The following is a 72,089-nucleotide window of genomic DNA, read 5'->3' on the forward strand; positions in this document are numbered from 1 at the left end:
TTAAAGCCAAAATTTATCAATTCATTAAAAATAATAAACCCATTTGATGTTTTTAGAAAACATTAGATAAGAAAACAGCTTGTTTTCAATACAAACATGTTATAGTGAAATTGTTTTGCATTTTTGAAAATCTCTTTTTTTAAAAATATTTTATTTATTTATCTTTAGAGGGGAAGGGAAGGAGAGAGGAAGAGAAACATCAATGTATGGTTGCTTCTTATGCATCCCCTGCTGGGAACTGGCCCCTGCCCGGAACTGGCCTGCAACCCAGGAATGTGCCCTGACTGGAAATAGAACCACAATTGTCTGGTTCACAGGCCCATGCTCAATCCACTGAGCTACACCAGCCAGGGCTCATTTTTGAAAATCTCTTTATTGTCTGGGTAGGTAGAAGACAGCTAGATTGTCATATCTGCTTCATTCTGTGGCCATATGTTGTTTTGGTGGAAATGTATGAAGAAAATCTGGCCTCACACACACACGTAGTGAAAAAGGGAGAAATATCTTACCAGCCTTTTCAGATAATGGTGGATATTATTCTTTATACTACACCCTAACTCAACCACCGGTAGTTTCCTAATGGTTAGTTGCAATGTGGAATTTGAAAACATTATCAACAAACTTTTCATATTACATTAAAATTCATTTGCCAATGCTGGGATTATACCCTAAGAACCCTGAAACACCAATTCAAAAGAACCAATGCACCCCAATATTCATAGCAGCACAATTTACAAGAGCCAAGTGATGGAAACAGCCTGAGTGCCCATCAGTAAATGAATGGATCAAAAAACTGGCACATTGACACAATGGAATTCTACACACGCAGCAGAAAGAATGAAGGAAATCCTACTCTTAGTGACAGCACGGATGGAACTGGAGAGCATTATGCTAACTGACATAAGCCAGGTGGTCAAAGATAAATACCATACGATCTCACCTATAAGTGGAACCTAATCAACAAAACAAACAAGTGAGTGCAATGTAACTGAGACATGGAAATGAAGAACGAAGTGACAGTAACCATAGGAGAGGGGTGGGGGGAATAATCGGAGAAAGAAGGGGAAGGGTTGTCAGAGGACATGTAATAAAGGACTCATGGACAAAGACAAAGGTCGGGGAGGATTGAATGTGGGAAGTGGGGTGGGTAGGGTTGGGGAGAGTAATGGGGGGGAGGGGGACAACCATAATTGAACAATAAAAAAAATTCATTTGTCTATCTTAAGCCTAAAATGGACTTTTTACCTATGGATGATTTTGTAACTCCATGAACTCGTGATTTGGAAAATGTGGCTTCACTGGGTAACACAGGTCTTCTATACATTGATGCAAAAATCACATTTATTAGCATCACCACTAATCTCTTTAGAAAAGTCCATGTACTGAGAAGCTGTCAAGCTCATGGCAGAAAATGCAGGTTTTCTAAAATTCTAATTTTTGCTTGAAATTTGAATTGTATTATTGGCAAGGAATTCTATCGGTTGTTCTCTTGAAGTAACAGGCTCACTTCGTTCAATTTTGAGAATGTCCGCCACTTATCCAAGTCTGAATAGCCATAGTTTGTCTGTCAGTCATTCTTTTAAGTGAAGATAGTGTTCCGTGAAAAACCTGGTTACGTCAGCTTGAAACTCAATCACACAAGTGTTTTTCCTTGAGACAACCTACACGCTTTGGTATTCAGCAGAAGTGCTTTTTGTGCTTCCCATTTGGTCACAGTGAATATTAAAAAGACATTGCTCGAGGGTCAAGATTTAATAAAATTAATTTTTTTTTGCCTCACCAAGCACACTTTTAAGTGAAATGGGCATTTTAGAAAACTTGCTGTGCGTGGGTGACAGTGCAGAAAACAGTGATTTCTAGTGCAGTTTGGTGCCACTGCCTGGATTCGTGCTGAGGCAACCGCACCTTTACCCACCGTTGCTCCTGCACCATCAGCGGATGTGTCAGCACAGTGAGAAAGACTGATAATAACACCTTAACATTATTATGAAAGCAGTTTTGACCTTGTGGACCCCTAACAGGGTCTCGGGGACCCTGTAGGTCTATAAATCACACGTTGAGACAGCTATTCTAAGGGAATGAGAAAAGTATCTCCAGAAATAAATTCTAAAATAGAAAAAGGTCTGGTGAGCAAAGAAACTGGTAGCCTAATACATCTTATCAATATAAAATAGTAATGTTTTATTTGTGGGCATTAACATATTAGAATTAAATTAATAGACAACAAAATCATATAAATTGTAAGGGGTGGGAATAGCATACAAATTGGTGAGGGTGTTCAGAAAGAAGGTTCATGATATTGAATAACTTTAGAATTTAACTTAAGTATGAAGGAAGTATTTTACGGCAGGAGAATGTTTAATTAAACATTATGGGCTGAATGTATGCATTTATTTTTTATTCTATTTCTAGTACACAAACAAGACAATGAATGGGTGTTTTTGAAAGGTCTAAGCCTGCAGGAGTGCATGAGGAGACAATAGCAGCCAGACTCAGAAAGGCAGAAAGCAGGTGGTTGTGTAGTATCCGTCTTAGACAAGCTGGGAAAGCCGAGTTCTGAGACTCAGGAGGAGTCAGCAGGAACAATAAAAAATGGTTTCAATTCCTAAGGGTTTCATATTTTAGGATTACCAGATAAGGAATATTTATTAAGCATATGTGAAAATGCTTAAAGGAATAACACGTGTACTCACTTTTTTAAAAAAGGAAAATAGCCAGAAGCTATCAGAAAAGCAGTGGTACCCAGAAGAAATAAATGGCATCTTGGGTATCCAGATGGTGAAAACTGAGGAGCAACTTATTTACACTGAGGAATGCTCAAACAGTTCAGGAACTGGTGTCATTAGGCAGGTGTCATTTTTCTTGGAATTGGAGCTAAGGTGGATACTATACAGGAGTGAATGGTTGAAAGGCTTCCTACAACGCAGCTAGCCTCCCAGCTTTCCTTCCCGCCCTGAAGATTTCCTGTGGATAGGATAATTCATATGACTTCCAGGCTGGGTAGTGCCAGGCACAGTTGGGAGTCTAGTTAAACTTCATACACTGAAAGTGTAGGTGCTGAATGTGTGCAAAACAGCAACTGCTATCTGAAATTCAAAGAACTATATTGTGAGGATCGAGGGGTGGCATTTATGCATGCAGTAGTCTTCCCTTATCTGCAGGGTCTGTGTTCCAAGACCCCCAGTGGATGCCTGAAATCTTAGATAGCCCCGAAGGCTCTGCACAATTGGCCCTCCATATCGCGGTTTCTTGTGCTTGGTCTTGGTTATCGTGTTGCTGGGGAAGGAGATGGCAGATGCATATGCCGTAGAGGTATAAACGTAGAGACCCAGAGAATTTTCCAAAGGTGTTTCAATAACCAGAGTCTACTTCCATCTCCTAAGTGCCGTCAACATTTTATAAAAGTTATTCACACAACACACTACTTTAAATCCCTCCCTGTTTTAAGTCACACAACACACTATTTTAAATCCCTACGTGCCTTTTCTCCTACCTACTTTTAAAGTAATTACTAGGCAAGTGGCCACAAATTGGGCACTAGTGTGGAGGAGGTGGAGAAGCAGGATTCTAGGTAATAGGCTGGCCCCAGGTTATGAAGTAAAGGAGAACTCGGTGTTATGACATTATCGGTGTGCACTATGTAAATGTTTAGAAAGCAGTAATTTTGTAAGTCTCCCTGTGATTTAGTGTGAAGTTTCTTTCTACCTATGAGCCCAAGTAAATGTTAAAGCACAGCAGGCTGAAAATTAGTACTGATTTTATAAGCAACCTTTTGCGTATTTTACTCTGGGTGGTGTGGTTTTCTCATCTGCCCACACATTCGACAGAGTGGAACTCTGAGATGGAACCAGAGCATTACATGGATGACAGATAACAATGCTTTTGAAAGAGCCTTATGATTAAAGTTAGAATTCTAAGGTTTGAAAAAGTTTCATTTCTCGAAGAGGCTGCATTTACAGACAATGTTCCATGACACCAGAAATGTAAGAATGGGCTTTGGGCAAGAAAAAACTGGGGAAAGGAGAGGCTGGCGTGCATGTCCGCAGGAGGCGTAGTGCTTAAAGCCAAATGTTTGAGAATATAAAGGAGCAAATCTCTGCCACCGCAGTCTAGTCCCGTGAAATCTGGAATCTTTCCCTTGGACTGGGAATGGAGGATGCCACGGGGCCCCATGAAATTTTACCAGTTTGGTGTTGAGGACAGAATGGTGAAGCTTCAGGTGTTCAGAACTTCATCTGAGTTTCCCCACAAGTATAAACAACAAAGTACTGCCAGTCTCTCTAAAGCTCAAGAGTTCCAGCTTGGGGAATACAACTTGTGTGACGCTTCCTTGCACTTCAGATTTCTACACTTAGAAAGCAGTTGCTCAGTGAGTTATGTGGTTCAGTTCAAGCTGAGATAATGTTTGATTCAAAACTTTCGATAACTTTTAGTGATAATGGAATTTTCTACAGTTAAAGGGAGAAACAGAAACAAATGAGAATAAGTGGAAAATTTTAAGAGAAAGAGCTATAAATATGCAAACAAACCTTTATGAAAGTCATTGAACTATTTAATAGCTTCGTGCTATATCCCTGTATGATGATGTCCTTCACTGCTCCTTGACCTCCTTCCCATGTTATTAATTTCTGAGCACTGTGATGTGCGTGGCAGTGGGCACAGGAAGCACTGTGGGCTTACTATGCCTTTGCTGTGTTGAGGAATTTATCCACTCATTGTTTTATGCACCGGCTTACAGGGATAAATTGTGTTTCTATATCTCTCTCCCTAATATCTTATATTCTCTGCCGAGCAAGGATTCTGCATCTCTGAAGGTCATTTCTGTGGGCTTAACATTCTGTTCAGTAAAATACACAGGTTGCATTACCTTTTTCTGTGAAAGTAATTGGTATCAGCACGCTTCTGATGCTTCAGACTCACCCCGTTGTGGTACTTTTCATTGACATGTGGTACATGTCCCCTGATAGTAGTTCCTCATCTGGAACCGTGCTGTAGCTCCTAGCCATACATGGTTAAATTTATATAAATTAAAATGAATACAATTACAATTTTAGTTCCCAACCCCACTAGCCATATGTCAAATGTCCAATAGCCACATGTGGCTAGTGGCTACTGAATTGAACAGGGAAGATATAGAGCATTTCTGTCATTGAAGGCAATTCTTTAGTCTTCGTTGGTCTAACACATTTTTCACATTTGTCTTGAGCTTTTAATTTTCTGTACCGATTAACCTAGGCAACACGAACAGTATGCTTTGACTTTTACAACAATACTCTATGGTCTTGTCTCCCAATTCTCAATCCTCGTAGTTGATTTCCATGAATCATCCAGAATCTCAGGGCCACACGTGGGCCTGTCATCACCCAGGATCACTCTGCCTCTGACACTCAAATCTAAGCACCAGTTTTCAGCTGTTTTGTTCTTTAATACCCATCACACCTATTCCTCAGTTACACTGAGATCCCAGTTCCTGGACCTGGGTTTGTTCTCATCTGACTCCTCTGTCTTTCTTATCCAGCCTGCTGCCCATCTTTACACATTCTCTTGTCATCATCCTAGAATTGATTGACACTTATCCTTCGAATGCATCCTCCTTAATGTCATTACTCTCATATCAGGTAAGTGGAACAGGAAAACTGGCAACATACAACTGAAATTAGGTGCTCTATGCTAATGTTTTTCAAACCGTGGCTCACAGCCTAATGATGGATTGTGAAGGAGCTCAGTCTAGTGCATTTGTTTGTTTTTTATGTTAAATAAGATGAAATAGAAAACAATCTCAGAAAGTAAGTGCAATGATGTTTTCATAAATCTTTTGTTTTATATATATATATATATGGAGAGAGAGAGAGTCTGTCTGGAAAAAATCCAGAAATTATTAATAGAACAAAGTTTCAGCAACATCAATGTAACCTGGCAGCCAAGGAGAGTGGCCTGGAATGCACATGTATGAATAGTAACAACTTCACTGTACTAGTCTGTGGGGGTGGTAGATACCATTGAGTAACATGTGTACTGTGTAGCCATCACATTCAAAACGACTGAGTGAATAGAGCAACAAATCTGTGTCAGATTTTGTGTTAAGCTTGAGCATTCTTCTGTGGAAAGTATTCAGATGATTCAGAAGGCTTTTGGGGACAATACAATGAGTGTAGTGCAAATAAAAGTGTGGCACAATTGCTTCAAAGATTGCTGAGGATCTGTTGGAAGTGATCTGTGCTCTGGAAGGCCTGCAACAAGCAGAACACCTGAGAATGTTGACTGTGCATGGGCTGCAATCAACAAAGATCAGCAACGGACAGGGTGAGAACTAGAAGCTGATCAGGGGGTTCCCAAAACTACCGTGTCTGAGATTTTGACATAGAATCTTGGCATAAAACTTGTTGTGGCAAAATTCGTTCTGTGGCTTCTGCTACCAGAGCAGGAGAAACATTGTGCTGTAGTTGCTAATGACTTGATTCAAATCACTATCAATGAACTAGATTTTGTCAAGAAGGGTGTAACTGGAGATGAATGGTGGGTTTACAGCTATGATCCAGAAATAAAGGCCCAGTTCTCCAAATGGAAGTCACCTGGTTCTCCATGCCCTAAGAAGGCATGACAAAGTTGCAGCAAGATCAAGACTGTGTTAACTGTGCTTTTTGATTGGATTGGGAAGGTGTTGTCCATCATCAGTTCACCCCTCCAAGTGAAACAACTAATGAGTGCCACCTCAATATTCTTCATCATAGCTGCAGCTTTGACAACTGTTGATTGGCAGCTTGATCACGATAACACACCCACTCATGCATCACGTCTCATGCAGAGCGTTTTGGTGAAACATCAAATTACCCAGGTGACTCAGTTCCACTATAGCCCAGATTTGACACCCTGGGACTTTTAGATTTTCCCCAAACTAAAATCACCTTTGAAAGGGAAGAGATTTCAGACCATTGATGAGATTCAGGAAAATATGACAAAGCAGCTGATGGCCAAAGGATTTTACGAAGTGTTTTGAACAATGGAAGAGACTGGGAGAACTGTGAGAGGTCCCAAGGTGCCTACTTTGAAGGGGACTGAGGCGTCATTGTCCTGTGTACAGTGTTTCTTGTATCTTGTTCACTAAATGTCTCTATTTTTCATAGTACGTGGCTGGATATTTTATGGACAGACACAATAGAGAAAATGCCAATATTTTCTCCTTTGTTAATAAAATTTCCTAGTAATGAATCATTCTTGCATTCCTGCAGTAAGCCTTATTTGGTCATGATACATTTTTCTTTTAATATACTGCTGTATTTGATTTACTAATGTTTGGTTTAGGATTTTTGTATCTACAATTTTTAAATAACATTGTCAACTGTCTTGTTTAGCATTTACTTTTTGCCCAATATCGAAAACATGGTTTCATTTAATTTGTAAAATGAAGTGGAAAATTTTTTTACCTTTTCTATCCTTGATCTGGAATTGTTTGTCTAAAATAGAAATCACTCTTTTTCTTTAAATGCTTTCTGGAACTCACTTGTGAAATCATCAGAATCTTCTTGATGCATTTTCAGGAATAGATTTTTTAAATTACATTTTTATTTTCACAAATGGTTATCAATCTTTGTGTTTTTTAATCTTCTCTTGTCAAATTTTTAATATTATCTTTTAAAACATTCACTTAACCTAGGTTTTCAAATCTACCAATAATAACCTGTATGTAATAATTATTTTTAAAAATAAGAACTCTATAGTTATGTGCCCTTCTTATCCTAAAAAGTGTTTGTGTTCTCTCTCTCTCCCTCTTTCCCTCCTTTCCTCCCTCCCTCCCCTTAATCAGACATGATAAAAATTTTCTGCACTCTTGGACTTTTCAAAAATGAAGTCTATTTGATTTTTGTTTTTCATTTTAATTTTTATTTGTCTTTATTTGCTTTCTTTGGGCTTATTAGTTCTTGCATTCATAACTTTTAGTGGGAGACAAAGCCTGCCTTCTGTTGCAGCTGGAACACAGACAAATAAATGATCTAGCTGCAAACGTAGGTATGCCGCCCTGGTTTTGAATTGAGCATTAGTAATGCCCAGAAGCAACAGGAGTGGCATTTGCAGCACGATCTAGTTTTTGTGGCAGTAGTGACAGGAACACCAGGGGCTGTCTTAACATCCATGGCTGTCTGAGTCCATGGTGCAAGATGCAGCTGCTGGCACCTGGTGGTGGCAGTAGCATTGCCCTCTCCAGAGTGGGTCCGTGACACTATGGTGGGCGTTGTTCTAACTGTACAGTTCTGAGCCTAATGCTACTCCAGTGATTCTGTGAGTGAACCAATGTGCCGTTAGTAAGTTCATTTTCTTGCCTAAGTCAGCCAGACTTGGTTTCTATTGCTTCCAACTGAGAATCTTGATTTAATACCAAGGTACATTCTTTCACTGTTCCATTCTAAATAGTGTTTCTAAAGAAATTGTATATCTAAATAATATTTTGATTTCCTTTCTACCTCAGGAACTATTAAGAAGGATGTTTAAAATATCTCCCAGTTGATAAACATGTTGGTTCTTCATGTTGTTAATTTGTCTTTTTGTTGTAAGGTGGTCAGTTAATGTGGCTTATAAGATTTGTAATTTTTGGAATTTATTTTAAAAAGTTTTAAAAGATTTTATTTATTTCTAGAGAGAGGGGAAAGGTGGGAGAAAGAGAGAGAGAAACATTGATGTGTGGTTGCCTTCCATGGGCCCCCAACCAGGGACCTGGCCTGCAACCCAGGCATGTGTCCTGACTGGGAATCGAACTGGTGACCACTTGGTTTGCAGGCTGGCACTCCATCCACTGAGCCACACCAGCCAGGGCAGGAATGTATTAAAATTTTACCTGTGATCTAGTGTATGTCACATCTGATCCAAGAGTCTTTTTTCCACTTGTGACTATGACATTTCCATTCTGAATGCAGCCCTTTGCAGATTTGTCAGTTTTACTTTGTATTTAAAGGAGCTATCAGGCCTCATGATTGATTGCACCATTTTCAGTATAAAATATTTTTTGTTCAATTTACTGTTTTAACCTTGAGCCCTATTTTGTTTAACATTAATATTCCTACATTTTCATTTTGTTAGCATTTGTATATTTTGTACCTCTATTTTAAATTTTACTTCATATTTTTCCTTCCCTTTTTCACTCCTTTCCTCTTCCCCTTCCTCCTTCCTCTACCCGGTGTGTAAATCTGTTTCTTTTAAAGGGAGAGTTTAATATATTTGTACTTATCATGATTATAAATATGGCCTGCTATATTTCTACTACTTTATTTGATATTTATGATTTTATCTTGGTGTTGTTTTTCTTTTGGGTCTTTTGTTGATCTATTACATTTTCTTTATTTCATTTTTATTTCTCTTTTCCTAATCCCTACCTTTTAAACTTTTATTCCATATATATCTAAACTTAAAATTTGACTTCAGCCTCTAGAGCAGCACTTGGCAGCAGAAAGTCTGTGGTGATGGAAACGCCCTGTATCTCTGACACTGTGCAGTGGTGAAGTCCCGAGCTATACGAGGCTGGGAAGTGCTTGAAATGTGACTAATGTGACTGAGGAGCCAAAGTTCTGGTTTTGTTTCATTTTAATCAAAGTAAATTTAAATAGCTACTTGTAATCAGTGAGTAGCCTTGGGTCAGTTTCCTAGGACTATCATAACAGAGCGCCACAGACTGGGTGGCTTAAACAACAGAAATATATTTTCTCATAGTTCTGGAGGTTGGAAGTCCAAGATCAAGGTGTTGCTAAATTTGTTTTCTCCTGAGGCTTTTGATTTCTCTCCTTGGCTTGTAGGTGGATGTCCTTTTGCTGTGTCCTCACGTAGTCTTTTCTCTCTGTGCACGCATTCTTGGTATTACTTGGGTGTCCACATGTCCTCTTCAAGTACACCAGTCACACTGAATGAGGATTCACCCTAACAGCCTCATTTTAACTTAAGCAATTTCCTTATCTCCAAAGACAGTTCCATTTTGAGGTACTGAAGGTTAGGCCTTCAACATATGAATTTTGCAGGGACACAAGTCAGTCTATAACAATGTTCTGGAGAGTGCAGAATTACTCTGTATTTATTTCTTCCTCTCCGCATACACTGCTAATCACTGTAGAATAACTTTGATTGTTTCTGTACCTTCTGCCATTTGGTAATCATCTGGAATTCTACTTCCAATTTTCGCTTGCCTTCTGCATTAGCAATTATTAGAATTAACTAGTAATTTCACATATTTCTTTATCATTTTTTCTTATATCCTCTTTCTTGAACTTCTTTATCTTGTTGCCACAATTTTGTTCTCAAGCAATTCTTTCAGAGAGGGGCTTGAAGTCTAGGTTGAGGATTCTAAGTTTAAAATTAATTTCTCAATAATTTGAAGACATTGTTTATACTGCTGGTGTCTCACTGAGATCCCTTTTAACAGGCTAGGGTACCTATTCCTTCACTGCTGTGAGCACCAGCTACTAATAGCGTACGCCTGCTTGCTTGTCTGAAGAATGGCCCTTTACCCAATGAGGCCAATTCCTTTGGAAAGTTACTCATCCATTTCCCCTGAGGGCAGTCAATTGTTGCCTGAGGAGGACCAAAGGTATTTCCCACTGCCAGACGGCAGGACCAGTTCTGTGGGCAATGTTCATGCTTTTGGGGCTCACTAAGGGATCAAGCTGCTGCCAGATTCCTGCTAACCCCACATTTTAGCTTAGTTCCTTCCCCAGCCTTATTCTGCTTCTCTTCTCTCTCCACCCAGAGTACTCTCTTAATCAATCATGTGCACCCAAATCCGTTTCTGTGTCTAGGGAACCTGATCCAAGGCACATTGTTTCAGTACTTTCATTTGCCCCTTGCCCTCATGCTCATGGACCCAATGGCAGTTAGACCTTCAGAAAATGTTCACCCAATGAATGAGTGAAGTTACCTCCCTTGAGCAGCATGCAGATCACATTACACTTTCTTTCCAAACCTAATTTCTAATTATGAAAGTCAAATGTCTGATTTTGAGCCCTGGCTGGTGTAGCTCAGTGGATTGAGCACGGGCCTGTGAACCAAAGGATTGCAGCTCCATTCCCAGTCAGGGCACAGGCCTGGGTTGCAGTGCAGTTCCCGGCAGGGAACTCACGAGAGACAACCATATATTGATATTTTTCTCCCTCTCTCCTTCCCTTCCCCTCTAAAGAAAAATGAACAAAATCTTTTTAAAAATGTTTGATTTTGGCTTTTCTTAAAATATATTTTATTAATTATGCCATTACAGTTGTCCCATTCCCCCCCTTCACTCCCCTCCACCCTGCACATCCCTCCCCTCCATTCTCCCCCTTTTGTTCATGTCCATGTGTCACAAGTTCTTTAGATTCTATACTTCCCATACTATTCTTGCCTTGCCCCCTGTCTATTTTCTACTTACTGTCTATGCTACTTATTCTCTGTATTTTCTCCCCCCTTCTCCTCCTTCCACTCCCCTGTTGCTAACCCTCCATGTGTTCTTCATTTCTATGGTTCCATTCTCAATCTAGCTGTCCTCTTAGTTTGCTTATGTTTTAGGTGTGGTTGTTAATAACTGTGAGTTTGCAGTCCTTTCACTGTTCCTATTTTTATCTTCTTTTTCTTAGATAAGTCCCTTTAACATTTCATATAATAAGGGCTTGGTGATGATGAACTCCTTGAACTTGACCTTATCTGAGAAGCCCTTTATCTGCCCTTCCATTCTAAATGAAAGCTTTCCTGGATAGAGCAATCTTGGATGTAGGTCTTTGGATTTCATGTCTTGGAATACTTCTTTCCAGCCCCTTCTTGCCTGTAAGGTCTCTTTTGAGAAATCCGCTGACAGTCTGATGGGAACTCCTTTGTAAGTGACTGTCCCCTTATCTCTTGCTGCTTCTAGAATTCTCTCCTGCATTTTAATCTTGGGTAATGTAATTATGATGCACCTTGGTGTGTTCCTTTTTGGGTCCAACTTCTTTGGGACTCTCTGAGCTTCCTGGATTTCCTGGAAGTCTATTTCCTTTGCCAGACTGGGGAAATTCTCCTTTATTATTTGTTCAAATAAGTTTTCACCTCGCGGCTGTTCCTCTTCCCCTTCTGATACCCCTGTAATTCGGATGTTGGAATGTTTAAAGATGTCCTGGAGGTTCCTAAGCCTCTCCTCATTTTTTTTTGAATTCTTGTTTCTTCCTTCTTTTCTGTTTGGTTGTTCCTTTCTTCCTTCTGGTCCACTCCCTTGATTTGAGTCCCAGTTTCCTTTCCATCACTATTGGTTTCCTGTGCATTTCCCTTCATTTCAATCAGTTTAGCCTTCATATGTTCCTCTAATTTGTGGCTAAAATCAACCAGTTCTGTGAGCATCCTGATCACCAGTATTTTGAAATGTGCATCTGAAAGGCTAGCTATTTCTTGGTCACTTAGAATTATAGGCTCTGGGGCTTTGAGCTGTTCTTGAGGCATAATGTTTGGTCTGTTTGCACCTGTTATGTATGAGGGGTGGAGCCTTAGGTGTTCACCAGGGCTGGGTGACCCAGTTGCTGGATTGTGACGCTGTATGTGGGGGTGGGGTCAGAGAGGGAAAAAAATGGTGCTTTGCTCTGTTCCACTTTCTCTCAGATTTCTATCCCCTCTGTGGCTTCCCACAAGCAAATTGGGCCCCTCTGGTGCTGGTTCCCGGGTGTGTAGGTCCCTGAACTCTCCAGGACCCTGTGGGTCTCTCCAACAAACACTCTGTGAGCCTGGGAGCCTCTCCTGGCACCTGGACCCAGAGAAAATCTTTCCAGTTGGTGCTTTCAGGTTCTAATTTCTGCTGGGGCCCTAGCCTGAGCGGTCTGTCTGATTGTTCGCTCCTTTGCTTGGTTTATCTGCATGTGAATGTGTGACCACAGTCAGCCAGCCACCCTGCGCCCTCACTGGATCCTCCAGTTGCCACCCCACACCTGGGATCCACCAACTGCCTCCACCTCCACTCCTGGGTCAGTCGGACCAAACTATCTTTCCAGCCTGACCCCACTCCACCACTGACTCCACCCCTCTTACTGGTCTGACTGAGTGGTTTGTTGTTGTCGGACTTCTGTACAGTTCATTTTTCACTCTTTGGGCTGCATTTTTGTTACTAAAACTTTGCTGTCTTTAAATTTAGTTGTGGGAGGGGGCACAGTGTTTCCACCTATGCCTCCATCTTGGCCGGAAGTCCTGATTTTGGCTTTAAAGCCCAGCCTGGTGGCTTATTTGCACGAAGCCCAACTTTATTTATTAGTGTACTTTGATTTTTTTATGGCTTTTATAACCCCAAACATAATTTTTTATATCTGAATTATGTACAGCCCTGCATTACTTGCACATTGTATCATGTATCTTATTTCCTCAGCTGGAACACAATTTTTTAAAATTAATTTTTATTGCTTATGCTATTACAGCTGTCCCATCTTCTTCTCCACTTTATTCTCCTCTATCCTGTATTCCCCCATCAGCAGTGTCCCTCCACCCACCTTAGTTCATGTCAGTGGGTTGTACATATAAGCTCTTTGGCTTCTCCACTTCCTATACTATTCTTAATCTCCCCCTATCTATTTTGTACCTACCATCTATTCTTCTTACTCTCTATTTTCCCCCATTTTCCCTTCTCCCCCTTCCCACTGATAACCCTCCATGAGATCTTCATTTCTGTGATTCTGTTCCTGTTCTAGTTGTTTGCTTAGTTTTTTTCTTTTTTAGTTTCAGTTGTTGATAGTTGTGAGTGTGTTGTCATTTTACTGTTCATAGTTTTGATCTTCTTTTCTTAGATAAATTCCTTTAACATTGCATATAAAAAGGGCTTCATGATGATGAACTCCTTTAACTTGACCTCATCTGGGAAGCACTTTATCTGCCCTTCCATTGTAAATGATAGTTTTGCTGGATAGAGCAATCTTGGTTGGAGGTGCTTGCCTTTCATGACTTTGAATACTTCTTTCCAGCCCTTCTTGCTTGTAAGGTTTCTTTTGAGAAATCAGCTGAGAATCTTATGGGGACTCCTTTGTAGGTAACTGTCTCCTTTTCTCTTGCTGCTTTTAAGATTCTCTTCTTTTCTTTTTTAAAAAATTTTATTTATTTATCTTTAGAGGGGAAGGGAAGAAGTATCAATGTATGGTTGTCTCTTGTGAGTCCCCTGCCGGGAACTGGCCTGCAACCCAGGCATGTGCCTGACTGGGAATCGAACTGCGATCATGTGGTTCGCAGGCCCGCGCTCAATCCACTGAGCTATGCCAGCCAGGGCAAGATTCTCTTTTTATCTTTATTCTTGGATAATTTAATTATGATGTGCCTTGGTGTGTGCCTCTTTGGGTCCAACTTCTCTTGGACTCTCTGAGCTTACTGGACTTCCTGGAAGTCTGTTTCCTTTGCCAGATTGGGGAAGTTCTCCTTCATAATTTTTTTTCATATAAGTGCTCAGTTTCTTGCTCTTCTTCTTCTCCTTCTGGCATCTCTATGATTCGGATGTTGGAACATTTAAAGTTGTCCCACAGGTTCCAAAGCCTCTCCTCATTTTCTTGAATTCTTGTTTCTTCATTGTGTTCTGATCAAATGCTTATTTCTTCCTTCTATTTCAAATCTTTGATTTGAGTCCCAGTTTCTTTTTTTTCACTTGCTTCCCTGTATGTTTTTCTTTATTTCACTTTGGGTAGCCTTCACTTTTTCCTCTATTTTGTGACCATACTCCACCATTTTTGTTAGCATCCTGATTACCTATGTTTTGAATTCTGGATCTGATAGGTTGGCTGTCTCCTCCTCACTTAGTTCCTTTTCTGGAGTTTTGATCTGTTCTTTCATTTGGGCCATATGGTTTCTTGGTCTGGGCACAGCTGTTACATAGGAATGGGCAGAGCCTTATGTATTCACCAGGGCAGGGCAACTCAGGTCGCTCTGTTGTGGCACTGTATGTGGAGGGGGGGGGGTCAGAGAGAGAACAGTGCCACTTGCTGGGTTTTTCACAGGCTTTCAGTTACTTCTTCTACTACCCACAAGGGAATTAGGCCCTTCTGGTGCTGATTCTCAGGTAGGTGAGTTTGTGTGCGTTCCAGGACCCTGTAGGTCTCTCCAACAAACTTTCCTGTGAGACTGGGAGTTTATCCCACCACCATAACCCCCACAAATTTTTACAGTCAGAGGTTTTGAGGCTTTTTTCCTCCATGCTGGAACCCTGGGTTGTGTAGTCTGTCTCGCTCTCTGGTTGTTTCTCTTGGCTTCTCCTCATGCGATTGTGAGACCACCTGCTCACCCAGCCACTGCCTTGCCCGTTCGTGTCCTCCAGCCATTACCTTGCTCCAGGTATCACCTTGCCATGCATCCTCTCCACTCTGGCTGCCTGTCTCTGTCCCTCCTATCAGTCTGGATGAACATTTCCTCTTGAATTTCTTGATTGTTATACTTTCATACAGTTCAATTTTCTGGCAGTTCTGGTTGTTTTCTGTTTTTTAAATTTGTTGTTGTCCTTCTTTTGGTTGCTGGAGGAGCAAAGTGTATCTAATTATACCTCTGTCTTGGCCAGAAGTCTGGGGCACAATTGTATGGATTTTATGTTTCTCTGTATCACTTAGGACTTAACACCTTGCTAGATACGTAATATTCAATTAATAATTGCATGGTGTTTTTTATGACAACTGAGTTTAAAGGAATTATATTTGAATACAAATTTTCTCTTAGAAAATACTTTTTTTTTCATTTCTTCCTACTTCTGGGTCATTTAATTCCCTTTTGAAAACTCTATTTCCATAGCAATAAATTATCGTAAAAAAAAGAGGATATCGTGGCCTTTACCTTGAGCAATCAGAAAGAGAAGGATTATTAGAAGAAAACTTATAATTGCAAAATTATAAATAAAATGAATGAATCAAGCAGAGGGAAGCAGTTATACAAAGAAGGATAAATCATTTCTAACCGCATTCATAATATTATTGTATTTCAAGGTGATTAAAATAGTCAGCAGAATCCAGAAGCTCAAACATTAGTAATGTGATAAACTTCAGAAGCTGAAGGCAGAAAGCCTTTTGTCAGTCCCAGGGATACTAGCTGACTTCAAAGCAATGCCTTCTATTTGATCAGTGAGGGCAGTGGCACAGAACCTAAGCTCTTTAATGATTTGCAGTATCATCAAGTCTCCAATAAGCCTACATTTGAGAGTTGCCTGAGGTGACTTTCTCTTTAATTTGCAAAGAGTGTTCAATAGTAAAGTAGTGACAAGTTGAACCTGGCCCAAAAAGAGGGGAGAAAAATAGCGTAACACAAAACAAGTTTTCCCTGAGAATCTAAAGAGAATTCAGGACAAACTCCTGTGGCTGGAATTTAGTGGAAATTTCTTTGGCTTTATGTGTCAAAATATTTTAGAATGTACTAAGAGGATGTTGCTATCAACCAGACTGTCATCATTGAGTATGCTCACCTGTTCTTTTTTTTTTGGATTCTTTTAAAAACTATTCACTCATTCTTATTTATTCTATTACAGTTGCCCCTATTTTTCCCCTTCACCCTCCTCCACCCAGCCCACCCCTGCTCCACAGTCATTTCCCACACCATTGTTCATGTCCATGGGTCATTCATACATGTTTTTTGACTAGTCCCTTCCCCTTCTTTCCACTATTGCCCTACCCCCTCACCTCTGGCAGCTATCAGTCTATCCCATGATTCCATGTTTCTGGCTCTGTTTTGCTCATTTGTTTATTTGGTTCATTAGATTCCTCTTAAAATATTTTATTGATTATGCTATTATAGTTGTCCCAATTTTTCCCACTTTACCCACCTCTACACAGCACCACCCACTCCCTCAGACAAACCCCACACCATTGTTCATACTCATGTGTGATGCATATAAGTTCTTTGGTTGCTCCATTTCCTATACAGTGATTTACATCCCCATGGCTACTCTGTAACTACCTATTTGTACTTCTCTTTTTTTAAAGATTTTTTTATCTATTTATCTTTAGAGACGAAGGTAAGGACAGAAGGAGAGAAACATCAATGTATGGTTGCCTTTCGTGAGTCCCCTACTGGGAACTGGCCTGCAACCCAGGCATGTGCCCTGACTGGGAATTGAACCACGATCGTGTGGTTCGAAGGCCCGCACTCAATCCACTGAGCTACACCAGCCAGGGCCTATTTGTACTTTTTTATCCCCTCACATCTTCACCCATTCCCCCATAACTGCCACCCATCTGGCACCCATCAAAATGCTCTCCATGTCCATGATTCTGTCTCTGTTCTTCTTGATTGCTTAGTTTGTATTTTAGATTCAATTGTTGCTAGATATGTATTTATTGCCATTTTATTGTTCATTGTTTTAATCCTTCTTTTTCCTAAATAACTCCCTTTAACATAGCACATAACAGTTTGGTAATGATGAGCTCCTTTTGTTTTTTCTTCTTGGAAACTCTTTATCTCCCCTTTGCTTTTAAATGATATATTGGCTAGGTAGAGCAGTCTTGGCTGTAGGTCCCTCCTTTTCATGAGTTTGAATATTTCTTGTCAATCCCTTCTAGCCTGCAAATTTTCTTTTGAGAAATCAGCTTACAGTTATGGGAACTCCCCTGTGAGTAACTGCCTGCTTTTCTCTTGCTGCTTTTAAGCTTCTCTCTTTATCTTGAAACTTTGGCATTTTAATTATGATGTGTCTTGGAGTGGGCCTCTCTGCATCCATCTTGCTTGGGACTCTCTTTGCTTCCTGGACTTGCATATCTATTTCCTTCTCCAAATTATGGAAGTTTTCTTTCATTATTTTAAAAAATAGATTTCCAGTTTCTTGCTCTTTCTCTTCTCCTTCTGGCACCCCTGTGCTGAGAATGTTGAAATGCTTGAAGTTGTCTTAGAGGCTGCCTACAGTATCCTTTTATTTTTTTTGATTCTTTTTGCTTCTTGTTCTGATTGGTTGTGTTTTGCCTCCTTGTGTTTCAAATCATTGCTTTGATTGTTAGCTCTGTCTACTCTACTGTTGTTTCCCTGTAAATTGTCCTTTACTTCAATTAGTGTATCTTTTTTTTCTGGCTGGATCTTTTTTATGCTGTTGAGGTTCTCACTAAGCTCCTTGAGCATCCTTATAACCAGTGTTTTGAGTTCTGCAACTGATAGACTGCTTATCTCCATTTTGTTTAGTTCTTTTTCTGGGGTTTTGATCTGTTCTTTCACTTGGGCTATGTTTCTTTGTTTCCTCATTTTTAGCAGCTTGCCTGTGTTTGTTTCTAAGTATTAGATAGAGCTGCTATGATTCCCTGTCTCGGTAGCATGGCCTAATGTAGCAGATGTCCCGTAGGGTTCAGTGGTACAGCCTATCACCCAAGTGGGGGTACTTGAGCTGCACTCTGTGTGTGTGCTGACTACACCCTTCTCTTGTAGTTGAGCCTTGGTTGCTGTTGTCATGTCAATGGGAGGTTATTTACCCAGGCCATGCAGCTGCAAGGACTGGCTCTGACCACTGACCACCAACTTCTGTCCTTTGTGGAGAATCAGCTGCACAGGGACAGGGTGGTGGTTCTCCAATGTGTAGCTCTGGAATTTCCCAGGTTGTGTAGGCCAAGGTTAGCCCCCATCTGTGTATTGCTCAGTGCCACCCTGCATAACCTACAAAGCAATCTGAGATGGCTGCCACTTGGGCTGGTATTGGAGATTCCCAGATGAAGCCACGATGTGAATCTAGGATGGCTGCTGCTAGTGCCAGTCCTGGGGCCACTTAGCAAGAAGTATGGGGGCCAGGGGCTTACTGAGGCAGGCTGTTGCTTGTTTGATAGAATTTAGGAAGTTGTGAAACATGAGTCAAGACCAGCCATTCATATGGAAAAGTACCTATTAATAGCTTGGGTAGACCCATAAGTTGAGTAGAATGGAACTTCAGGGGATCTCCAGGGTGGGATGAACAGTGTTAGCCAGGTTGCTGGGTTTCAGATATGACACCCACCTGCTGGCTCTGTGGCTCTGTTGGGGGAGGGTTTAAAAAAGGGACAATAGCCTCTGCCTGACTTTCTGTCTGGAAGAAAGCTTTCCCAAGCTTCTCCCTTGATGGGAGATACTTCACTTCCTCTCTGTGTGCCACTGTTGCCTTCCAAGCTGCCACCCTGGTGCTGGAGCTCAGAGAGAGTGAGTCTGAGTAAGTCCATGTGTGGGTTCTTTAAGAGGAACTGCTTGGGACTCTAGTAGTTTCTTCCACTAACTCAATCTATGCTGGATTTGCAGCTAGAAGTTATGGGGTGTTATACTCCTGGCATTGGAACCCTGGGCTGGGGCACTTGGTGTGGGTCTGGGACTCCTCGCACTCAAGATATCCCTCCCCAATTTTTATCTACCACATGTACATGTGTGACCAGCCTGTTACATGTCTCTACCCCTGCTACCAGTCTAGATGGATGTGGTTTCTCTAATTCTGTACTTGTCAAACTTTCATTCAACTCGATTTCTGATGATTCTGAGTGATGGCTGTTCTATATTTCAGCTGTAATTTTGATGTGGTTATGTGAGGAAGTAGCCATGTTAACCTATGCCATTATCTTGACCAGAAGCCTAGATTCTTCTTATAAGTGAGATCATAGGGTATTTGTCTTTCACCTCCTGGCTTATTTCACTTAGGATAATAGTGTCTAGTTCCAAATATGCTATTGCAAAATGTAGGGATTCCCTCTTTATTTCTGCTGTGTAGCATGCCATTGTGTAAATGTACCAGTTTTTTAGTCCATTCACCTACTGATGGGTACTTAGGCTATTTCCAACATTTGGCTGTTGTAAATAGTGCTCCTATGAACATAGTGGTACATAAGTTCTTTTGAATTGGTGTTTTGGGATTCTTAGGGTATATTCCAAGCAGTGGAATTGCTGGGTCAGAAGGCAGCTTCATTTCTGGCATGAACAGACACACAGATCAATGGAACAGAATAGAGAGCCCATGTCTCTATGGTCAATTAATATTTGACAAAGGGGGCATGAGCATACAGTGGAATAAAAACAGTATCTTCAATAAATGGTGTTAGGAGAACTAGACTGGCATATGCAAAAAAAAAAAAAAAGAAAAGAAAAAGAAATGAGATCAGCCACTTACATCATATACCAGAATAAACTCAAAATGGATAAAAGATTTAAATATAAGTTGTGATACCATAAAAGTCCTAGCAGAAAACACAGGCAGTAAAATTTCAGATATCCTGTGTAATAATGTTTCTGCTGATATATCTCCTAGGGCAAGGGAAATAGAGGAAAAAATAAACAAATGGGACTATATCAAATTAAAAAGTTTCTGCATGGCTAAAAAAGCAGCATCAAAATGAAAAAGGAACCTACTGTATGGGAGAACATATGTGCCAATGATACATTGGACAAAGGTTTAATCTCCAAAATATATAAAGAACTCATATGACTTGACATCAGGAAGACCTACAATCCAATTCAAAAATGGGCAAAGAACCTGAACAGACACTTCTCTAAGGAGTACATACAGATGCCTGATGGACATATGAAAAAATGACAACATCACTAGCCATCAGAGAGATGCAAATTAAAACCACAAAGGGAGATCACCTCATGTCTGTCAGAATGGCCATCATTGATAAATCAACAAACAAGTTCTGGCAAGGATACGGAGAAAAGGGTACCCTAGTGCATTGTTGGTGGGAATGAAGACTGGTGCAGCCACTGTGGATATGGTATGGAATTTCCTCAAAAAATTAAAAATGGAACTGTTTATTTGTTCATGAAGTAAGGAAACTTTAGTTGTCAGAAAGATGAGACCACATGCAAAGTTCAACATTCAGCCAATCTTGGGACTGCTGAGATTCAGAAGAGGAAGCAAGATGGTGTAAGGTACTGGATGTGCTACACACCTAGCTCTCCGGGTCTTGGTGACTTCACCTTTGAAATAGGGGGTTAAATAGATAGGATGATGATCTTTAAGGATCACTGAGCTCAACAACACCACAGTTCTAAATAAAAGCAAAAGCTGTTATTATTCTCTATTTTGCTAATTGGAATGTCTTTCTTAACCTCACTATTCTTTTTGACAATCATAGTTCTTTATATATTCAGGTTACTAGTCCTTTGGTGGTTATACACGGTGCAAATATTTTCTCCTACTCTGTGACTTGTCTTTTCACTCTTTCATGGAGTCTTTGATGAACACAAGTTCTTTAATGTTAAAGTTTGTTTGTTTTTTTAATGTCTTGTTTAAGAAATATTTCTCTACTCTGTGGTCATGAATATATTCTCCTTTATTTTTTAAGGTTCTATGTTTTTTCTATTACATTTAGATCTTTAAATATTTGGAAATGATTCTAATACATGGTGTGGTATAATAGTACAATTTAATTTTTTTCTTTTGAATGTTGAACTGTCCCAGCATGATTTATTGAAAACCTGCTTGTCTTTTCCATTGAATCTGCCATGCTCTGCCTCTGTACTCTACACACCTCTTGCCCCTCTTGAATTCTCAGACTGGGTAGGGCATGTGCTTCTAAATGGCATGGAAGAATCATTATCAAGAAATAACCTCATTAAGGACTTTAATGAAGTATCACCATTTGTCACACTTACATGCTATGTGGCTAAGGAGAAAAAAAATATTCTGGTCTGAGACCCCATTCAGGATCACACATTGCATTTACTTGTCATATTTCTTCTTTCATATTCTTCAGGTTTATGAAGGGTCCAGATCATTTCTTTTGTAAATATCTTTGTTTTTTTGAAAAGAGGATATGAAAGGATTTTGTTTGCTTTTTTATTCATTTGGAAAATGTATTTTTTGTACTGGATACCTAGCCTATTTACATTTATTATAATAGTTAGTGATACATTTTCATTAATTTGTATCATCTTTTTATGGATTTTGTTTGTCCTACCTTTTTTATGTTACTTTTTTTCTTTTTCTATATAATCAGGGGTATCCAACCTTTTGGTGTCCCTGGGCCACACACTGGAAGAAGAATTTTCTTGGGCTACACAAATATATTGTGACACATAATGACAAAAAAAGTCTCATACTGTTTTAAGTAAATTTATGACTTGTGTTGGGCTGCATTCACAGCCATCCTGGTCGCGTGTGGCCCATGGGTTGCAGGTTGGAGACCCATGGTTTACATGATTTTGGATTGAGTATTTTTTTCTTCTTTCATTTTCCTTTTTTACTATATACTTTGTTTCTGTTCTTTTACTTGTTATCTTGGGTATTTTAAAATACATACTTGGCTTATCAAGTCCTAAAGTTAATCATATCATGATCCTCTTCTCTAAGCAATATTATTTCCTTAAAACACTTGAACTCTAATCACACCACTCCTGAAACATCATTTTTATCATGCATTTTAAATTTATTTTGTTTTTCTTCTGATTCCACAAGACAATATTATTTTATTTTATGAAGTCGATGTTTATTTAGTTGTATCCATGTATTACTACTTCTTCATCTATCATTGCTTTTTGCATCTTGAATCTTCCATCTGGGGTCAATTTCCTTCTGCATAAAATATTTATATCCTTTAAAATTTCCCTTATTGAATGTCTGTTGGTAGCAGTGTGTCAGGATATTTTTGTTAGAAATAGCTTCCTTTGTCTTTTTTTTTGAAAAAATATTTTTACAGCCCTAGTTGGTATGGCTCAGTGGGTTGGGTGTCATCCTGCAAACCAAAAGGTTGCTGGTTTGATTCCTGGCCAGGGTATATGCCTGAATTGAGGGCCAAGTCCCCTGTTGGGGGTATATGAGAGGCAACCAATTGATGTTTCTCTCACACATTGATGTTTCTCTCCCTTAATTTCGCCCTCCCTTCACCTCTCTTTAAAAATAAATAAATAAAATCGTTAAAAAAAGAAAAAATATTTTTGCAATGTGTACAATTACAGTTTGTCAGCTATTTGTTTCTTAGCCACTTAAAAATATTGTTCTACAGTCTTCTGACTTTCATTGTGTCTGTGTTTGTTCTTCATCTGAAGGTTAGCTGTTTTTTCTCTGTGCTTTCTTTTAAGATATTTTCCTTGTCTTTATAATTCTACGATTTCTCTGTGGATTTCCTTTTATTAACAAGCTTGGGATTCATTAGGGTTCTTTAACTTGTGGAGCTTGTCCCATCATTTCTGAAAAATTGTCAATCATGAGCCCAAATATATTTTTCTTATTTTTTTTCTCATGTCTTTTTAGAGCTTGATTTGACATATCCCTTGATCTCTCTTTCACAATTTCTATCATGATCTCTCTGTGCTGCCATTTGGATGATTTGTTTGGATCATACCATTTTTACACAGAAGCCTTTTCTAGCTGTTCTACTGAGTTTTTAATTTTTTATTATGTATTTATTTCTAAAAGTTATATATTTATTAAATGTCTATTTCATTATTTCTACAGTGTCTTTCTCTTTCTTTATATTTTAAATGGCTCAAAATTTCTTAGACATTCTTTTTCAGGTCTGTTGTATTGACTTTTGCTCATGGCACTGTTTTTCCCTGTTTTTTTTTTTTTTCTTGTGTCCTCAGATTTCTGGGAACTTCTTTGCATAAATTCTTTGAGACTGCAACAAAGCTAGTATTCCAGAGAGGATTTGATCTTGTTTCTGCCAGTAACCGGAGAAACTTCCAGCCCAGGACAACTCTAAACTGATTTCTTAGCTTGTAGTTTACTGGACCTCTAAAGTAGTATGAGTTTGGCCTGTAAAAATACAGGAAGGCTGGCTTATAGTTGAGAATTTTTCGGGAAAAGTCCTATTCTCTCCAAGGTCAGATTTCTAGATAGGTAATTTTTCTTGGGTGGCAGATTTTTTTCTACTTCACATTTATACTGGAGGTATGGCCCTTTGCAGACTTAGTTTTATGAAGGGGATCTCTCATTAAACATTCTACCTTGGGTAAATCTGGGCTTTGTCTCTTCTACTCTGTGTCTTTATAGATACCAGGAAAACCAAAAAACAAGTTTGTTCAGTTTGACAGATGCTCTCCAAGGCAAAACATGGCTTCATTTCTCTAATGGCCTGTTTGGGCTCCTACTTTTACTGAGTTCTCCTTGCTAAATAGTCAAGATAATTGATAAAAATATTAAAAATATTGTTATTGGCCCTAGCTGGAGTCACTCCATAGATCGAATGCCAGCCTTTGAACCAGAAGGTCACTGGTTCGATTCCCAGTCAGGGCACATGCCTGGGTTGCAGGCCAGGTACCCAGTTGAGGGTGTGCGAGAGGCAACCAATTGATGTATCTTTCTCACATAGTTGTTTCTCTCTCTCTTTCTCCCTCCCTTCCCCCTCTGTAAAAGTTAAATAAAAATTAAAAAATATTTTTATTGCATTTTACCTAGTATACTTTTTTCTTTTTCTTTTTTAAAAAGAATTTTTATTTTTAAATTATAGTTAATGTACAATATTATATTAGTTTCAGGTGTACAACTATTTGGTTTTCTTTAGGAGGGCCAAGCAGGGTACTTTGTTAATCATGCTGCAAGAAGTAGAAATCCAGATATCACTTTCAAATTATACTGGGGAAAACTTTTTCAGTAATGAATAAGTGTATAGCATTTGACAATCAAAAATGAAATGCACGACAGTGGTTTTTTTAAAAGAAAGCTAATAAGTATAGCAAGTAATAATATGGTAGATATATAAGTAAAATAATAAAGCAATATTTAATCAGGATTTTAATAAAAACATGTATTGCATTTCATCACTTGACACGTTATTTATGTTAATGATGGTGCAATAGAAAGAGGTAAGGTTTTGGGTTTTTTTTTGAAATATTGTATTTTCCTGTCTTCCACTCTCAAAGACCCTCTAACATCCTGAATGCTAGCCTGGCAATCAAGGTTCTTCAAAATATTAAGAAGAGCTCACCTTCCTTTATCTTTTTACTCCTCTGCTTGTGGAGACTGGTATCCTGAACTCTGTCCAGATTTCACCAGCAGAGTACCCTGAGCAAGCTCTTTGCTTTCCCACCTCCAAGTCGTCACATTTGTCCTTCTTCCTGCTTTCACCCATGCCTTTAGTATTTTTACAAATAACACGTTTGATGGCATATAATACATGTTTTCTATTTCTGTTTCTACTTTGAGATGTATTATTTATTATTATTTTAAAAAATTATGTTGTGTTTTATTGTATTTTTTGCATTACTATTAAATCCCCTTATCCTCTCTCCCCCCTGCAGTCACCACACTGTTGTCCACGACCATGAGTCCTTTGTCCTTTTCCCTCGATCCCTCCATCCTTAGCCCCCTCCCCTCTAATAGCTGCCGTCTTGCTCTCTGTTTATAAGTCTGTCTCTATTTTGCTTATTAGTTCAGTTTGTTCATTAGATTCCACATATGAGTGAAATCATATGGTATTTGTCTTTCTCTGGCTTATTTTCATTCATCTGTTTAGAGAGCAACCTCAGTTTGACTAGACATGATGTCTTTCTTTGCCACCCAGGACCTTTTAAACCTTTCCTAAAGTTCTTTTAGTCTGCCTTGAGTTATCATTTTGCTTTTTCTTACCTTCTTTATTAGAATGTAGGCTTCTTGGATGCAGAGATTCTTATTCATGAATGTATTAACCCAAAATGACAAAAACAGTGTCAAATGCATGTGGTATTAGTACAAGAAAATCACCAGAAGTAATATAATAAAAATCCTTTATTTAATTGAGCGAAATACACTGGCTTGATGAACATAGAGCACTCTTCTTCCAGAATGAGTGCATGTGAAATTATGCATGGATTTAAAATAGAATAGTATAGGACAAATGTGTGGCTTATAGGTAAACAACGTTGGAACCCTTGTACTAGACAGCAGAAATGGAATCATTATTCCCGAAGTAGGCGAACAAAAGAAATGATTTATTTATTATTATTAACCTTGTACATAAGTCTTTGTAAATGAATCTAAGTTAAATGTTGTAGGATTACTGTCATGGATGAGGATTAGAGGACCTCTTCTAGGATACAATTAAGTCTGGGCTAAATGCAAATTGCATTGCTTGAAGTCACCCAAGGGTAGCTTAAATTTAACATGGCAATTTTTCAAAATATTATTTTCTTGTATAAGGACCCAAGAATAGACACAATTAGTATTACTGTTTTTGCAAGCAGCATATCTTTATTTCTGTTCCCTGTTAGGTCTTTTGTGTTTTAAAGTGACTCTGCTTTCACACGAGAAAATAAGCAGCAGCCTTGTGGCCAGGTGGTGGGATCACTGCTGCTGCATCGCAGGGATTCTGCCTTTTTGTGCTCTTCACCAGATACACGGCCCTTTGTATTTGCACAGCACTTTTTAACTTCTTCAAAGCATGTTTATGTCTTTCATGCTTGCAACTCTGTGGAGTAGGAAGCATGAATTTTTCTACCCACCTTTCACAAGCAAGAACAATGAGCCACAGAGAGGTTAAGTGATGGGTTGAAGTCAGCAGCGCCTCCCCACCAGCCCACGCTGCTTTCCCTTCCTGTGTGAAATTATGTGGGCACGCAAGTTCTGCTGGTGCAAACATGAGTCAGGCTACACCTGTGTGATTGCTCACTCCATTGTATGGACAGAGAGCTGCAGGACAATGAATTTTTTCTGAGAAAGCTTGCTTATGAATTTACATGTTTTATCTACTCTGTCGTTCGAACTCTGTAGATGATCCAGTTTTCATGATGACCCCACGTCATCACACTGAGTTATTCATCAAATGATTTGAAGAGCAGGCCAATTCATTTATGCCAGGTGCTTTCTTCCTGTCTTATCATCATCTGTGAAATAACATTCAGATGTGAATATTTTAGTTTTAAGATATTTTTGGCTCCCAAGACAAAAACTCATGGCTGGTTAACTCTCCTTTCGTTAGAAGTAAACACATCTCTACTTTGGAAGGAGGGACATATTTTGGAATCACTTGCTTCATCTGAAACTAAATCCATGCATTAGCCCAAATGGGCATAATGATGTTATTTAAAAAATTGTGGGAGAAATGAAGGATGAACATGTTCATATCTTCTTACTCTTTTGATAATTTTTGTATAAACTTCTAAAAAAATGAGATTTTTCAAAATATGTTTTTCAGAGCCTTACTTACTACCCTAAGATTTCCTTTTTAAAATTATAGTCAGTTTTGTGGTACATTTTCAGTTTTATTGTTTAAATCCATTTCATTCTTCAGTTTTGCATTAAAGAATTAATATAACTATAATGATCTCTGTGAATAACAACTTTGATTCCAAAATCTGTTTTTCACTAGTGATTTTTTAAATCCTTAGATAATCCTTATTTTCCCCCTCCTGACTAGGCAAATTTGTCTCCCTTTTTCTCTATTATGATGACCTAACTCAGGACTGCAGACCAGAATTTTCACTTTGCATATAAAGTAGACCTCATCTTTTAATGCTTCCACTAGCTGTGTTCAAGTGGTTCCTTTAAAACAATTCCTGGCCTTAGTTTATGCAGGATGAAAGTAACAAGTGAGGTCACCAGCCTGCCAAGAGGGAGTTGGGAGAACTCTTATGCTCAATAAATCCCTTTATGCTCAATAAAGGGATGCTGGAAGTTGGTGACCAGGTCAGCAAATGTGGTCTCAGGCGGACTAGGGTCTTTGATCACCTTGTAGTTGTTGAATGGAGATTGTGCAAATGCAGTTTAGTGTAGTGCAGAGTGCTGAACATGGGGATAGCCTGAAGTTCTAGGCCATCTTCTGCTGCTTTCTAGCTTTAAGACCTTGAATTAACTACCTAATCTCTCTGAACTTTACATTCCTAGCTTATGACATGGGAATAATACCTTGTAGGGTCTATCTGTGTGTCAGTTATCTGCTGTGGAGTAATACATTATCTCAAAACTTGATGGCTTTAAACACAATAATTTGCTGCATTTGCATACAGTTTGGACTGGGTCGAGGTGGGTAGTTCTCTTGGACTTTCCTGGGATCACTTATGCAGCTGAGGTGATCACAGCATTTGACTGAAGCTGGATGATCAAAGGTGGTCTCACCCTCATATGACAGTCACCTGTGACTGTCAATGGAGTGCCAGCCCCAGGTTTCTTACATGGCAATGATGGTAAATTTAAGAAGGCAAGTCCCAATATGCAAGTGCTTACCAAGTTTCCACTGTCACTTTTGCTACATGTTTTTTGTTTTTTTTTGCCAAAACAAGTCACATGACCAAGCTCATGGTCAATGAGGGAGGGTACTTTGCCACAGTGTAGATGATTTAGGTGGAATAATTAGTGTAACAATCTATGCATTCTGTCAGTCAAATGTGCAATGCATGGGGAATGTTTTTTTTTCAGTGTTATGTCAGTGTAAGTTTTGTGTGGTAGGTATGTGTGTGTATGAATAGTGGTGGTGGTGGGAAGAAGATATGAAACCCTTAATAGATATTGAATTCATAGCCCTGAAAATAATTATTTAGTGTTCACTCTCATTTCCATTATTAAATTAAAACTATTTAATTCAAGTGAGCTCAGAGATGTTAGCATGCTAGAACCTGGGTAATGTGATCAGTATGTGAAGCTGGAGAAAGGGACTCAGCTGCAGAGAATTGGCAATCCAGGTCTCAGTGTTTCAAGGTTATATCAAATGGGTGGATACATTGGTCATTAATCAGAACCTGGAGGTTCATTCTAAGTCAGTTTAACTTGAAATCCAGTAGGGTAGTGGTCAATACCATGAGAGCTTTCTATACATCCTGACTGTGGATGGAGATCATGAAGGTGAGGATTCATGTGAGACAGACTGGGTGAACTAGGAAGGCACCATCCCTGCAACCAGAAGGGATTGGGGGAGGACAGGGACCTAAGGAGGCAGAAACCAAGACAAATGCCTACTTCTCTGGACTAAACAAAAATACTTAGGGAAAGAAGGCAAATAGCACCTGAATTTGGGAGCATTACTCAGGGCAGAGTCAGACAGGTGCGTAAGGTTTGCACGTCATGAGTGCCTTTGAGATTGATACCTAAGGAACCTTGGGATGCAGAAAAAGGATGTGGAAGACCATAAACTACTGGATCTTGAGCCACTGTGCCCCAGGTAAAAAAAGAGGGATGATACTTTTAAACACTTTAAGCCAGGACCAGCTAAAGAATTGATGAGAAAGCGGCAGGCAGCAGTGGGCCCAGAGGAGAAGCTTCAGAAGGCTGACACAAATACCCTGGAGGGTAGTGGGTCTCAAATGTCAGCAAGCACAGGAATTTCCTGGTTAAGAGTGCACATCCTGGACTCCCCCCAGATACATCTGGAGTGGTGTGTTTTCCTGAATTTGCATTCAGGAAAGAGCTTTACACCGATGATCTAACCTGTGCTGTGTAATATGGTACCATGTGGCTATTTAAATTTAAATTAGTTAAAATTAAATAAAATAGTACAGTTAATCACTCATCTATGAGCTACACTTCAAGTGCCCAATAGCCACGCATGGCTAATAACTACTATATTGAACAGTGCTGAATTAGAACATTACCATCATTGCAGAAAGTCCTATCAGATGGTGCTGGTTAAGCCATCTACTCTATGCTTCCTTTTCTTCGGCCCACATCTGGTTCTGCTTGGCCTTTCTCATTTTGTGCTCCATCTCATTTTCATAACTACTTCCTACTTCCCAGAGGAGTAACCCTAGCATGCATGACAGTTCAGGACCATGGACAACAGCAAACATGGCTATCTCTCTTCTTAAACAGTTTTAGTCACTTATATTTAAGTCTAATTGCGTGAGAAGCCAAGAATGAGAGGCTAAAGTGAGGGATTAAAACCATTTTAAGCTGGACTGAAAACTTCAGTCCATAATCTTATGAGATTGAATGATAGCTCAATGATAGTGACTTTGGCTTCTGGCCAAATTGGCTCCTCTCAAGGAGTAGGGGTAAGGGAGCCTTAAGCAGCTATTTAGATACTAACAAGCGCCATGCATACTGACATAGTACAGTGAGTTAGGAGACAAGCATAGTAGGAGTCAAGCAAGATAAAATTCTGGGCTGTTTCTTGTGGTGCAACTATGGGAAAGTAACTTAAGCTCTATGAGTCTTAGTTTTCCAATCTGTAAAATGGCTATAACAATATTAATATTATCAACTGATAAAATACATGTAATGTGCTAGTGTAGGGCCTAGCACATAGTAGCTATTCAATAACTACTAGTTCTATTTGGGTTCTTAGTTAGTTGAACTGTATACTTTCTAAAGTGACAGGTTTCAGCTTGTGGTACATAGTCTCTACTCTCTGGGAGCAGTGTCTAAATGTAGGGATAGAGATGACTTTCTGTTTGGATCTTTTACTCATTTAAAAAATCAGTTTCTTCATACTATTATTGTTAACTTAAAAGAGTTCTTTTTGTTCTGGACACGTTTCATATTAGTTGTAGGTATTATGAATATTTTTTCAAGCCTGTGGCTTACTTTTTTGTTTTCCTAATAGTAATTTTTGAAGTACTATATTGTTAAAACAATATAGTATAAAATTTTTGAAGAACAAAAGTTTTTAATTTTGATGAAGTCCAATTTATTATTTTATTTTTAAAATTTATGTTTTTATGTCCTATTATAAATTATTTGCCTAACCCAAGGTCACTACAATTTTCTCCTCACTTTCTTTCTAGAAGTTTTATACTTTTAGTGTTTACATTTAGGTCTATGATTCATTTGGAGCTAATTTTTGTACATGACAAAAGGTAAGGATTCAGATTTATTTTATTTTTGCATATGAATATGTAATTTTTAAAAAGGTTAGCATTTTCCTATTTAATTATCTTGGTACCTTTGATGAAAATCAATCAACCATGTATGTATGAGTTTATTTCTGAATTCTTTATTCTCTTTCATTGTCTATATTTATGTTTATCTTCATTGTCTATATTGCCATATCTATCTTTACTCAATACCATATAGCTTTACAGTGAAATATGTGAATTTCTACACAAAATCTTGCTAGCATTTTTATTGAGGTTTCATTGAACGTATAAATCAATTTTGGAGCAATGACAGTAGATTGAGGGCTGTCACCTTGAGGACTGTCATCACCAACTTGTTGCTAAAATTCTACTATCTTGTTTAAAATGAAAGACAGGTGAGTCTGTCTAAATTTCATATCTGTACTTGGTATGTCTTGACAAAGCACTATGAGCCTCTAGCTTTCCTTAATAAGATGGGGTTAAATGTCTTCCCAGAAATTTATAAGGGCAACTGCCAAAATTCGTATGTATGCAAATATTATTAAATCATACATTCTAAAATTATTTGTTAAGGGCCTTCTATGTGCCAGGTTCTGGGGGTGTAGTGTCTAACAAAGCAGACAAACATCCCTGCCCTAAAAGAGCCCAACTTCCAGTTTTATGGAGAATGACCAGTGTGTTGGTTAGTTAAAAGCAGAACCTTAACAATTGTTCTACCTCTTCGTCTAGTACTACCTCTTCTAAGAATTTCTCTGGAGAAAATAACCAGAGATATTGTCAAGCAGTTATGTGAAAATGTTCATTGCGGACTTGGTGATAGCAAACATCAGGGAAAAACCTACATACTTAGTAGTAGAGGAGTGATATATTCATTTGTAATCATTAGAAATATAAATTTTAGAAGACTATAAGTCCACAGGATAGATAATTTAAAATGTCAAATCATTTTCTAGTAATATTAAACCACGTTGTGTCTATCAGCATTGTTTGAGAGTATTCATATAACTCTACTCTAGCGAACGCATTGAAAAAACAGAATGGGCTATAGTCCTAAGTGTGTGTTATGTCCAATAGAGTCAGTTTGGATGGCAAAAGTGGTATCTCATGTTAATTTATAATTCTCTGATTACTGTGACAATATTTGTTCATCTGTTTATGCTATTTATTTATTTATTTTAACTGTTGTTCAAGTATGGTCTATTATCTTTTACTATTTTGTATTTCTTTTGTGAACTGCTTTTCTTTTCAATGGGAATTTGGGTACTTTTTCAGAGTTTGATTTGTTGAGAAGGCACCTGGTTAGTGAGTTTTTAATTCTTTTATTGAGAAATCTATTAATTGTTCTACAATATGGCTTATGACAAATATTTTAAAATTTAAAGTATTCTTTAGGTGTATTGGGGAAGTCAGTAACTTAATAGGACTTTAAATTAGAGAAATCTGGCACCCAACTAATTTGAGCAGTGAGTATGTATTATTCTTTCCCCATATTTCTTTGCTGTTAAAAAAGCTTATTGGGTAGTGAATAAATAACTTGTGCTGTTGATATTGCTCATTGTTTTAGATTTTTAAAAATACATGTTTCTTGCATATTTGAACACTGTATATTTCACTGCTCTATTCTTATTGTTTTTGGAAACATCTGCTTCTATAACTTTTGACATTAAATTTTTCATTTGAGAAACAAAAAATAAAACTAATAAACTTGGGCAAAAAATGGTTAAATGTGTACTAAGAAATGGAAAGCATTCACCATCTGTCACTAAATTGCTTTTCTGAAAGATAATGACAAGTATTGGAAACGTATTACATCATTGTATTCAAGCACATGCAGAGAGTTGGGAGAGAGCATGACACATATAGAAGATGGGAAAGATGGCTTGCAGGGAGAAGGGTGTTGGTGTTAAAGAAAGGTGAGGAAAAGCTGAGCGGACAAGGTGGGACCAGATCATAGGGACCATAGGTACGGTGCTGAGGAGTTTGAAATTCTTTTGTAGATAAATGGTGGTAATGAAGGATATAAGTATAGAAAAGTGACACAAAGAGAATAATATGAAAATATTTTGTTGGCAGCCCCTAGTCTTCAGAGCCAGGCTGTGAAGGGAGGGTCCTTATCTTAGTGTTTGAGGCACTCCTTTCCCTTCAACCACTTACATTTGCCCCAGTGAGTTTGACCAAAGCAAACAGAATGACGTTTCCAATATTAAGGAGACTTAATGCTTTTAACAAAAGGAATGCCAGCCACAGCCCAGATATTAGAGGCCAGCAAAGATGGCTCCGAGGTGGAACCATCTTTGTGGTGGCTTCTGGAAACCATCAATGTCTGGGCCTTCATCACTCCAGTCTCACCACAGTGGCATGATCCTTGATGGACCGGCATCTGTTCTCAGTATTCATCCAAGCAAGGGCTTGGAGGAACTCCTCTGATGGGGTGGGACAAGGGCCCTGCACACCTGACCCCAAGGATTCGGATTTTCTTTGGATCACTGAAAATTAGTGTCTATGAAACTAGAGAGCTCTAACTTAAAATAATAAAATAACTTAATCATGTAATCAAAGAATTGTCCCTTGAATGGCAAGGGGGACCCCTGAAGTCCACTCTTGGTTGTAGCTTAGGCAGCAGGGGAAGGTTTTAGGAAGGGCTGCTATTTCTTTGCTGCACAATTAGCAACTTCTTTGTGAATAGGAAGGAGATACTCAAGATAAAAGATTAAAAGGAATAGAGATTATCCTGCTGCTTGTGCTTGGCCGAGATATTCCTTTAATATTTCACTGGACTGAGAAACAGGGTCATTTCCCTGGTTTCAAAAGGCCACACTTAAACTAGATGGAATATATGTCCAGAAAGATGAAAATCTGAGTGTATGTGAATGCTAATTCAATCATTCATTCAACAGATATTCATTAACGTCATATATGTGCCAGGTTCTGCTTAAAAGTTACAGTACTTAACAAAACACGTTAAAAGCACTGCTTTAATAAAAGCTTATATTCTAGGTCCTATATATATTAAAATTCTTGTATGGGACCACAATCATATAGGATTAGTTAAAAGGAGAAAAAGAGAGAGAGAGAGGGAAAAAAGGAGCTATTTTGATTTAATGGGTATCATTTCAGTTTGAATAGAGTCCTGGCCAGTGAGGCTCAGTTGGTTGGGCATCATCCCACAAACTAAAAGGTCATGATTCAATTCCCGGTCAGGGAGTATGCCTAGGTTGTGGGTTTGGTTCTCACTCAGGGCATGCATGACAAAAGACAACCAATGGATATTTCTCTCTCACATCAATGTTTCCCGCTCTCTCTTTCTCTCCTTCTCTCTAAAATTAATAATCATATTGCTAGCTGAGGATTAAAAAAAAAGAAGTGAAAAGATAACCCACAGAATGGGAGAAAATATTTGAAAGTCATATATAATAATAATAAAAGAAAAATATCACAATTAAAGGTAAGCAAAGGATTTAAATAAACATTGTTTTTAAGAAGATATACAGATGGCCAATCAACACACAAAAAGATGAGACAGCCCTGGCTGGTGTAGCTCAGTGGATTGAGCGCGGGCCTGTGAACCACACAATCACGGTTCGATTCCCAGTCAGGGCACATGCCTGGGTTGCAGGCCAGTTCCCAGCAGGGGACTCACGAAAGGCAATCATACATTGATATTTCTCTCTTTCTCTCCTTCCCTTCCCCTCTAAAGATAAATAAAAAAAAAAGATGAGACAGGTTGGTGGACAATTGGATGGGAGCAGAGAAGAGTGAGTCAGGTTTTCTTTGGATAAAGGCAAATATTGGAGAGAGAGAAGATAACCTTTTGCTTTTTGTACAGAATATTTAAGCATAAATTTTGTTGGCTTTCAAAAGCCAAACTCAAAAAATATAATTACTACATGCTTTTAAAGTGAAATAAACTTCAAATTGCTTTTCAACTCCCTTTTAAATTCGTACACTTAAATTTTTATTTTTCAAAAACGTTACAGTAATTCAAGAAACTTCCCTAGTTATGTGGGGAAAAGTTGATAAACACTGAGAGAACAAACTACAAATGGAAACAATTCAAAATGGGTGTGATATTCTGAAATAGAAAATCATATATTAGGGCTGAAAAAATTTTTAATGCAGTTGATTTCAAATGGTAACAGTCTATGGGCTCTCAAATGTCATCCATCAAAAGGGGTTGGATACCATTTAGTTTTTTATCAGCTAGTATGGAATTGGTCCTCACAACATGCCAACAAGGGTTCCGCACCAACCGGAACCAAATTCTACCTGTGCCGGTGGACTCTCAGCTCTTTACTTTCTGCCCATATAGTGTCACAATCCTGCCTCTTCCTGTGTGGATGATACATGATTTGACTGTGCTGTGAACATTTGTGAGGTAGATTTTGCTTAAAATATTTTAATCAGTATGAATTCTGTGGGCAGTACAGCTTCCAGCATTTGTCTTTGCATACCCTGCCACTAGTTCCTGAACTTTGCTGCACATCAGATGCTCCTGACTGATGCTTGACTCCCACTTGCAGACATGAGCCGTAATAGGTAGGAGATGCAGCATGGATACTGGGATTTAAAAAATTCCCCAGATGAACCTCATGTGCAGCAAAATCAGGCACCACTGCTCTATTTCAATATTTCATGACTTAGCTTGAGCCACTCCCTGACTAAAAGGGAAGTGTTAACCCATGCAAGTCATGCAATACAAGGAGACTGTGACCACTCAATTGAGCAGTGGCATGTAAAGGCAAGTATTAATAGTAAGAGATGTTCCAATGACATCATTTAAACAATTTTCACTACAATGTTTTTAGTTCTTAATTTTATTTAATACTGTTATTCTTAGCTCTGGGTTAAGTGCTTTATGTTTTTGGCATTAATATCTTTTATAAATTTTTGTGACTTTATCTTTGCACTTTGTCATCTCTTGGTAGGTTCTGCATTTTTAATTTCTTGCTTTTTTTGGATGAATTAGTTCCTGAAGGCTCCTGTTTATATGCTTTGCTAGACCTAATGTTAACAGTTTCGTGTGTCCTCAATTTGAACACTACACAGGACTACACAGTCTCAGTTGAGAAAGGAAGAAAGGCAGTCTTGCTTGGATACTAATTCAAATCAACACTGGCCTGTTTTTCTCTTATGCCACTGGATATTAATCTCTAATTTTAGTTTCCCATCATCATTCCAAGATCTCTCCCCACTTCTTTGATGCTCTTTCTCCTTGCCATTTGTTTCTTTCCATGTTTCTCTATTATTGAATAACTATGCATATAAGAAATTTCCCAGAGGTATTGGATTGAATTTTTCAAGATTTAAAAAATGTCCTTGTTTATTAATGAAGTAAGAGCATGAGCAGTTTGAAAAACTGGGTTGGTCTGTTTTTGTAGCCCTCTCTATGGCTTTGCTAAGATACTATTTGAAATATGACTTAATATGCCTTGAACTTCCTTTTGGAAACTATTCATAAATGAAATAATAACAGAACCAAAACAATAATAGCTCACATCACAATTTCCTTAAATGGATAGGTTTAAGGCTTTTTATTTTTTCACACACAATTTAATCTAATGCCTGCCTTTTTATACTCACATTTTCTGACTATTAGAATGAGGTGTAGTAATTAGGAGAAATTTTGAGATTACAGAATATTTTTAAATTAATAGGAAAATCCCTATAATTGTGCTGACATAACCATTGTCAATATTTTGGTATATTTCTTTAGCCTTTTTTCAATACCTATTTTTTCAAGTTTTTGTAATACAGATTTTAAAACCATAAAAAAAGGAAGACTAGCACAAGGAATACCCATCTACTTAACAACAAATTCAATAGTTATTAGGATTTGCGATAAATGTCAATCAGTATTTCTCTCTGTAACTCTTTGCCCCTATGTGTCTCCATCTCTTTTTTAGAAGAGTGAACCATGCCTCTGTACTTTCCAGAAAATAAGATATTTTCTATATAACAAAAATAACATTATCATCAAAGTTAATAACTCCCAAAGAAAACTTAAGACTCAGTCTGTTTTTAAAATGCCATCAATTTTCCTTGTGTTTTTTTTTTTAATAACTGCTTGTGTTTTTTTAAACCAGCATGGAATCAAGAATGGCCATTGGGTTGTTATGTTTCTTTACTCTCTTTTTCATAACACTGCCTTTTTTTCCTTTTTAAAAATTATTTGTTGTGGGGGGGACACTGGTTAATGAGATTATGTAAGTTTCGAGTGTACAATCCTATAATACATCATCTGTATATTGCATTACATGTCCACCCCCCAAAGTCAAGTCCCCTTCTGCTACCATGTATTTGACCCCCTTTACCCTCTCCTGTCTTCCCACACCTGCCTTTCCCTCTGGTAACTACCGTGCTGTTGCCTGTATCTGTACATTTTTCTTTGTTTGTTATGACATTGCCTTTAGAAGAGACTAGTTTTGTAGGATGTCCCACATTTTGGTGGGTGACTGTTTCTTGAAGGGGACACTTACCTTGTTCTATTCCATGTGTTTCCTATAAACTGGAAGATAGATCTAAGGCCTTGGTTAGATTTACACTATCATTTTTGGTAAGACTCTTTCATGGGTGATGCTGTGTAATTCATATTGGTCCATGTCAAGAGGTATTTGGTATAAGGTATGTCACTGGGAGTGATGCTGTGTGCTTCCCTGATTAAAGTGGGGCAGCCACATCCCTCCATTTCTTCCCCTTTGTGATTGACAAGTAATCTGTGGTGTGAAATGTTGATACTTTCAAATATTTAGTCCCCTGTCACTTTTTTACCTAGTAGTTTCAGCATCCACTGAGATGCTTGCCTGAATTAAGTATTTCATTGGAGGCTGTAAAATTGTCTTTTTTTTCTAATTTTATTCTTTCTACATCTATTAGTTGAAATTATTCTGTAAGGAAGAGGTTTCCCTCCTATACTTTGGTTCTTCCTAAAAAAGGCAAGGTAAATGTTTAATAATTTTCCTATATTTATTGATTTTTACAGTAAATAATTAGTATGATATTTCAGTTTTTTTAAGGCACAAAGTTGAGCCCTGGCTGATGTGGCCCAGTGAATTGAGTGATGGCCTGTGAACCAAAGGGAGTTCAATTCCCAGTCAGGGCACATGCCTGGGTTGCAGGCGAGGTCCCTAGTAGGGGCTCTCGAGAGGCAACTACATATTGATGTTTCTTTTTCCTTCCCTTCACCTCTCTCTAAAAATAAATAAAAAAATAAAATTTAAAAGCAAAAGGTACAAAGTTGAGGTCATAATGCATATACAGTTTCTACACTTCTTTTTAGTATACTAATACTAGAATTAGCATTTTCTCATACTTACAATGATTTACTTGTTAATATCTCCTTTAACGGCTATGCATAATTTCTGTATAGTTGTATCAAATTTCTTAAATTCTATTTTTCAAAATCTGTTGTCTTAAAACCCATATTAAGCACATAACTGTGTAGAGTTCATTGGTCAGTGACTGGCTCATAGGTATATAATGAATCTTAATTAAATGCTAACTTCCCCCTTTTTAGATACAGTGCTCACCTAGTGTTGTAGTTTGCCTCATATTACCTTGTATTTTACTTCACTTGTAATTCTGTAACCAAATGCAGGTCAGGCTGTCCACTACTTCGAAAGCCAATACTTGAGAGACAGGTGCTTATGTAAAGGAAAGTGGTTTATTCAGAGGTCAGCCACCTGGAAGATGGGGGACTCTTGTCTCAAAACAAATCTCCATGGGAAGATGGGGGGACTCATGTCACAAAACCTATCTTCCTGGGAAGATAGGGGACTTGTGTTTCAAAGCCTATCTCTCTATCTCAGTGCAGGCAGAGGTTTTTATATGGAGGGAGAGGGAAGAGAATGAAGAGGCCAAGGGAAAGGGTTGAAAAATTCTCTACCTGCAGACAAGTGCCATGCATTCCGATAAAACAGGGGATGGTCTGTTGTGCATCATCCTGGTTTAGTCTTCCCGGCTTCAGGTCATCCTGGTTTTACAGTTGAAAGTAGGCGAATCTCCTAGAGCTGGGATGCCTGAAGTTGAGTCTGTATCTTTTGAGCAGTTCGTTCCTAGGATTATTACACAAACATGCTGTTTATCTATAAGCCACACACTAGTCAGAGTCAGCATTTACAGACATAATGTCAAAAGAATGGTGGGGTGGGTTACAATTTTCCATGGCTACAATGCCTACCTTCTCTTTCTCAATTATCTTATAAGCCCTTTGAGGTCGGATATCATGTAGTGTTTCTCTGGGTATCCATAGAATCATGCATTATATTTTACTCACCATAGATACCAGTAATGCTTGTTGGTGATGGTGATTTCATTATATTTTGACTTATTGTGGCAAATTTAGTAGCCTTAAAGAAATTAGGCTTACGTCTAACGGAAGGCTCACTTAGTCTTTTCCTCCTACCAGAAATCTCCATCATTTCATGTGTGAAATATAAGATTGAGGAGGGTGCGTGAAATATAAGATTGAGGAGGGTGCTGTTAATGTGTTTCCTGAATCACTCCCATGTCCTGGAGAAGATACTGTTACCCAGGTGCTTTACGTGTTTATTTTAGCACCAAATCTACCATATCTTCTGTGGTATGTTGCTGAGAGATCCTAGGTGTGGACCGATCCTGGGACCGATTAGTGAGTAACCTGGCTGGATGTCCCACTCCATGACGGGGCAGTGTCTTCTCAGATTTCCCTTCAATAGTGAGTCCTCACATAAGCAATAAACATTTATCTTGGGACAGTCATGTTAGGGGAAATAAAAACCTTATTAGCTACAATGATTATTATTTATTTAATATTGCTAGATATCAACAATGCCTCCCAAACAGCTTTTATAATGGCTTATTTTCATAAAATGACAGCTTATTAGTGATAAACTTATTCTTTGAAGGTTCTTTGGTTTTATTTCAGTTAAATTAAAATTGATATTTAATTTGACATTAATACCTATAATCTACTAAATAATCTTTCTTGGTTATATTCATGTATATTCTTTTTGGGGGGGGTCTTCATTTTTAAAATTTATTTATTTAAATTTTATTCTAATTGTTGTTCATGTACAGTTTTCTGTCTTTTACTCCAATCCCAGCCTACCCACCAGCCCTTGCCATCTTCCTCCTATTTCCACCCCCACTGGTTTTTGTCCATGTGTCCTTTATACATGTATATTCTTTAGAAAAAACTCACAGTAATTTTTTTCTTTTACAGGTGTTTTTTTCACAACACACACAATTCATGGGAAAACATATCAAAATTAATGAATTAAAACACCTTCAGTTCTTCATGAGCATTAGTCCCATTTACCATCATAAAATCCTTATAAAATAAGTTTTGTTATCTTCTACACAGAGGTGGTTAAATTGAGGGACCTTGTCTGCAGTGAATATGTTGAGTCATTCAGTGTTGTAAGAGTTTTCTCATTCTTATATAAGGTGCACACAATTCTTTTGTTCTTTCGATGGAATGCTATTTTCCATTATTAATTATAGTTAGTATAAAACAGCTTCTTAATTCTTGGAAATGCATAAAGATATTTTAAAAATAGAATAAAGGATAAATAAAATATCTTCTAATGGACAAAGGTTTTTAATTAGCAGAACAAAGAATAATGAAATCAGGGAGCCTACACTGACTTGCAATCCTTCCTGTGTTTGTACTTAATTAAGCACCAATCACCTTGTTAATGTGGAACCTATTTCAAATTCCCATCCTAGTGGCCCAGAACTATTACTTTTTTTCCTTTCTCTAGTTATCCTAAGATTCAGATCTCCTTACATATATGTTTTTATATGACTTGTCAAAGTCCTAGAAATTGTTCTGGGATTGTCTTTCATCCATTTCACAAACTCCATCTGTTCTTTCCCCTTCCGATACTCCACTTATACCCATGAAACTAAGTGACTCTGGGTATAACTGTGCACCTGTATAGCCATCCATCTATTTTTACCCCCCTGGCAGCATCCCTCTCTATCCCCAGACTGGCTTGAGGGGAGGATGTGCCAGTCATTTCTGGGGATCAGGGAAGAAATTGTACAGGCTGAACAGATGGTTGAAATGCTAGGGTTGTCTTGAGATTTTTGCCTTCTAGATTTTCTTTTTATCAGCCTCAAACCCCACCCTAGAAACTCGTTCAGTGAAGAAACTCCTTCCGGGCCTGGTTAAAAACCTTCCTAATTTATCACCTGAAAAAGATGGTAAACTAAAAAAGACATGGAGTGTGTAAGTGAAGGGTATGTATGTGGCAGAGAAAATGTGACAAAGACAATTTTGAAGACAAATTTCAATTTATTTGAATTATACTCTTTTTGTGCCCTTCTTTAGTTATTTCATGCTACCTGGGGAACTTGAGTCAGTACAGAAAACAATAAAAGTAATTATTATGGTCTCATTATTACATCATTTATTTTATAGCCCTGTGATATAGTTAATATTACTTCCATTTACAGCCGAAAAAAGTAGAGTTCAGTGAGGTTAAGTGATTCATAAAACAAGTAAGTGGCAGAAGGTGAACTTAGGAATTTTGACTCAGTGCTTTCTTTATTAAATCATAATGCTAAGACAATGGCACAGCATATAGGAGTTGACAAAAATGAACATAAAAATAGAACTTATCTAGGATTTCAAAAAGTTAGTCTAACAACATTACACACAGCTATTATTTGGGTAGAAAATAGTAAAGAAATAGAATGCCAATCTTTCTTCTAGCTTAGTAGATTGGTACAAGTCAATCCTATAAAAGGCTATGCTTCATTGATTTCAGAAATGACAACTATAGCAATAATAAGAATGCAGGCCCATAGAATTCACAGGAAGTACCTAAAGGATATCTAAATGAAAAACATTAAAAAATGAAAACAATAGATCTATGTTAAGGAAAACACATCTTAAGAATCAAAGTGGGGAAAATAAAAATTTCAATCTTAGTTGCTGCAATAAAGAGTGAGTAGCTAAAATATGAATCCATTTCCTGTACAATATAACTGCCAATCAACAAAAGAAAGTAACAGCCCATGGAACTGAGGACCATTAAGCGTGACAAGGGGTTTTATATAGTGACTCCATGTTTTGTAAAAAGAATTTTTCTGTAGATTCCAAGGCATATTCTTTATTTAGAATAGGAGGCATTTGGACATTTAAAAAAATGCTCTTGGGACTTCCAGCCAAGATGGAGGTGTAGGTAGATACACTTTGCCTCCTCCAACAACCAAAAGAAGGACAACAGCACATTTAAAAACAAAAAATAACCAGGTCTGCCAGGGAATTGGACCATATGGAAGTCCAACCAAGGAGTTAAAGGAGAAACATTCATCCAGACTGATAGGAGGGGTGGAGATGGGCAGCTAGGCAGAGGGGACATTCGGCAAAGTGGCCACTAGTAGACTGGCATGGGTAAGATAGTGGCTGTCAGAGTGGGTGGTCCCATATTTGTGTGCAGATAAAGTAAGAGGAACAACTCGGAGGGGAGACAGACGGAAACTCGGGGTTCTAGTGCAGGCAAATAACACTTCAAAACCTCAGACTATAAAAACCTGTGGGGGTTATGGTGTGAGGAGAAGCTCCCAGCCTCACAGGAGAGTTTGTTGGAGAGAACCACAAAGTCCTAGAATGTACACAAGTCCACCCACTCAGGAATCAGCACCAGAAGGGCCCAATTTGCTTGTGGGTAGTGGAAGAAGTGACTGAAAGCTGGCCAAGAGCTGAGCAGGAGGCATTATTTACTCTCTGACCCTTCCCCAACATATAGAGCCACAATGTAGTGATGTGGGTTTCCCCACCCTGGTGAATACCTAAGGCTCTGCCCATTACAAAATAACAGGTGTGCCAAGACAAAAAAAAATATGGCCCAAGGAAAGAACAAATCACAACTCTAAAAATAGAACTAAGCAATGAGAGATAGCCAACCTATCAGATCCAGAGTTCGAAACACTGGTGATCAGAATGCTCACAAAAATGGTGGAGTACGGTTGCAAGATGAAGGAAAAAGTGAAGGTTATGAAAAGTGAAATGAAGAGAAATGTACAGGGAACCAACAGTGAAGGGAAAGAAACTGGGACACCAATGAATGATTTGGAGAAGAAAGCAGAAATCAACATTCAATCAGAACACAATGAACAAACAAGAATTCGAAAAAATGAGGAAGGGCTTAGGAACCACCAGGATGACTTTAGATGTTCCAGCATCTGAATCATAGGGGTGCCAGAAGGAGAAGAGGAAGAGCAAGAAATGGAAAACTTATTTGGAAAATAGTGAAGGAAAACTTCCCCAATCTGGCAAAGGAAATAGACTTCCAAGAAGTCCAGGAAGCTCAGAGAATCCCAAAGAAGTTGGACCAAGGAAGCACACTCCAAGGCACATCATAATTATATTACCCAAGATTAAAGAGAAGAAGAGAATCTTAAAAGCAGCAAGAGAAAAGGAGACATTTACCTACAAAGGAGTTCCCATAAGACTCTCAGCTGATTTCTCAAAAGAAACCTTGCAGGCAAGAAGGGGCTGGAAAGAAGTATTCCAAGTCATGAAAGGCAAGGACCTACATCCAAGATCACTCTATCCAGCAAAGCTATCATTTAGAATGGAAGGGCAGATAAAGTGCTTTCCAGATAAGGTCAAGTTCAAGGAGTTCATCATCACCAAGCCCTTATTATATGAACGTTTGTTAAAGGAACTTATCTAATAAAAAGAAGAAGATCAAAACTATGAACAATAAAATGGCAATAAATTCACAACTACCAACAACTGAACCTAAAAAAAGTAAAAGCAAAAAGAAACTAAGCAAACAACTAGAACAGGAACAGAATCACAGAAATGGAGATCACATGGAGTGTTATCAGTGGGGAGGGGGAAATGATACAGGGAATAAGAAGCAAAATTTGCAGGTACAAAATAGACAGGAGGAGGTTAAGAATAATGGGAAATGGAGAAGTGAAAAAACTTATATATATGACCCATGGACATGAACTAAGAGGTGGGAAAATGCTGGTGGGAAATGGGGTAAGGGGCAGAGGGGAATAAGAGACAAAGATGGGACAACTATAATAGCATAATCAATAAAATACATTAAAATGCTCTTATAATTAAACTAAAACTATTTGCATTTGTTTCCTGGAATAATTTCTAATTCCCATTAAAAACAACAATAAAAACAACAACAAAAACAACAGTCCACCTATGACATGTTATAAGGAAAAGAACAAAAGTAATGGGAAAAAAACCCTGTTCAATCTTGTTTACTGAAAATACATTCTATGTCAATTTATTAAAAATATCTTTCTTTACCTATCAGTATTGGATCTGGCTACAGTCATTATGAATGATGGATTTCACGTGGGTTTAATGGAACCTTATATGCTTATCTAACCTTACCTTAATATTTAATAAAAATATTAATGCAAATATGAAACAAATGAGAATAATAAAAATTCATTTATAATTGTTCTGTCTAGAAACAACCACTGTTAACTTTTTGCTGTATTTCTTATTTGGATCTTAAAGTGCTAAATGGACTAGGTTATACCTCACAAGGATATTTTCATAGGAATGACATTTTTAAAAAGACAATAGAAAATCAAAACTTTGAAAAAAAATTAAAGTGTCAATGATTTGTAATTATACAGTTGTCCAATCAGGAGATTGTTCTTTCTCAATGCTCGCAGGCTCTAGATGTGAGAGGTGCCCAAGAGGCCAAAGTACAGGGATCAGTTCAATAGGCGGTGTTGAGTCTTTGAGAGAACATGATTTAATAGTTGGCTTGGATCATTATTACAACTTCCCCTTTTAAATCATTTAGTTATTAAAGATTTTGGAGTTCAATATTTAAAGACCTTTATCAAAAATTTAAAAATGGTGATTATAGAGCAATGGTTCTAAAACATATGTGTGCATCGAAATCACCCAGAGGAAGGTTCATTAAAACACACATTGCCAAGTTTCCTAATCAACACTATGTCTAAGGTGAGTCTTGAATTACACATCGCTAATAAGACTCTTCCCAGATGATGTCAAGGCTGCTGGCTGGGACCTCACTTTGGGAACCACTAGTATAGGGTACACTTACATGACCAGAGCTTACAAGAGACACTTCCCCTAAAATGGCAGAAATAGTTTCATGCTAACAACTTACCATCTTCCATTTTGGATATTTCAAACTACAGTGGTGAGTTCTAGGTTTTATGTATCATTTTTAAAGTGCAATTTTGTAGTCTGATTTTAATGAGAATGTCAGGAACAGTCTCGAGTATAAACTGTAGGACTTCAACCTAAAGCTCCAAAGGTCTAAGAGAGGAAAAGCAGTTCCTTCAAAAGAAAACCTCCTAACCCTCACAATGTCCTATGTATGTGAAGACTGTCTAAAAAAGCATTTAGGATGTGTGCCAGCTTATGAATCTGTGTGTATGGTCAAAACTGCAGTTTCTCATGTTTTAAATCCCTGCTATTTGAGTTTGCCTCTTCAGACCTTAAACCTCACCAACACAGCCTCTTCCCCAACTCTACCCGTGATCAATCTCCAGCCACTCTCACAGATAGCTGTAGACCAGAAGCGTAAAGTACTCAAATCCTCTGACACGTTATAGAATAATTACAGAGCATGAGACAGGAATAAGAGTTCCAGTGAATGTAAGAACTTTCCCAGGCAACCATGTACCAGCACATGAACTCTGTAAAGCTTTGTATTTAAAAGTGTTTTTATAGTAATTGAGGCAGGACACTGACGTGGGAGTTAGGTGACTTCATTCCATCTCTAGTTCCGCTATGACTCAGTTATTAACTTTGGGCAAACCTCTTCACAATTTGTGTCCAAGAGTTCAGGATATTGAAATATATCAATTTAATACTTTTACAAGGAAAAGAAAGCATTCAGGACTTTGGTGTTAAACAGACCTGGGTTTGAATTTCAGTTGCTGGTAATCTCTGGCTCTGGGAATCTATAAAAATGGAGATAATAACAAAACACAGAGCAGGATTGATATAAATATCAGAATATATGTGCCCCACACACTAGGCACTCAATACTGCTGGTTATTGTTACTATATATAAAACGATAGGGTTGGCCTTGGTACTTGGGAACTTTCTAGCTCTACAATGCTATGATTTTAAGTGAAATACAGAGTAGAAAATAATGATAACTTCATTAGTCTGCCAAGGCTGTCATAACAAAGGATCTCAGACTGGGTGCTTAAAAAACAGGAATTTATTTTCTCAGTTCTGGAAACCACAAGTCCAAGATCAAGGTGCCAGTAGGGCTGGTTCCTCCTGAAAGGCTCCCTCTTTGTCTTGTAGATGTCTGTCATCTTCCTGTGTCTTCACCTGTTCTTTCTGTGTGTGTTTGTATCCAACTTTTTTATTCTTAGAGGGTCATATTGGATTAGGGCCCACCCTAATGACCTTGTTTTACCTTAATTACCTCTATTTTTTTAAGATTTTATTTATTTATTTTTTAGAGAGAAGGGAATGGAAGGAGAAAGAGAGGTAGAGAATTGTCACTGTGTGGTTGCCTTTCATGTGCCCCTCACTGGGGATCTGGCCTGCAACCCAGGCATGTGCCCTGACTGGGAATCGAACTGGTAACCCTTTGGTTCCCAGCCTGCGCTCAATCCACTGAGCTACACCAGCTAGGGATACCTTAATTACCTCCTGAAGGACACTATCCCCAAATATAGTCACATTCACAAGTATAAGGGGGTGAGGCTAACAGGAATTTTGAGGGGACAAAATTCAGCCCTCCCCAACAAGGGCTCAGCATGCTATTTGGGTCTTTTTATTTCTACTGAGTTTGATAAAGAATTGCCATAAATTTATCCTTAATTTTGGAATTTCAGTTTCTGTTTTTGTGAGTCATTTTGTGGTGAACCTTGACTAGCTGGAAACAAAAATCAAAGGAAACCAAAAGTACCATCACCATCATCATTACCAAAGCCAAGAAAAAAAGCAATGATATAAAAATGTAAAAAATAATAATTCTCAAAGCACAATTTGACATTAGAATGTATGAAGTCTGTCTAGAAGGTAGCTAGCCATGTAATATGAAAAATAGAGACATTTATTGAAGAAGGTACGGTATATAAAAATCATTGTACACAGGACAATGATGCCTCAGTCCCCTTCAAACTAGGCACCTTGGGACCTCACATAGTTCCAGTTGCCATCAGCTGCCCCATCATATTTTTCTGAATCTCATCAATGGTCTGAAATCTCTTCCCTTTCAAAGGTGATTTTAGTTTTGGGAAAAAGCCAGCAGTCACAGGGTGCCAAATCTGGGTTGTAGTGGGACTGAGTCACCCAGATGATTTAATGTTTTGCCAAAAAGATCTTCACAGCATATTATACAGAGAGTATTATCAATTCTATCCCTTCTGTGGATGAAGAGATTGGATAGACATTGAGAAGTTAAGTGGTTGTCCAAATTATGAAAACTTACAAAGTAACAGTGTCAGAATTTGAACATGAATATTCTCATTTCAACATTTGTATTATTTTTCAGGTTTACATAATAAGTGATGGCTAGTAAATACTTTTACTAACTATGTTAAAGTAGTCTAAGGTGTAGTAACAAATGGACCCATGCTTGGACTCAACACGGTCAACATTTATTTCTCTCTGACATAACAGCCGGGCCATTGTTTAGATCAATGTGTGTCTCTTCTCCATGCGGTCATGCAGTTTTCTTTCGCTGGTGATTCTGTTATCCCTTAGCAGGGTTCTTCTTTTAAAAGTCAGGTTTGTTTACATATAGTGAAGTTCTCCATTTTTAGGTGCACAGTTCAATGAGTTTTGACAACACATGCAATTGTGTAACCACCATCACATTTGAGATACAGAACATTCCATTGCTCCAAAGAAGTACCCTGTGACCTTTTATAGTCAATCTTCTTCCCTTGCCTGCTGACTTCTCTAAGTAGACTTTAAAAAAAAAAGATTTTATTTATTTATCTTAGAGGGGAAGGGAAGGAGAGAGAGAGAGAGAGAGAGAGAGAGAGAGAGAGAGAGAGAGAGAAATATCAATGTATGGTTGCCTCTCGTGCATCCCCTGCTGGGAACCGGGAACTGGCCTGCAACCCAGGCATGTGCCCTGACTGGGAATCGAACCGCGATTGTGTGGTTCACAGGCTCACGCTCAATTCACTGAGCTACACCAGCCAGGTCTAAGTAGCCTTTTGTGTCTAGATTTTTTTTTGTCTGTAGCATAATCCTACCAGGGGTCCTAAACGTTTTGTGTCATGGGTCACTTAGGCAGTCTGATTGAGCCTGTAAACTTCCTTTTTGGAACAAAGTTAACAAATGCATAAAATAAATATTTAAGATTCTATAATAAAATGATATTAAAATGTATATGTATTAAAAGAACTAATTTGTGACATAGTTATGTGTGTGCTTTTTATTAATGCATTAAATAATCAGATCTAGTAGTGGGTTAACAACTACCATAATATCCAAGTAGTGATAACCATACATTGCATTTTGAAATGTCTGCAACAACTGCAATAAAATGTGACAATACTGGTGATTTTTATTGGTAAAAAGGTTAGTTATTGCTCCCAGTACTGTGCTTTGTTGCCTACATTATTAATGAAAGGTAATGCAACATTTCAAATAGAGGTTAGTGAAAATAAAGATTTAAAGTTTTCCTCATCTAGTCACAGAGTCCCTGAATTCTATCCATAGATCCCTGAGACTCCATGGACCCCAGATTAAGAATTCCCATTCCTAGTGCTTCATCATCCTTCACAACCAGCCTGCAGAATGGGAAGGGCAGAGAGCAGCAGCTGTGGGAGATTTTCCTGAGCCTGGCCCAGGAGGGGCACACGTCGCTTCTGCTCACATTGTGCCAGAGAGAACTTAGCCATGTGGCTCCACCTGCCAGTAAGGAGGACAAGGAAGCAATCTGGCTGTGCACCCGAAGAAGGAGGCTACCTTGTAGTCTCTGCCACAACTGACCTTATTTAATATAACCCTTATAGAATACCACCTTATCTGATACCATCATAAATGATAAAAACATGGTTTTGAAAAGTTGAATGATATCATTTAATTAGTTAGAAAGTCAGGACACAAATCTGGATTTTCTTGTTCCAAATCCTATACTGTTTACATTATGTCTTGGTGTCCTTATTGTGCCATGTGATTGAAAGACCAATACAAAGATCTATTTGCATGAAAATATTACTCCCTCTTCTGTGGAGCCACTGCATTCGAGGTTGAAGTCTGATGGGACAATGGAGTATGTGCTGAAGAGTTGCAGCCTTGAGCTCAGAAGCAGTACTGCTGCCCCTCCCTCCTTCCGCCTTCTCTCCCTAGACCGGTTCTTGGCTACCTGCTCTCGGCCCCGCCCAGCTCGCCTCCTCCTCCCGATTCTCATTTCAGGACTGCCACCCAGGAAAGGTATTTGCACACAGTGAAGTGTCTGAGGAAGGCTGTGCAGGGGGAGGAAACGAGAAGAAAGAGAATGGCCAGAAAGGCAATTCTTTTTTACCTCATAATTTTGCCTGGGTTGGGTTTTGCTTTGAAGATTCTTTCTTTCTTTTTTTTTTTTTTAATTCCAGAGAGAGAAGAAAATGGGGGAGGGGAAAACAGAGAGAGAGAAACATCCATGTAAGAGAAACAATGCTTGGTTGCCTCCCATCCCTAATGTGCCCTAACGGGGATGGAACCCACAATCCAGGCATGTGCCCTGACTGGATTGGAACCCGCAACCTTTTGTAACGATTCTCCAACCAACTGAGCCACAGTAGCGAGGGCTGAAGATTCTTAAACTTGAGGAGTATGGGAGCAGGAAGCCAAGGGGAGTGCATATCATTTGTATTTTATATGATCAAATCGATAAGTAGCAATTTCTTGACACTGAAGTTTTGTGGATAATTTTACATATATTTCTATTACAGGGAGTTGTATCTCTATTGCTACTGTCTCTTATGAAAAACACTCAGAGTGACTTACGGACACTCACAATTGTCTAAGCCTTCTGGCATTTTTCTTCCTCAAAATCAAGAAGAAAAATAAGTAGGAGGACTTAGAAATTGAAAGTAGAAGTCGTGGTTGCCATACCACTCTTCAAAACCACTATTTTACTTCCTTTCCCACAGCTGTAATTCCGTAGACAAAGCATTTGCTTTGAGCAAAAAGGTGTTCTGAGTTGAATTGTGTCATTTCCCACAAATTTATATGCTGTTCTAACCTTCAGTACTTCAGCATGTGACCTCATTTGGAAATATGGTTGTTGTGCTGTAACTGGTGAAGATGATGTCCTACTGGAATAGGGTGGATACCTAATCCAATATGACTGGTGTAATATATAAAAGTGAAATTTGGACACAGAGACATGCACACAGGGAGAAAAACACCAGTGAAGATTATTATGCTCTTAAAAGCAAAAAAGTACCAGAAGCTCAGAGAAAGGCCTGGAACAGATCCTTCCCTAGTGCCTTCAGAGGGTGCATGGTCCTGCTGAGACCTTGATCTTGTATTTCAGCCCCTAAACTATTGTTTAAGCCACTCAGTTTGTGGCATGTGAATGGCAGTGTTAGAAAACTAATATGGTAAACAAAAGAATTGCTGAATTTATAGTATAAGAAGTTATATTTCATAAAGATTTTCCATTTTATTAAGAAGTCACTGGTCAGGCCTTGGCTGGGTCGCTCAGTAGGTTAGAGCATTGTCCCAATATGCCAAGGTTGTAAGTTCCATCTCCAGTCAGGGCACATACAAGAAGCAACCATTAAGTTCATAAATACATGGAACAACAAATCTCTCTTCCCTCCTTCTCTCGCCCTTTAAAATCAATAAATAAAAATATTTTTTAAAAAAGAAATGACTGGTCAAATAAGGTAAAAGAAAGATAAAGCATATGTTACTAAAGTATATAGAATGAATAAAATAGCAATTTCAATCAAGGAATTAGTCATGAAATGATCCCCCAAAAGCTCATTTTATTTTATTTTTTAAAAGATTTTATTTATTCATTTTTAGAGAGAGAGGAAGAGAAGGAGAGAGGGACAGAAATATCAATGTGTGGTTGCCTCTCACGTACCCTGTTGTGAGAACCTGGCCCACAACTCAGGCACATGCCCTGACTGGGAATGGAACCAGTGACCCTTTGGTTCACAGCCTGAGTTCAATCCACTGAGCTACACTTTCCAGGGCCCCAAACTTCATTTTAGTTTAGTAATAATTCTTAATGAATCACAGAACCTTCTGTCCAAAAAGGACAAAGAAATCCAGTTCATTCAATCTTCTCTGTCTTTATTTCCAGTAACTAGATATATATTTTTGCCTTACTGAATATTTTCCATAAAAGATCTTATGGTCCTTCTAGGAATGTCTTCTTCTCAGCCATCTTGACTTAGGTATTCCATCCTATACAACTCCTACCCACCTTCTCCCCAAAGTAATTTTGAGGGCAGTTGAGGACTCATTCTCTCCAGTCTGGAATGTCATAGTAATATTGGTGACTGGATCAATACTACAATGTTCATTAAATGATTATCATGGACCAATGTGACTCTTGTTACTATATATAATGTCATGTGTTAATTAAATAAGATGTCTTGATATTGGACTTAATTCTACTTCATCAAATTATATATTAAAACAAAAATAAAATGGGAAGGTTCAGATCGAGAAAGCAATCATGCTGTCACTTCTATATTTTCTGCTCATGCAGACTCTCATTTCAAGACCTGACTTTATTAGCTGGAAGTGGTAGAGACCCAAACCACAGCAGTACAACTATGTTAGTTAAAGCTAATCAATACATAAAATTAGAATATAAAGGAATTAGATTCTTAAGATCATTAAGTCACTCCCTAATTATGTTTCCTGTTTTTAAATTATACTGTTACACTGTCAGTCTCATAAGATCCCAGATGACTTTTAGTGATAAAAGATTAATTTAATGATACTTGACACCCTAAGGGAGCATGGGGGGATACTGGCCACAGTTGCACTAGATTTCAGAGGAAACCAGAAAGGCTGTCATATCCTCTTGAGTCCATACATGAGCCTCTTACAGTCAATTATCTGCACAGAGTTGGAGTTTGTAGAACCCAAGCACGATATGTTACCCCCTGACCCTGCTTAAATTATTTATAGTTAGCAATAATTAAAATAACACATTTTAATTTGTCCCTTAAGTTATGAGTTTTATCATCTACTTTCGAAGCTGACCCTTAAGGCTTACTGCACTGGAATTGTGAGGGAAGTTACTTCTTTAATCTTGAAACCAGGCTTGGGTTACTCTTGTATCAAGAACCAATCCTACTCATCCGAGATCATAGCACCTGCCCTAGTGTGGAGAGGATGCCACTTCCTCCTGGGATAGCCAGGCCATGAAGCTTGCTGTCTTGTAATGAATAAGCGATGGTTCTCAACTGTCTCAGATCCAATGCCCCATTTTTAATGCTAATGTTTTATAGTGCTTTCATTATTATCCTGGAATGATAGTCATAGGTAATATAAATTATTTCCATGTATAATTCTAGAAAATCAATATAACAGCATAAGCCTAATATAAAGGAGAAATAATGGAAAAGTAATTTATTATAAAATAAGTTTTTCAATGTGTAAATGTCTGGGCATGTCTAGACTAGCAGATATAATGAAGGAGGTCAGATGTTTGAGTCTGGCTATAACAAAAAAGTTTAAATTTAAGAGAAGTAAAAAACTTATCTGTACAAGAAATATAAGAAAATGAAAGAGCAGAAGTACAAGTGGAAATGAAGATATAAACTAGAATTAAGATATATAATACCACATCGGACTTATTTCTATGTGATAAGAGAGAAACAGCCATAATTGAAGTGTAGTTAACAGCCAGGAGAAATTACCGATGATGTAATGAAGAAAATGAGGAAGCATGAGATTTGTACAAATGAGTTCGGTCTTATTTGTTAGTATAGTGTAGAATAATTCTCTTTATTATTACATCAGATAGGCAGTGATAAGGCATGACATGCACAAAAAAATGTATCTCCTGTCTTAAAACCTGAACATATCCAATCTTTGGTATTTGAAAAGGCCTTGGATAATATATCTTCAGATAGGCAAAGAGGAAGCCGGTGGATTGGAAAATAACATTGTATTAGGGGAGGTTAACAAAAGGGTTGTTTCACAGGCTTCTCGGATTAGAATCAAAGTAAGACTGAAAAACAGCAGACCATTACAAATTACATAATTTTAATATATAATTTTCACAGCTTACAAGGTCTATCTGGAAAAATCCCAGCTATTGTTAAAATAATAAGAACTGTTTGTGCAACATCAATGTAACCTGGCAGCCAAAGAAAGTGGACTGGAATGCACATGCATGAACAATGATGACTTCACTGTACTAGTCAGTGGGGACTGTAGATGTCATTGAGTGAGCATGTGTACTGTGTGACATCACATTCAAAATGACTCAGCAAATAGAGCAGTGAATCTGCATCAAATTTTGTGTTAAGCTTGAACATTCCAAATATTATCCAGGCCCGACCCTGCTTAGCTTCCAAGATCAGAGGAAATCAGGCTCCTTCAGCTCAGTTTAGCTGTAGACTTAACATTCCTCTGCAGATACTATTTGGATGATTCAGAAGGCTGGACGACTGGTGAGTGAGAGCTTCATCATGACAACATGCCCACTCATGCATCACATCTCATGCAGCGGTTTTTGGTGAAACATCAAGTCATCTAGGTATCTCAGTCCCCCTATAGCTCAGATGTGGCACCCTGTGACTTCTGGCTTTTCCCAAAACTAAAATCACCTTTGAAAGGGAAGAGATTTCAGACTGTTGATGAGATTCAGGAAAATATGACAGGGCAGCTGATGGCAATTGGGAGAACTGTGTGAGGTCCCAAGGTGCCTACTTTGAAGGGAACTGAGGTGTCATTTTCCTGTTACGATGTTTCCTGTATCTTATATCTTCTTCAGTAAATGTCTCTATTTTTCATATTACATGACTGTCTACCTTCTGGACAGACCTGGTATGTAACACTGTCACACAACATTAAAATATATGTTAGAGATAACATAACATATTTCAAAGCAACCCTTATTGTTAACATTCAATGAGTTCCCTGTGTTACTAACTCTATCAAAAGTGTCTCAGATTTCTTTAGATGCATATTGCATGTCATGGCAACACATACAAACTGATATAGAAAGGCACATTGCACCAGCAATTCAAATACCATTAGGGCACTGCCACTGATGATGTCTTCTGGAATAATAAACAAACCTTTCTAAGCTTCCAAACAAAACAAGGTATAAAAGCATACTCAATATGCCTGGAAGGTGCATTCCTTGAATTTAGTGTATATTAAAACTAAGTAAAAATTCTTCATATGTAAAGCTAGAGTTAGATTCTATAATTATAAGCATTTTCATCTTTATGAAAGTCTAGTGGTACATTCAAAAGTCAGGCATGATATTTCTCCAGAGAAGATATGTAAGTGGCCAATAAACATGTGAAAACATGCTCAATATCATTAGCTGTCAGGGAAATGCAAACCAAAAGCACAATGCAATACCACTTCATACTAGGATGGTTATAATAAAAAAGACAGACAATGCTAAGTGTTGGTGACAATGTGGAAAAATTGGAATCTTTGTTCACTGCCAGTAGGATTGTAAATCATGCACGTACTTTGAAAAACAGTCTGCATTTTCTCAAAAATTTATACATACAGTTACTATATGATCTAGCAATTATATTCCTAGGCATAGACCCAAGAGAAATAAAATATGCCCACATGAAAACTTGTATGTGAATGTTCTGGCAGCAGTATTTATAATAGCTCAAAGTGGAAACAACCCAATGTCTGTCAACTGATAAATAGATAAGTCAAATGTATATCCATATAATAGAATATCACAGTGGAACCTCAGTTCTTGAACTCAATTTGTTCAGGAAGGCTGTTTGAGGAGTGATTTGTTTGAAAACTGAATCATACTCATACTCATGCTTTCTCCCCTTTGTTGCTGGAGAGATGTATGACTGTATCATTATGGAAGGGTTGTTGGATCAAGAGCTAAAGTTTTGTTTGACAATCTAGGCATTTTTGTCCTGTCAACAACTTGGTTGGGAACCAAACTGGTCAAGACATGAGATGTTCAAGAACTGAGGTTTGACTGTATGTGGCAATGAAAAGAAATGAAGTACTGATATGTGGTACAATATGGATGAACCTTGGAAACATTATGCTAAGTGAAATGAGTCAGACAAAAGATCACATATGGTACATGTCCAGTTACTACAAAATATTCAGAATAGGCAAGTCCATAGAGACACAAAGTACCTTTGTGGTTACTTCAGGATAGGGGTTGAGGTAAAATGGGGAGTGACTTCTAGTGGGTATACTATTTCTTTCGGGGTGATGAAATCAATTCTAAGATTGTGGTGTTGGTTACACAACTCTAAATATACTAAAATCATTGAATAATACTTTAAATAGGTGAATTGCATAGTATTTAAATTTTATAAAGCTGTTATTCAAAAAAGTAAGGCAGAGTGTTGCACAGGGTGAGACATCTGGAATCCCCAACCTTGTTCATCTAAATGCTGGTTGCACCTCCCAATCATCATGACAACCAATAATTCCTCTACAGAGTTTCAAAACATCCCCTAGAGAGAACCACTGAACTATGGAAGAAGTAAAAATAAAGTTCACTCATTTTGGTGGACTAGAAAGGTGAAGGGTAGAAAGATTTTTGGAGAAATTCTCATCTCTTTGTTCTGAGGTCTTGAAACAGGAGGGGAGATGAGATGTGCTAGTCTCCTAGCCTCAACCCATTGCGGGAAAGCATTTTGATCAGTTGGGAGGAACACCAAAAGCGGATGAATTATTCCTCCGCTCACTGTTCTGGAACCTGGGAGAAAATTTCAGTGCAGGGCAGTCTCACACACCTGCGTACCATAGTTAAAAGTGTGCCATGGTGTGCTCAGTCAGAGAGAGGTTTAGTTTGCACTTGTGATTCCCCCTTAGTTCCCATGTGGCTTGGATGCTGGGTTTAGAGCTGGCTGGCTATGCTATGGACAGTCTGCCCAGAACTAAATAGAATATGTAGCAAACACACAGGTGATCATGCCAGCATGATCCAAGGAGAAGCTCAGCAGGGACTGAGGAGCACTACTGGGCTCTAACAAAGCAAGTAAAGAACAAGTCAGAAGTTCATCTACCACAGATGTTAATAGTGAATGCTAGCAGAACATCCATATGACCTAGCAACTCCACACTTGGGTATATACTCAAGAAATATTAAAATATATGTCCATCACTAGCCATCATAGAGATGGAAATTAAAACCACAATGAGATATCACTTTACACAGGTTAGAATGGCCATCACACACAAATCAACAAACAAGTTCTGATGAAGTTGTGGAGAAAAGGGAACCCTAGTACACTGTTGGTGGGAATGGAGACTGGTGTAGCCATTGTGGAACAGTATGGAATTTCCTCAGAAAACTAAAAGTGGAACTTCCTTTTGACCTCGCAATTCCACTGCTGGGATTATATCCTAAGAATCCTGAAACACCAATTCAAAAGAACCTGTGCACCCCAATGTTCATAGCAGAGCAATTTACAATAACCAAGTGCTGGAAACAGCCTAAGTTCCCATCAGTAGATGAGTGGATCAAAAAACTGTGGTACGTTTGCACAATGGAATACTACACAGCAGAAAGAAAGAACTCCTACCCTTTGCTACAAAATGGATGGAACTAGAGAGTGCTATGCTAAATGAAATAAGCCAGGTGGTAAAAGATAAATACCATATTATCTCACCTATAAGTGAAACCTAATCAACAAAACAAACAAGCAAGCAACATTCTTTATTTCTAGAGACATCGAAATAAAGAATAAACTAACAGTGACCAGAGGGGAGAGGGTAGGGAGATAATGGGGGAAAGAAGGGGAAGGGCCAAGTCAAAGAATATTTACAGAGGACCCATGGACAAAGACAGTGGGGGGAAGATTGAATGTGGAAGGTGGGAGTGGGTAGGGCAGGGGAGAGTAATGGAAAAATGGGGATAACTATAATTGAATAACAATAAAAAATTTAAAAAATATGTACACGTGGAAACTTGCATACAAATGTTTATGGTAACATTATTCACAATAGCTAAAAAATGGAAATAACTCACCCATCAACTGATGAGTATGTGAATAAAATGTGGTATATATATATACAATGGGTTTTATTTAGCCATCAAAAGAAATTAAGTTCATCCATGCTACATCATGGATGAACCTTGAAAGCATTATGCTAATTGAAAGAAGCCAGATGCAAAAGGCCACACAGTATATGATTCCATCTATATGAAGTGTTCAGAGTAGGCAAATTCACAGAAACAGAAAGTAGCTTTGTGATGGTCAGAGGTTGGGGAGAGAGGAGAATAGAGAATAACTGTCAATAAGTGTGAGATTTATTTCTGAGATGACTAAAAGGACCTGAAATTAGCAGTGATGGTTTAACCACTCTCTAAATATACTAAAGCCATTGAATTGTTTATTGTAATGAGGTGAATTTATTATGTCAGTTATATGATACCAGTGATATCTCAATTTAGAAAACATGTATGTACATATATATATACACATTACACACACAACTAAAACATAATGTTTTGTGTCCTCATTTGAGTGTAGTGATTAAATCTGCAATTCTGCTACACACTCTGATGCTTTTACTTTGCTCTTAAGATAAAGGACTTCTATGCATGAACTGTGATGGTTGTTCCAACCTCATTTCACACCATGTCCCCTGTACAAAGGCACACTAGCCCTCCTTCCATAAGACTTTTACACTCGCCAGACACGATATCTAGAACACTTTGGCCGTCTCAATTCTTCTGGGTAATTATTTGTCACTTTCTTTAGCAAGCTCTCCCTGACTTCCCTGACAAGGTCAAATTTCTCTATTATACCCTCTCATAGCACCGTATCGGTTATAACACCTGATATTATGCTTGTTATGTTTGCATTCTAATGGGTGATTTTGGATTAATATATGTTTCTTAATTAGACTGTCAACTCATTGAGGGGTAGTACAGTCATGTGTACTTTTGTTTATACCTATACAGTTTGCAACAGTTTCTGACACACAGTGCCTGATCTATTTAATATCTATTGAGTGAATTAATGAGTGAGTCATTTTCTCTATAGTCTCCATTATGCCACTTCTGAGTTTACTTCCTCTTCTGCTCATTTATTCATTGATTAAAAAAATGTCCATTTAAGACCTACTATATGACAGGCTGTATATGGTTTCCATGAAATGAAAACTGTTTTTCATGACTCATGAAATGATAACTGGTTTAACCAACTATGATTATGGCCTGTAAGAATATAGGAATTCATCTCCTCATAACATGGCTATGTCCACAGCAGGAACTTTAGGCTTCACAGACTTTCCCTTTGGAATTTTCAATATGGTATCTTCGTAATGTCAGTCAACTAAATCACATAACTTAATTCTAAAAGGTTTTTCTAGCTCTCAACCTTATCATATTACCAAACTTCCCATTCAACTGTAAATTTAATTTTGTAGCAAATCAAACTACTGGGGTCTGTAAGAACTAGCCATACCAGAATGTTCATTCAAATGCTGATCTAGACTGTACTACTTACCTGAAAACAGCAAAAAGTCAGCTGATCCATTTTCATAAATGATTGTCAATTATTTAATTGTTTTATCTCAATCAATCATGTTTTATGCAAATTAATATGTCCATACAAATTATTAATAGTAAAGAACACACTTATTATATATTATGTATGTTTGTATTAACCCCATATGTATAAGCAGTAATGTATTTTTGGTAGACTTATGGTTTCTCAAATTATGTAAACTGGGTCCTTATAAGTTGCTAATTATGATTTTTCTGCTCAATATTTAATAGAAGAAAATTTTTATTTTTAATGAGAAAGTAAGTTAATGAAAGTGAATTCATGAAAATAGTGGACTTCATATAACCTGTAGGGAGGGAACAATTGTGCTAGGCTGCAAACTTCAAGAGGATTTTTGTTCATCATTATATCTCCCATGCCAACTTCTAGCACTGTTATTGGCCTACAGTAAGTGCTCAGTAAATATTTGTTCTATGAATGAATCAAAATACTCTAATTCTATACTTGGCATTTATAGAGGAAAAACTAATGACACCTGATCCCAGTGTTGTCATTAACAGATCAAGTTGTTGGTTTGTGTCTCAGTTTATGAAAGAAACCAGTGAGTCAAATTCTTAATTATGAATTAGGACGGGCAAGAAAAGTCTGATGTCTTACTGCATGGATCATTTGGGAATAGTTTGTTCTGATTTGCTGTCTTTGAAACTCTATGTGTTCAGAGGAATGGACATTAGTTCAATTGCCATTTTTGTACAATGTCAAGGTTGGAAATAACTTCAAAGTCATCTTTTTTCAATGCAACCTTCCAAATCTTTTTATAATATTTCTGCCAAGGGCCCAGCCAAAGAGGGAACTTACCACCTCCTAAGGTAAGCCATTCCATTTTAGGACAGTTTGGTTAGAAAATTCTTTATTCTATTGCATTGAAATTGGCCCTCTTGAGCGTCTCACACCAAGCAAAGATGTGTTCATAAAACACATGTACTTCCTCTTCTATCCAACACCCCATGTGTATTGAGGTCTTTGCTGGATAGGTGCAATTTCTCTGCCTTGTAAGAACACTCCATGTAGGATATGACTTAGCAAATCCCTCCCCCTTTCTGGTCACTCTTCTAGTGAATGTGCCTCTGTGCATATCTCTTTTAAAATGTAGTGTCCAAATAGGACCCGGTATTTTTGGTGAGGTTTATGTGCAGCAACTATGTTTCTACCAAATACTGGATTTGTAGATTGGAGTCTCCCAGACATGTTTTCCTGGGGGTGTAGTGCCATTTCCTGTAAATCTGCAACATTTCTGTCTCTCGTAAGTATACAGCATTTTAGATGGGAGAAAATGATTCTTTCCTAGGTTGCAGAAAAAAATGACAAAGAGAATACGTATGTTCTTTCATTTTCATGCCCAGGGAACATATGAAAGCTAATTTAAAGCTGTTTAATGGTTTTGCTTGGCTAATAAGTGATAAATTAATGAATATGAAGTGCCTAGCATGCAGTCTGGTTCAGAGTAGTGATGCAACAAATTTTAGTTAACTTTTCCTTCCCTCTTGCCACCTTTTAAATATTTTTTCTTGCAATCTTCTGCCTCTTTTTAACACAAGGGTAATGAAGGGATGAACAAATAGACTATAAAATATTTCTATAGGCTCTTTTTTTAATTCCCAGAAGACATGAGTTCTTTGTTTTCTTTAAGTAAAATCTTAAGGAACAGTTAGATGAGATACAAATGTCTCAGGTGTTTTCCGAATACAATATAGAAGTTAAATTGAACAATCTATAGGCAATCATTTTATTAAGCTAGTTGACTTGTGCATTATTGTATATCTTCATTCTCCTGGCTTGGTTATGTGTTTAAAACAATCTTCTTAAGAATAGAAACACAAGAATTTAAAAGTGAGGGGTTTCAAGTAGATCCTCTCTCACCTTATTGTGTTATAGCTCTCAGTTTCACAAATGATTAAGAAAGGAGAACTAACATTGATGGGGGAATTTTTGAATATCCTATGTCAGTTGTTCCTTTCTAAAAAAAATTCTGAGAAATGTAAAGTAACTTTGTTCCCATAAATGAAACTGCTACTCCTGACAGTGTCAGCATACTCTCCTTCAGCAACAAGCTGATTAGAAACACACCGAACTTTGACTCGTGTTTTCACAAAGCCACTTATTTGAGAATAGAGAGTGACACTAGATACAGGTACTCCCTTGCCAGTATGGATTTAAGAAGAGTCATACTATGGCATCAAAACTGTGATATTAACTGTAGCATCTAGAATGATTTAGCATTGCCTGGCAGAGCAGGTCTTGCCAAGAATCTTGAAACTCTGGAACTGGTGGGGCTTTCTCTCAAATAAAAACTACTTTGCCTGAATGGAGAAAGTAATTCCCTGATGTACTTTTTCAAAAATTTTACCAAACCTAACTCTTCCCTTACTATACAACAATTACAACACTCAAATTGCTTTATAAACAGTTTGTTTACTGATAATATCTGATGAAACACACAGCAAGGTTCCTGGTTTTATATAAAATACATTCTACTTTTATATGCTCTGATTCTAGAGTTTTCTCAGATTCAAGACACACAACTTTTACTTGAAAAAAATCAAAAGTTTGAATGGAAAAAACTTATGTCTTTTTAAGATAAAGTGCAATTGTTTCTAAATATTATTTTAGAAATTATTTAAAATCTCAGAAAAATGTAAGTGCAAAGACCAGTAATTTTCTAAAAAGTTTCCATTAATATAGTATTTTATTGTAGGTTATGGACTGGAACATTATAGTTTATTTGTTCAACTGTAATTAAGACCTGAAGCACATAGATGGATTTTTAACTTTTGACTCAATTTTCATAAGCCAAAAGTATACATTTCTTCTGATACTTTATCATTAGAGATGAGACATCATCCATCTCAATTTTCCAGAGAAGATTTCTAGTTTGGTATTTCAGATCAAGATGCTAATGAAGTTAGAGTTATACAAAGGAGCTAACTTCATTCTATTCTACAGTCTTTTTTAAAATTGAATTTATTGGGGTGGCATTGGTTAATAATATTCTGCAGTCTGGAACTGCAGTCTGATTCCCAGTCTTGCAAATAAACCTTGATGATGAGGAGGAGCAGCTGGGAGAATAAATGGAAAATGAAACTCAGAATGCCTCTTTGACAATATGGTATCAAATACAAAGCTCTTCAGCGGTACCTGTTCAAATTGAATCAATAGCATTTACAACTTATAATTCATGATGAATTACCTTGCTGATCTATACCAATAGATAATCGGTTAGTCAGCTGTCCTAAAGAAGAAGGTCTTGGTAACATTATAATATTTACTTGGAATAAAACATCACATTATTTACTTCCAGCCAAGACAGAGGCATAGGTAGATACACCTTGCTCCTCCCACAGCCAAAAGAAGGACAACAGCAAATTTAAAAACAAAAAATAACCAGAACTGTCAGAATATGGAACTATGGGAGTCTGACAACCAAGGAGTTGAAGAAGAAACATTCATTCAGACTGGTAGGAGGGACAGAGACAGGCAGCCAAGGTGGAGAGGAAGTGCAGCAGGGTGGCAACTGGAGGACCAAGTGGTCACACATTCGTGTACAGATAACTGGGAAGAACAGCTGGGGAGCAAGACAGACCGCACAATTCAGGGTTCCAGCATAAGAAAAGAAAGCCTCGAAACCTATGGCTGTAAAAATCTGTGGGAATTGTGGCAGCAGGATAAACTCTCAGCCTCACAGGAAAGTTCGTTGGAGAGACCCATAGGGTCCTAGAATGTACACAAGCCCACCCACCTGGGAATCAGCACCAGAAGGGCCCAATTTGCTTATGTGGGGGGAAGTGACTGCAAGCCAGTGGAGAGCTGAGCAAGCAGCACTGTTCCCTCTTGGACCCCTGCCCCTCAGATGGTGCCACAATCCGGCTACATGGGTTGTACCATCCTGGCCAGTATCTAAGGATCTGCCCCTTAATATGTAGCTGCACCAAGACCAAATATATATATATATATATATATATATATATATATATATATATGCAGCCCTAATGAGAAAACAGATCAAAGCTCCAAAAATAGAACTAAGCAATGAAAAGATAGCCAACCTATCAGATCCAGAGTTCGAAACACTGGTGATCAGAATGCTCACAAAAATGGTGGCGCACGGTTGCAAGATGAAGGAAAAAGTGAAGGTTATGAAAAGTGAAATGAAGAGAAATGTACAGGGAACCAACAGTGAAGGGAAAGAAACTGGGACACCAATGAATGATTTGGAGAAGAAAGCAGAAATCAACATTCAACCAGAACACAATGAAGAAATAAGAATTCAAAAAAATGAGGAGAGGCTTTGGAACCTCTAGGATGACTTTAAATGTTCCAACATCTGAATCATAGGGGACCCAGAAGGAGAAGAGGAAGAGCAAGAAATGGAAAACTTATTTGAAAAAATAGTGAAGGAGAACTTCCCCAATCTGGCAAAGGAAATAGACTTCCAAGAAGTCCAGGAAGCTCAGAGAGTCCCAAAGAAGTTGGACCCAAGGAAGCACACTCCAAGGCACATCATAATTACATTACCCAAGATTTAAGAGAAGAGAATCTTAAAAGCAGCAAGGGAAAAGGAGACAGTCACCTACAAAGGAGTTCCCATAAGACTCTCAGCTGATTTCTCAAAAGAAACCTTAAAGCAAGAAGGGTCTGGAAAGAAGTATTCCAAGTCACGAAAGGCAAGGACCTGCATCCAAGATCACTCTATCCAGCAAAGTTATCATTTAGAATGGAAGGGCAGATAAAGTGCTTCCCAGATAAGGTCAAGTTCAAGGAGTTCATCATCACCAAGCCCTTATTATATGAAATGTTAAAAGAACTTATNGAGAATCTTAAAAGCAGCAAGGGAAAAGGAGACAGTCACCTACAAAGGAGTTCCCATAAGACTCTCAGCTGATTTCTCAAAAGAAACCTTAGAAGCAAGAAGGGGCTGGAAAGAAGTATTCCAAGTCATGAAAGGCAAGGACCTGCATCCAAGATCACTCTATCCAGCAAAGTTATCATTTAGAATGAAAGGGCAGATAAAGTGCTTCCCAGATAAGGTCAAGTTCAAGGAGTTCATCATCACCAAGCCCTTATTATATGAAATGTTAAAAGAACTTATCTAATAAAAAGAAGATCAAAACTATGAACAATAAAATGACAATAAATTCACAACTACCAACAACTGAACCTAAAAAAAGTAAAAGCAAAATCAAAAGAAACTAAGCAAACAACTAGAACAGGACCAGAATCATAGAAATGGAGATCACATGGAGGGATCTCAGTGGGGAGGGAGAAGGGGGAGAATGGCAAAAAAGGTACTGGGAATAAGAAGCATAAATGGTAGATACAAAATAGACAGGGGGAGGTTAAGAATAGTATAGGAAATGGAGAAGCCAAAGAACTTGTATGTATGACTCATGGACATGAACTAAGGTGGGGGGTGAATGTGAGTGGGAGGAGGGTGCAGGGCAGAGGGCAATAAAGGGGGGAGGGAAGTGGGACAACTATAATAGCATAACCAATAAAACATATTTAAAAAGTAAACAAATAAAATATTTGACAAAACATCACATTGTTCATCATTTATTATTATCTTTTCTCTAACTCAAGTAGCTTGAAAAATGGCTGCTACAAGTGCTGCCTCCACTCTGCCCCCTGCTGCTGTTGTGTACAGGACTTTATATGTCCATGGTTTCAATCATATCTCTTGTGTATGTCTTATGTAATTATTATGAAATAATGCACCTTTTTCACATGCCACCATGATTAGATTGGGAGGTTCTCAGTTGTTATACTAGAAACTCCAGGAGGGTAAAAACTTCCCAAATTGTTCATGGATGTATTCCTGTGACCTAGTGCGTAAGCACTACAGAAATTTTTGTTGACCAAAGGAAGAAGACCTTGTCTTACTCATCTGCGTATTTTCAGTAAATGTTCATTGAATAGATTTTTCTGATAATAAAGTAGCACCCAGGATAAGTATAAACTTTTTCTAATTTTATATCATATATGGGAAAATGAAAGGGACCATGTATGAATGACTCATTGATATGGACAGCTAAGAAGGATTGACTGTGGGAGGGGTGGGTGGGCTGAGTGGAGGGGCAAAAGAGAAGACAGGAAATTGGGACAACTGTAATAGAATAAACTAAAACTAAAAAAGTAATGAAGCATGTGCAATGAAAAAAAGTGTAAACAAAAAACCCCATTTTTCATTTACATAATTGATCATAGTTTCTGAGTACATTACAGAATCAATTCAATTAGCTTTTATTCTCCTTTACTTTCACTTTGATAATTTCTAAAGCCACAGTAGGATTATTAAGATCACTAGCAAAAATGCATTTATAATAAAAGCACTGTTATCTCTCTATAAGTCACTTATTTACAACAAAAGGAAAAAGGGAACTATACCATGGAGAAAGTGAATAACCTTTTAAACCAGTGATCAAGGTTAATGTTAAACATATATGCACACGCATGTTCATTGTAGCTTTATTTATTTATTTATTTATTGAAAATTTTGGGTTCTTAGGGGTCAAATTCTTGCATTGGATAGAAACTTGGTAAATGGAGTTGGGGGATGGGAATAGAAGAAGATGATGAAAGGTGAATGTAACCTCAAGGAAGAAAGTTGATCCATCACGAATGCCACAGGGGTAAATAGAGGTAAATGCCCCTGGTTCCCTATGGAGTAGGACTGGTCTCCCCAACAGGTTAGGTAAATAAAATAAAAAAAAGAACAGTCAGAACACGGATTTTCTCACTCTCTTCTCACTCTCCGTTTTGCAGCACCGTTTACAATAGCCAAGACATGGAAGAAACTTAATTGTCCATCAATGGATGAATGGATAATGTGATATATATAATAAAATAATATTCAGCCATAAGAAGAAGGAAATCTTGGCATTTGTGATAATATGGATGAACCTCGAGTGTACTACACTAAGTGAAGTCAATCAGAGAAAGGCAAATGCCATGTTATCTTATTTATGTATGAAATCTAAAAATAAACAAACACCCTAAATCAAACAAAATAGAGCTCATAGACTCAGCAGATTGTTGGTTGCCAGGTGAGGGGTGAGATTGGGTGAAATGGGTGAATGAAGTGAAAACATACAAAATTGTGGTTATAAAATAAATAAATTCTGGGAGTGTGATATACAACATGGTGAGTATAGTTAATAAAACATATTGTATTATTTGAAAGTTTTTAAGAGAATAGATCTCACAAGTTTTTATCATACACAAAAAAATTTTAACTGTATATGGTGATGATATTAACTAGATTTATTGTAATGCACATCTTGCAGTATAAACAAATAGTGAATCATTAGTTTTTATACCTGACACTAATGATATATGCCAATTACTCTCCAATAAAAAAAACATTAGTATCTAACAGACATTACATGTCTCTGGATGTCAAGCCCTGAAAAAGACATCTCATCATATATGTTGCACTCCATGAAACACATGTAAAACATCAGTCTAATCATGAAGGAACATTAGACAAATTCAAACCAATTCATTCTATAAAACAGCTGGCCTGTGTCAATCAAAATGTAATTGTAATGAAAGACAAAGAAAGGCTGAAGAATGGCTCCAGGTTAAACAAAAGTAAAGAGCCATGACAACTAAGTGCAGTATGTGGTCCTGGACTGGGTCTTATATTGTAGCAAAAATTAAAAAATCCACAAGCATCATCAGGATAATTGACAACATTAAAATATAGACTGTAGGTTAAATAAAATATTGTATCAATATTAAATTTGCTGAATTTGATAACTGTACTGGTCTTATCTAAAAATAAGCCATTGCTTTCAGAAAATACACACTGAAGTAATGAGGGATAAAGGGGCATGATGTATGGAACCTGTCTTCATATGGTTAAAAAAATTATATATGTATATGGACTGGGAGAGATAGAGAGAAAGGGAAAGAAAGAGGGAGGGAGACAATGAGGGGGGAGAATAGGCATGAAAATGTGATGAAATGTAAAAAGTTGGTCAATTTGGGTAAAGAGAATGAAAATTATATGTATTCTTGCTATTTGTTATTAAATTTGAAATTATTTGAGAATTAAGTTGAAGAAAATCAACCAAACAAAAAGCCACTTCATAAAAACAAAACCAAAATCTTGATGAATAGTTTTACATGACGAATCATTAGTTTTAAGTGTCCAGCTAGAGCATATATTTAACATTTCTAATTCTATACAGTAGTGAGCGGTTCCTTTCATTGTCCTAGTATGGTGGGCCTCTATACTGAAAACGAGTGTTTTATTAGGCCAACGGCCCAACTAAAACAGACCACTAGAATAGATTTTTCTTACCAAACACTTTATTTTGTTCATTGCAAAGAATGAATGATGTTGTCAATATTTCTTCTAGCCCAATTAAAGTGAAAATCTATTCGTTTAAGCCCATTCAGTTACTTTTTTCTTCTTCTGACTTCATCTTTATTGTATTTTTTCCCATTACCATTTAGTCCCTTTATTCCCCCCTTCAATCAGCAATCACTACACTGTTGTCCATGCCCATGGGTCCTTTTTCCTTTTTGCTCAATCCCTCCACCCACTAACCTCCCTGCCCAACTAGCTGTCCACTGCTCTCCAGTGAGAGCAGACTCCAGTGAGTCTGTCTGTGTTTTGCTTGCTAGTTCATATTATTCATTAGATTCCACATATGAGTGAAATCATATGGTATTTGTCTTTCTCTGGCTGGCTTATTTCACTTAGCATAATGTTCTCTGGGTCCATCCATACTGTCACAAAGGGTAAAATTTTCTTCTGTTTTATGGCTAAATAGTATTCCATTGCATAAATAATTGATTTATCCACTCATCTATTGATGGATGCTTGGGCTGCTTCCATACCTTGGCAATTATAAACAACACTGCAATGAACATAGTGATGCTTATGTTCTTTCAAACTAGTGTTTCTTCATATATATTCCCAGAAGTGGGATTGCTGGGTCAAAAGGCAGATCTATTATTAATTTTTGAGGTATCTCCATACTGCTTTCCACAGTGGCTGCACCAGTCTGCATTCCCACCAACAGTGCAAAAGGGTTTCTCTTTCTCTATATCTTCGCCAGCAGTTGTTGTTTGTTGATTTATTGATGTGACCATTCTGACACATGTGAGATGGTATCTCATTGTGGTTTTAATTTGCATTTCTATGATGATTAATGATGTTGAGAATGTTTTCATATGTCTATTAATCGTATGTATGTACTGCTTAGAGAAGTGTGTATTCAAGTCCTTTGCCCATTTTTTAACTGGGTTGTTTGTATTTTTGGTGTTGAGTTTTGTAAGTACTTTATGAATTTTGGATATTAACCCCTTATCAGATGCATCAGTGAATATGTTCTCCCATTCTGTAGGTTATTTTCTATTTTGTTGATGATTTCCTTTGCTGTGCAAAACCTTTTTAGTTTGATGTGATCTCATTTGTTTATTTTTTCTTTTGTTTCCTTTGGGGAAATATATGTGATAAAAAATTTCTATGAGCAATGTCTGAGATTTTGCTGCCTATGTTTTCTTCTAGGGTTATTATGGTTTCTGATTTAACATTTAAGTCTTTGATCCATTTTAAATTTCTTATTGTGTTCTGTGACTGTGCTGAATTCATTGATCAGACCTAGTAGTTTCTTGGTAGAATCTTTGGGGTTCTCTATGTACAGTATTATGCCATATGTAAATAAAGACAATTTTACTTTTTCATTTATAATTTGGATGCCTTTTATTCCTTCTTCTTGTCTGATTGCTTTGGTTAGGACTTCCAGTACTATGTTGAATAAGAGAGGCGAAAGCGGACATCCATGTCTTGTTCCTGATCTTAAGTGGAACACTTGTAGTTTTTGCTCTTTGACTATGATGCTGGCAGTGGGTTTGTCATATATGGCCTATACTGCATTGATGTATGTTCATTGTATTGCCTCTTTGCTGAGAATTATCATAAATGGGTGCTGGATTTTATCAAATGCCTTTTTGGCACCTATTGATATGATCATGTGGTTTTGATCCTTCATTTTGTTTATGTGGTGAATCATATTTATTGATTTGTGAAAGTTGTACTAACCTTGCATTCCTGGAATAAATCCCACTTAAGCATGGTGTATGATCTCCTTGATGCATTGCTGTATTTGGTCTGCTAATATTTTTTTGAGGATTTTAGCATCTATGTTCTTCAGGGATATTGACCTGTAATTTTCTTTCTTTGTAGTGTCTTTATCTGGTTTTGGAATTAGGATAGTGCTGGCCTTGTCAAATGAGTATGGGAGCCTTCTCTCCTCTTGAATTTTATGAATTATTTGAGAAGGAGCAGTGTTTGTTCTTCTCAGAATGGTTGGTAAAATTCACCTGAGAAGCCATCTGGTCTGTTTTTTGGGAGTTCTTTGATTACTGTTCAATTTCATTAGGTGTAATCTGTCTATTCAGATTCTCTAATTCTTCCCAATTTTTGGAAGATTGTATGTTTCTAAAAATTTTTCCATTTAGTAGGTTGTCCAGTTTGTTGGCATATAATAGTTCATATTATTTTCTTACAATCCTTTGTATTTCTTTGGCATCAGTTATTATTTCTCCTTCTTCATTTCTCTTTTTTATTGTTGTTCAGTTACATCCTCTTTCATTTCTGATTTTATTTATTTGTGTCCTTTCTCTTTTTTTCTTGATGAGTCTTGTTAAAGGTTTGCCAATCTCATTTCTCTTTCCAAAGAACCAGCTCTTGAATTCATTGATCTTTTGTATCATTGGTTTTTAGACTGCTCTAATTTTTATTATTTACTTCCTTCTGCTCACCTTGGGCATTGTTTGTTGTTCTTTTTCAAGTTTCTTTAAGTGTGAAGTTAGATTGTTTTATTGGAGGTTTTTCTTTTCTTTTTTGTGAGCTAGACCTATAGTTCTATGAATTTCCTCTTAGGATTGCTTTCCCTCTGTCCCTCAGATTTTTTATTCTTGTGTTGTCATTTGCATTTGTTTCAAGGTACTTTTTGATTTCTTCCTTGATCTCATTGTTAACCCATTCATTGTTTAATAACATGTTATATAACTTCCATGTCTTTGCGTGTTTTCAGTGTTCTTCTTGTGATTGATTTCTAGTTTCATAGCATTGTGATCAGAGAAGATGCTTGATATGATTTCAGTCTTCTTAAATTTATTGAGACTTATTTTGTGTGTTAACATGTGGTCCATCCTAGAGAATGTTCCATGTGCACTTTAAAAGTATGTATATTCTGCTGCTTTGGGTGAAATGCTCTGAAGTTATCAATTAAATACATTTGATCTAGTGTATCATTTAAGGCAACTGTCTCCTTCATTTTCTGCCTGGAAGATATGTCCATTGAAGTTAATGGGGTGTTAAAATCCCCAGCTATGACCGTATTTCTGTTGATCTCTCCCTTTATGTCCATGAAGATTTGCTTTACATATTTAGATGCTCCTATTTTTGGTGTGTAAAGGTTTACTAGGGTCATATCCTCTTGTCTGATTGTTTCCTTCATCATTATGTAATGTCCTTCTTCGACTCTTACTATAGCTTTGGTTTTAAAGTCTCATTTGTAGGATGTAATAAGTACTGCTACCCCAGCATTTTTTTCTTTTCCATTTGCATGAAATATCTCTTGCCATTTCTTAACTTTTAGCCTGTGTGCATCTTTTGATCTGAGATGGGTCTCTTGGAGGCAACATACATATGGGTATCAGTTGTTTTCTTATCCATTCAGCTACCCTGTGTCTTTTAGTGGGAGTATTTAAGACATTTACATTTAAAGTGATTATTGTTAGATATGTATGTAGTGACATTTTATTATTAGACTATTTTCCTCTGTATTTTCCTCTCCTCCCCCTCCCTCTGCCCTACCTTCTTCTTCTTCTCCTCCTCCTCCTCCTTCTTCTTCCATGCCCTTTAACATTTGTGGCAGTACTGGTTTGGTGTTAACAAACTTCTCTAGCTTTTTCTTGTCTAGGAAGCTCCTTAGTTTTTTTTTTATTTTAAAGGATAGCTTTGCTGAGTAAAGTAGCCTTGGTTGTAGGTTCTAGTTTTTCATCACCTTGAATAGTTCATGCTACTCCCTTCTGGCCTGAAATGTTTCGGTTGACTAATCAGATGCCAGCTTAATTGGTGCTCCCTTGTAGGTAACACCACACTTTTCTCTTGCAACTTTTGGATTCTCTCCTTATCTTTAAGCCTTGTCATTTTAATTGTGTCTCAAAGTAGGCCTTTTTGGGTCCAGCTTCTTTGGGACTCCCTGTTCTTCCTGGACTCGTGTGCCTTTTTCCTTCACCAGATTAGGGGAGTTTTTTTGTCATTACTTCTTTGATTAGGTTCTCAATCTCTTGCTCACTTTATTCTCCTTCCGGTATCCCCATGATGTAGATGTCGTTAAGCTTCAAGCTGTCCAAAATATTTCTTATGTTCTGCTCATTTTTTAAAATTCTTTTTTTCTTTTGCTACTCTGTCCTGGGTATGATTTTCTGCCTCATCTTCCAAAACATGGGTTCTATCCTCTGTTTCATCTAACCTACTGTTTATTCCTTCCAGTGTATTATTTATTTCAGATATTGCATTCTTTATTTCTGACTGGTCCTTTTTTATGGTTTCTGTGTTTTTTTCATGTTGTTGAGTATCCTTATAATCAGTATTCTAAACTCTCTGTCTGATAAATTGCCTCCATTTCATCTAGTTCTCTGGAAAATTCACTTGTTCTTTCCTTTGTGGTCTGTTTCTTTGTCATTCCATTTTGGCTGCATAGTATTTTCTGCCTTAGTGGCTAGCCTAATCAACCCTCAAATGGTTCAGTTTTAATCTAATCACACTGTAATCAGCAGCCTGGTTTAAACACCACAGGGTAGCACAGAGCAATTTCTGTAGTTGGTGGTGTTGCTTCCCCTCAGGCTGATGCCATTCAGAGAACTCTTCTGCCTGAGAGTAATGGTTCCTGCACTATCAAGAATGACTCAGCACATGAATCCTGGTGGCTGTTTTTCAGTTTTCTCCCCAGAGCCACCAGCCCCAGACTATCCTCAAGTATCTCTAGTCCACTTTATCCTTTCTTTACTGGTGTCCAGGGTAAGTGTCTATGAATGAAATATTGTGCTTTGGCCCTTTAAGAAGCTCTCTACATCTCCAGCTGTCTCTCTCTGGAAGATAGAAACTCTGCTGCTTTTCACAGATGGACATTATCTGGATTTCTTTCTGGCTCTGGTGCTGTAGCCTGGAGAGCCCAGCTTGGGGTTTAGACCCCACACTTCTCAGGGGAAACTCCTGGCTGCTGAAATATCACTCCAGTAGTTCAGCTGCCACCTGTGGGAACCCAGACAGCCTTCTTGTGCGGCCTCCACACTCTACCTGTCACACTGTGGTGAAGTGGTTTCTTCTGTCTGTCTGTGATTATAAGGCTTCTCTCCAGCTAGTATTCATTTGGTTATTCTGGATGATTTCTCTACAATTTAGTTGTAATTCCAGATTGGTCCTGGGAGGAGGTTAGTGTAGCTTCCACTTACTCCTCTATCATCTTGGATCCTCCTCCCATCCAGTAACTTTTAATGATTGCCTATTATGTACCACGTAGTGTGCTAGATCAGAGGTTCTCACCTTTGGGCCATCGTCTTGTACCAGCTGGGGCCTATTAGGAACTGGACCACGCAGTAAGAGGTGGGCTTGAATGTAAGATGCTTGACTCATCCAGAAAACATCCCTCCCACCCTGATCTGTGGAAAAATTGTCTTCAATGAAACTGGCCTCTGGTGCCAAAAAGGTTGGGGACTTCTGTGCTAGATGATGGCAACATAAAGAGGAATAAATTATGGTTTGTTTATCAATAAATTCAAACTCATGGGACACTCAGACATGTAATCAGAATGATGTACTACAGGAGCAAGAAGATAGAACAATTATTTGTCGGTGGAACTAGTTTCCTAGAAG

Source organism: Sturnira hondurensis, unplaced genomic scaffold (assembly GCF_014824575.4).
Source record: "Sturnira hondurensis isolate 20B ecotype Veracruz unplaced genomic scaffold, ASM1482457v3 Scaffold0006437, whole genome shotgun sequence".
Lineage (NCBI taxonomy): Eukaryota > Metazoa > Chordata > Mammalia > Chiroptera > Phyllostomidae > Sturnira > Sturnira hondurensis.